Raw genomic sequence first — 72,089 nt, forward strand, 5'->3', positions numbered from 1 at the left:
CCTTTGTGTGTAATTTTTTAGAGACATTGTAACTCTCTCAAATCATCTCTTCTTTAAAATCCATTGTATATTGCCTAGAAAGGTTGCTAGAGGGTCTACTTTGTTAAGTAGGAGGTTGTAATCCTAGTAGTTATAATAGAAGGCCTACTTGAGATCAAGTAGGAGGTTTTAGTGATTGTTGAAAATCCTTAGTGAGGAGCTATGGTAGTGGATTAGACCATTTGAGTTGAACCATTATAAATCACTTGTGTTGTTTTCGTATTTATCATTCATTTTCTCAATCTTTTTAAGCATCATTTTATACTCATCATCTTGTTGCACTAAAACCTTATCAATAAGCAATTTTTTTTTAAGGTATAAACAAATTTTAAAACACCTAATTCACCCCCTCTTTGATGTGTGGTGCCATTATTTACACAACCTAACACCATTAGCTAGTTAATGTTAGGCAATAAAAATGGGCCCTTGGGGCAGACAAATCTTATTTAAATTTGTAAAATTAACACACATCCATTAATCTCCATTGACCTTTTCACCATTACAAAATTGGATACCTACTCTAGTGAATGAGTATCCCTAATAATTTGAGCCTTCAAGAGATTATCTACCTTTTCCGTAATCACCTCTTTTTGGTTTGGAGGAAAATTTCTCATTTTTTGAGTTACAATATGAACCTTGTTGTTGATCAGCAATTGATGCACAATGACTTCTAGATTAATTCCAAGCATGTATGAGGCTTCCGTGCAAACATATCAAAATATTGTTTCAATAATCGAATGAGATCTTGTAACACCCTATGTTATTGGTGTTAAAAAATAAGGAAGGATGTTTGAAACTTTCAAAAGTGCCCTTGAGGAAGAAGTGGATATATGGGAATAATAGTGCCCTAGGAGAGGGGCATTTTGGTAAATTTGGATAGTGAGACCCAATAAAGGGTAATTGGGTGGCTTGGAAAATAATTTCTTTTGGAATTGGTATAGTTGTGAATCATTCTCATTTGTGTATTTTTGTGGAGATAAATGGGATTGAGGATTCATTAAGGGTATTTTGGTAATTTGGAGTATAATTCCATGAGAGAATTAAATTATTAAAGAGGGAAAAATAATTATAATTCATTTATGTGAGAAAGTAATTTATTTTTTTCCCTAAAATGGTGAATAAGTGTGGTGGTGACACATGGATGGCTTGGATTGAAGCTTGGAAGCTAAAGTGAGTGTCTAAGAGTAACACTTGGCAATTTCTTATCCAAGAGAATTGAAGGATTTAAATTAAATCAAAAAGGAAAAAGAAATAGTCATTCTAGCATTTATGAGAGGAATGATTATGGGAGAATTAAATAAATTCAAAAGGAAAATGAAAATTAGTCTCCCATTTAATGTGTGAAAATGTGAGATTTATTTAATGCAAAAAAAAAAATGATAAATTGTCACTCATGTGATGGGGTGAAATTAGTCAAGATTAAATAAATCTTAAAAATGCCATTTTGGGATTTGAAGACAAAATGATACAAGGGTTAGGGTTTTGTCTTGGAAGTAAAATGAGAGAAGATCCAATGACTTATATTAAAGCCTTTAGTTGGCATGGATTGTGCTAGGTTTAATGGCTGTGATTTTCTCTCCCAAATAGAAAAATCAACGGCTAGGATTTGGTCTTGAGTTTTGAGATATCAAGACAAAGGAATTAATCTCAAGAAAGAAGGAGAGAAAGAAAGAAATGAAGGAGGAAGAGAAAGGAAGAAGATGGGGAATTTGGAGACATTGGAAAGTCTCTGGTGAGAAATCAAAGGAGAGGAAAAGAATGGGAGCAAGGTAAGTTTCCAATTTTCTCTTCATCTTTAAATCTTATTAGTTTAGAAAGTGTGTCATTTTTGGAATTTCTCCTTAGGTGGGAGAAGGATTTGTGGCAAGGGTTTCTTTTTGAAGCAAAAGCTTAGAAGCTAATAAAGACTAAGGTAAGGGATGGCCCCATAGGAGGTGGCCTTGTAAGCTTTGTAAGTATGCAGGATAGATTCATTGTGTTGCAAGATTATATGCTCCATTATGTACATGAGACCAATGGACATATGGGTAGCTAGAGACATGGTGGGGAAAGGTAGGTTGATGCCTCAAACCAAGGGAAGGTTGTGAGGGCAAGGAGACCTAGCCATACTTGCATATACTCAGCATTACATCTTTAATCTGCGACATATTTACATTTGCATTGCACCGTTACTAAGCATTGTAACTCATGAAGTTTTTACCTCACCTTGTAGGTCACTCATGTGCCAAGAGAAATGGGATTTGGAAGGTTGAAGCTTTGGAATCATTTGTATGGATTTATATTTATATTTTGATGTATGTTATATAAGCATAAAGAGGGTTGTGTAATCTTTATTTTGTGAAAAAAAGAAGAGATTTTTGATGTATATTTATTATGCAATAATTCTGAAAAATTGGGCTAAAAAGCCCAAGGAAAAATGGGGGGGGGGGGGGGGAGAGGGTGAAAGAAGGCAACAAGTAGCAACTGGGGCAGTAGGGGGCTGCAACAGGCACGCGCGGTAGGCTCAGCTCGACGCGTAGGTGCGGGCGCGCGGGGCCAACGGCTAGCATGCACTACTAGTGCACCGCTGGGCCTTGGGCACGCCAGCAGGCCTTATCGGCCAATTTTTCTTAAAATTCTAAAATCATTGAGGTTTTTGGGCCATTTTGAAATAATTTTTGGGCCTAGGAGGAATTTTTGAAAATAAAGGGAATTTTGGGCAATTTCAGCAAAAAAATCTATTTTTTGGAAAAATAAAGATATGTGAGGAATTTCCCTTAGGCGTGGAAAAATAGGCCCGTATTTTGGAAACCTGAAAGATCTTGGATGCTTTCTAAAGAGAAAATGAATGAATGGGTTTTTCTCAAAAGGCGTGCAAACTAAGGAATTTTGAGACAATAAAATAAAAATTAAATTTCGCTCAAAAGTAAAAGCCAAACTAAGCAATATAATCTAAGATATCACCCAAGTCTGGGGTAGTTATCCTTGGCTCAAGTCAGTCGAGCTGAAGAAGGATGGTGCTCACTTGAAGTTTTGAGTTCCTTCCATTGCAATGTTTTTCAAAATCTCGAAACTGATTTCTCGAATGGAGCGAAGGGAAGGACGAAGTCTAGTGCCCACCTAGGGCTTTTCTTGTTGACACATAGTCCAACACTTCTGAATCTGGTTGATGGGTGAACAATCCGGTTGATTATTCACTCGTAGCACCTATAGGCGGGGCGTTACAGATCTTTTCAACTGGCCCTTTTAGAGGAGCTCCTATTTTCATAGTTTTCTCTAGCTCTTTTGTATAAATCTCAATTGGCTCAAGCACTTCAATTGGAGTAGGAGACATCTAAGAATAAGCATCATCTAAGAATAGGCACTGGTAACTTTCATAATTGAGGAGACATCTTTATGTCTAGATCCATTAACATAACATTTCCTTATCGCTTGCAAATCACTAAGCATCTCCTCAATTGCATTATCTATTGGGAATTTAATATTGAGATGCAAGGTAGACACCATCACTTTGACATCATTTAACAAAGGCCTACTAATAATTACATTGTAAAATCTTAGAGCAAAAACTATCACAAAATCAACAATTATCGTTTGTTGCCTCAAATAAATTCTAAATGTAACATGCAAAGCTATCACCCTTTTTGGCAGTATAGTATAATTATTAAAGCCGATCAAAGGATTGGTCAACCCCAATTTCTTTTTATAAATATTCATTTGATTGAAGGATGTGAATAGATAATATTGGCAGAACACTCTGTATTAATTAGTGTTCTCTTAATATTATAATTGACAATAAAAACATTTCCTACCACTGCATCTGTATATGACAATCTTACTATAACAACTCGATTATCTATTATTTAATGGGGACTTGAGGAATTTAAGGATTTGAAGAGTTATGGGAAGATATTAAATCTATTATATTCCCTTAAAAAATGGATGAGTTGTAACAACCCGATTCCACAGGGCGTTAAATCATGCTAGGATTTGTTTTTATATATATACAGATCATACCAAAAATCTTCAACACTCTCAATAGAATAACATTTTGAAAATAACACTAAAGCATAGCAATTCTATATCATAAGCGGAAATAGAATCGTAACCTAATAATCTTGCAAAACCATACATAATGGATTCATATATTCATTTTGTTTTGACATAAGATTACATATAACGACTTGCTCCCACTTATGGGTGTCATCAGTGAGTAATCGACCAGATTACTCACATGTCAAACCAACAACTGAAGGGTTGAATTATGTTTCAACGGGAAACGCCCTCGGTGGATACTAGGCTTTGTCCTTCCTTTCGCTTCACTCGAGAAATCTGACCCAAACATAGACAAGAAACACAACAGAACAAGACCTGAAACCCGAGTGAGATTCACCTTTCCCTAGCTCGTCTCACAATAAGCCAAAGGTGACCTAGGCACAAAGCTAGCATAACAAACACTTGGCTGAGAAATTGGGGGATTAATGTGTGTAATTTATATATGTATATATGTGTGTGTGTGTGCTGAGCATGGGGAGGAAGCCTCCAAGTGTGTTTTGTCTCTAAAAATCAAAACGAGAGAGAGAGCAAGCTCGGACAGAGCTTTTGGCCATAAGAGATGAGAGATTGAGAGGGAGCTTGAGCAATGCAAGAGAGAGGGAGAGATCGAAAGAGGAGGCCGCGGCTAGTTCCTTTCACAAATAGCTGGGCATGTGAATAGTTTGGATGATTGTTCACGAGTGGCACCCATGAGTGGGAGCGGGGCGTCACATTACAACCCAATTCAAAACCAATTACAAAATAATTGAAGACTGGACTAGCCCTAGCATAGGGCTCACTAAACTTTCGTCATGGTCACACCTCGATCACCCTCTTGCCTTTCTGACTGCTCGTCTCGCCTAAAACGTGGAATATTCCAGGGACATGTGTCCAACATTAGAAGATGAATCTTCTAAGAGAGTGATAACATAAACATGGATGAATGATACATGGACATATGAAATAAATACCCTAGTTTAACTTCCCTGGCAAACCAGCCTGGCAAGAAACCTTAAGAAGTAATCCCGACCTGCTTACGAGGTAATCCTAACGTTGTTCCAACAATGCCCTAGGAGAATTACAGTTACACTATTAGGGCGACATCCCATCTCGACACAAGTATCGATATGCCAATAACATCATGAAATGCGACAAAGCACACCTATCGATGCAATATAATACGTATGGATATGAAAACATGCTCATAAATTACATATTATTTTAGGAATCCTAAAAAAATGTGCATAATAAAGGAAACCTCATACATGAATAAGCTTTTAGGTAAAATCACTCACCTTTAAATACAAACTCAGATTTTCTCAAAAAGCATGCACTGCCTTGAATTTCATGCCAAGTCTTGAAAGTCGCACCAACACTCAACTTTAACCTCAAAACACCCTAAACACCATATTAATTCAATAAATCATCAAGACTTATTTTTTCCTCAATTTCTTCTTATTTTCTCTATTTTTCTCCAATTTTCTTCTCTAATATTCCAAAATAAATGCCAAATCAAACATTTTTACACCAAAATTTCTAAAATAATTTTCTAAGAAATTAAAAAAAAAAATCAGAGAAAACCTGGTTGACACGCGCCCTCACACGCCTAGCATGGGCTGCAAGTGAGATTGGCGCGTGAGCTTTGTTTGTCAGTCGTCTTCTCTGGCGTTGACACACTAGAAAATATGGCTTTTGCTTTAGGCTCGATCTTCTCCCTTAGTCGATCACGATGGCTAGCTTGGTTGCTCAAAAGGATGAGCAAAAGGGGTTTAACCGGAGGTTTAAACTCTCGGCCAGCTCGCCCGCCTAGCTTTTTCGGTAAACCCTCGAAACCCCATTAAACCTATACAAAAACTCTCCAAACTTTTCATAACTCTTCTACAACCCTCAAGGATCAAAAGCCCTCTATCCTTTGCCTTCAATTCAACCCACAATGAGAGCAATTTAAGCTTGAAATTCTGAAAACCCTCGGCCATCTCGACCTCTATTTATAGGCAACATCGAGTTCCAAAACATTCAATCCGGCCACACCCGTGGTTCTTATCATCATTACGATCATTTAATGGCCTCCCTATGCCCTGATTTATCCAAAAATGGGGCCTCTAGTTTCTCAATTTTTTGGCCACACTCACAGCCGATTTTTCTATCAAATCGATCACCATAGTGGCCAATTGTCGGCCAAGGACCAGCCATTATGGCCCTAGAACTAGCCCTGAGTCCCCTATGACCCTTCTAGCAGCCTCCCACGGCTAAAATCGGTGATGGGAGAGGCGACCACCGTTCATGGCAGTGTTCACACAGTAAGTTCTAATTTTTACACTTTTACCCCCTCTAACTTTTGAAATTCCAATTCTGCCCTTTCCAAATAGCCCCTGAACTTTCCATAATTTTCATCGAGACCCTCAAGTTTTAAACTTTTCATTTCTACCCTAAAACTCTAGAAATTTCATCATTTCAACCTTCCTCGGGCAATTTTTAAGAAATTACACTTGGGCTCGAATAACAAATTGGACCAAAAATCCTTTTGTTTCAAACCAAAACCACTTATGGTTTGTTCTTCGTAATAATTTTGACTTCTTAAAAGGTTTTGTTGACTTTTTATAAGTCTCTTATGACAATTCGATTTTTCAGCCTGAACCGAAGCTGTGCCAAAAACTGCCTTTAACCCAATTTCTCTCAATGTTAAAAATCATGCCTTGGGATTCTTGTTAGGTACATACCCATTTCCCTAGGTATCTAAGCTTTCGGGCCTTCCCTCTGATTGATTTGGTCATTTTCTCGGGTTATTCTGATCCCGATTTTCATAAAACTTCGCATTCTCTCCCCAAAATCTACTCCAAAGATAACCTTAAGTTTCTGGGTATTACATAAGTGATTGGAATGTGCATTATTTTTAAGGAATGAGGTGATTTACTGAAGGTTGGTGCCTTTAAGGAATTTAGTGGGGAGAAATTGGACTTTATAATATTTGTGTTGAGGAGGTAATTGTTAATTTTTTGAAGAATTTGAGGTCTAAGCGTAATTTTCAAAACTGGTAGTTGAATCATTTTGAAAATAAAATATGCACCTTATTAGTTGAGAAAGTTGGTAGATTGGGTGGAACACGTGCACGAGGGGCTGGCGGTGGTCGTGAGTTTGAGCTTAGGGAGTGCATAGTTTGCGCAGCCTTGTCGCGCCACGTGTAGCCCTATGTGGCCTTTGCCACTCCATGTTGTCACTTGTCCTAGCTACCACCTTTCGATTTTAGCACCTTGGCTACACTTTTATCTTGTATAAAACCCCCATAAGGCATCAAATGGGCTATGGAATGACTTGAGGAATTGGGAACAAGCTTGAGGACCTCACTTTGGGAATTTAAGGAATAAGGGTAAGTGATTAAAGTTTGTAGTCGGGTTGGAATTGGTAGTCTAACACTTATTTTGTAATAGTTCTTATACCAATTATGTCTAATGTTTCTAGAAAAGCTTTGAACCGTGATATTGGCCAAATCGAGCACTTAGAGAGACTTAAAGGAAATATCATAGGCAAATTCTTCTTCATCTTTTCCATTTAAGAGGCAAGTTCTCCTTCCTCCTTGTACCTTCGAAAGCAAGTTTCTCTTCCTTCTTGCTCTCTCTACAGTTTGAATTCTCTATTTTCTAGACTTCATTGGGTCTCTTAATTAAGTTGTGAGCTCTTTAAGAGTAAATCTTGTTGTATTCTTTTCAAGAGCTTGAATAGGGCTTGGTTCTCCTAATGTTTCTTCATGGAATGATGCCTAACCATGTTGGGATAGGTTCGAGTGGGATGCATGCATGCTGGCTCATGTGATTTGGGTCCTTTATGTTGCTATTTTTATTGCTAAATGTAGTGGTTTTCGACCGATTAGGCATGGCTGTTGACCGTTTGGTGTTGTGGAAGGAAACTGTCGACCGACTCAAGCAAGGTGTCAATTGGTTGCCCCTTAGACACAAACTTTTGACTAATGCTAGGGAATCTGTTGATCGATCGTGCTTTGTTTGTATTTTACAACATGTTAATGTAATGTTGGGGTTTAGGTTTGTATCTATGGGGTCACATGCTATGAATGCATGGGCACAAGCATGTTAAAATGATTAGAGTTGTGCAAAAACAATGCATTGCGTGTGTATTACTATGTGGGCGAAGCATGGCTTGATGCCTAGTTTTATGGGGGCCTTGTATCAAGTTTATGCTTACTATGCCATTGCATTTCTTATATGTTGCATTGCATGGTTACCATTGCACACGACGAATTTATCTGTGGGATGTACATCCACAGGCTCAAGTGATGGGAGGACCATCCCGAGGACTCAGGTGACGGGAGAACCATCTCGAGGGAGCTTTTGCTCGGTTATTATGGGAGCTTTGGTCTCAGGAAATGCTAGACAGCTCATGGTTGCATGTAAGCTTTTATGGAAACTTGGGTGCCGGTCTATGTCTTATGTGTGGGCCCTCAGTTCGTTATTTGTGCATTGTTACATGTGTTATTTTGTAGCCTAAGTTGTGGTTTATGGCAAGGTTTGTGTGCGGTATAAGGGCAAGATAGTCTCTAGCTTTGTAGCCTTTTTGTTTCCTTATGCTTGAAGAGTCTTGTAACTCATTCTTGCTCTCCATTATTCCAGGTAAGGGCAAAGTGATCATTGAGGGTGGGTCCAGTTGAGTTTGATCCTTCATGGGTAGATGATGTGTACAGAGATCCTCTGACCGAAAGATGCCTAAGTGGTTTTGGGTCTATGTTCCCAAAGAGGCACTATCACATTTTGTTAATTTCTTTGTTTTGTATCTTATGGACTAATAAGCGCGGATGTTATGTAAGAGAATTAGAAATATGTTATGTCATGCTTACTCCCCCTAATTCATTATCAGAAAATGTTATAATGTTTTCACGATCATGTCGTGGCTTCTTTCTTGAAATAGAATACACTTCTCTTGCAACTACATAAGCTTGTCTATTAGCATGAGAAATAATTCTGTCTTCTAAGAATAGTGTTAATATCATGCTTGACAATTTTGTGTTGTTGACTCTATTGTCCATGATTTACCAATAGTGAGGATGACAATCTTCTAGGAGTCTCTTCTCTCTTCATGTTCCTTGGAAGGATTTCTTCATTGTTAACAATTTCATGAGGTAATGATGTATTACCTTGACCTTACCTTTCACTTTTGAACCTTTGAGGCCCCCAATCTCTTTTTATTACTTGTTTCGTTTCTCATTTCAAATCCCAACATCTATATGTGCTATGTTTAAATCTTTTGTGATATTCATAATAACGTTTGAATTCACCTGTCTAACCTGATAATATGTTCTTGCTATCTTGATAACCATATTATTTTAAAAATACCTTGGTGTGTATCCCTAGTACAATTTAGGATTCTAAGATGGCTTGGACCTCCGTAATTCAACATGATCTCTATAAGGAAGTTCCTTTATCTAGTTTGAATTAGCGAGCTCAAACTTATCTTTCTTTTCAACTCTATCTCTGATCTTTTTCTCCAGCATTTGACCTTCCAAATTTATGAATACTTGAGCACTAGAATAAATTTTTTCCAAACTCTTTGGCATCCTCTGTAAGAGGTTTGTGGAGAATTTTATGTCCCAAACTCCTTCCATGAATGAGATATTGGCTATCTTCTTATCTAGATTATCCTTTTGAAATTAGGTTATGAACTTTCAAATAGTCTCTCATTTCTCTTTTTTGATGCTTAACAAACTTATGTAAGACTTGTTTACTTTGTGACACCAATTGAACCTTGCTATAAATTTCTAAGCTAATTCCTGAAAACTCTCAATACTTCACAACTTTAGAGAGTTGAATCAATGTTTAGTGATTTTTCTAAGAGTTTGAGGAAAGCCTTGATAGAGCAAAGCTTTAATTGGAGTTCTATAATCCATAGCAGCTCTATAACCTGTCAAATGAGCCACAGGATCATCAGTTCCATCATACTACTCCAACTATGGAAAATTAAAGCGAGGTGGAAGGTGCAAATTGGAAATATCCTTTGTGAAAGGATTTGACGATAAATATGTCAAATTGTAACTTCCTTCATCCTCACAAATTGTTTATCCTCCATTAACCATGTTAGGTGTTGCAACCTTTCACCATCTAAGCCAAATAAATTTTCTTGGTAAGGATTCTCTTTTTATCTCTATGTTGATCACTAATCTCGAGATATCTTTTACGACTACAAGAATAATTTTCATGATGCCCTTCCCAGTGATCCTCCTCATGTTGGAGAATCAGTTCTTTGTATTCTTCATGATGAGGATCCTCTATTTGAGATTTTTCCTCCTTCCTATACAATTTTTGATTAAATTTATCTCATTTTTTTACCATCTTTTCTTTTCTTTTTTTCAACTCCATATCCGCTAAAATCTTATATTGAGTTCTCATGAGGATTCTTTAGAGTATCTTGCATTTTGTTGATCTTGTCTTGCATCACTTTAATTTTCATCTCCTATTGATTTTCATTATTTGGTGCAATGAAAATTTTGTTTACCATCACCTAACTCCACCATTAAAATGTGTTGAAAATTAACTAGTGAACTCAAAAGGAAAGTTCATTCCTCACTTCAACACAATAAATCATAAGCCGTACACACTGAAGCTCAAAAGAGCCCTGCCACTTGATGAGGTTAAAGATTTTGAATCAATAGAATTTGTAAAGTCTAAATTACAATTGGTCTTGATTTCTTCACTTCTACTTTCCAAGATTCTAGATTGTTGTCATGTAAAGCAATTTGTGATCACGAAGCAAATTGTCCTATTCACTTTCAGATCACCCTTCGATGCTTAAGTCAATTATTATATTGATAGAATGGTGTATATGAAAACTCAAGAATGAAGAATTCTATTGAAGTGTAAGAATGTTGGATCTCCACTTATGATTCTCAAGTTTTTTTTTTCCTTATATACTCGCTCCTAGGTTAATGGTATCGACATCTTAATTGTTTTTCTCCTGATTTACAAAAATACACTTATATCTTAGTATAAATCATATTTGAACAAATGATGTGGCAATGCACTAACCCTTCCTCGATCACTATTTATATTTAAATTTGATTCAAATATGACAAATACCAAATTTATTTATAATCAGGTTATATTTGAATCTATATACTCATTGAGATTTGGTATTAAATCTATCCAGATTAGGAAAGATTGTAGTGGAATGGAAGATGCTCCCTAGTAAGTACTTCCTTTGCATAGTTTCACTTCAAGAAAATGTGAGTTTTTTCTTGTTTTCTACCTCTGAACAATTTCATGATTCCACCCTATTCATGCATATCACGACATTCGACTTCGTTGACTGACCACAACATTTACATCATAGGTAAGTATATAGCTAAAACATCGAGCCTCTTGCCCTGCATACATAATTTTCAAACTTAAATTTGACTTACAAAACAACTAACCTCCAATTAGTGCACAACAATGTAAACTTGTATACAAGGAGAGTTGGTCAAACGATTGTAAGTTAACATTCGACCTATCGAGACTTGACAACCCTCATGGACTAACCTACTGAGTTAGTTGACCACCATCTTCTTTTCGTTGGATATCCCTGCATCTACTAATCAAGAAATAAAGAACATACAATAGAGAAAAAATAGACATAAGTACATAAGTTTAGTAAGGCATACCATAAGTGCATGTGTATAGAAGATGTGCAATATATATGTGTTTGTGATATGACAAACTATTTCATTCAACTATGAAACCCATAAGTCTTTCTTTAACGATCTCTCTTCTCTAGCAAACTCTCTTGGTATCTCCAAACCCTTAATTTATTCTCTTATTTCTTTTTTCTCATTGTTTCTCGTGAATTTATATAATCTCACTAAACTTTAAACCCTAAATCATATAACTTACACTATTTGCATATTATCCATATGTCTTTATACAATCTCACTTAACTTTCTACAATCACATATGAACCCCAAATAACTTTTCTTAATTCACTTGAACCACTTTTTATTCCACTTGAGCCCTATAGATTTCTAAAATTCCATAAATACCCTTGCAACATGTCCAAACATTTATCAATTTTTCATTGTGGCCAACTTTTAGTCTTGAGCTTTTCTCGAGCCCCCAAGAATTCTTAAAATGTTTATGAATTCATCCCTCAAGATCTTCCCCTGTCCATGTGATCTCTTCGAAGTTCACATTGATCGAGAGGAACATGTGATACAAGGTATTACAAAGTATTTGATACTATGGAGATGAAAACATTATGTGAAAAGGACAAAGACAAAAATATACAAAAGGACAACAGTCCTAGACCAAACCAGGTCCATTGCATCCTTTACAATTAACCCTGTGATGACGACGAGGATGAAGAAAATAACAAGATTTAAAAGCACAACTAGGTATCAACCTAGATATATTTCAATATGCATGATGCAATACTAGGGCGAAACCCTTGATATCTAAATCCACTGCATAGCTTCACTTAGAATTATAGGTTACAAGTAAATGACACAATAATAGACTTTCTTTTTTCTTTTAAATACAGAAAATAGTAACACCATTCAAAACCTCAGTGAAGTACATGTCCAACCAGCCAATGCGTTGGTTTCACTGAATCTTCACCGACTCTACATACAAGAACCCAGTTTATACATAAAAAGACACTAAAAGTCACAACAAATTCCATACAAAAAATGGGCATCACAAATCAACACCACCAACCTCCCAACACTAAGCACAAGAACCAAAAATGTATTAACTGTGACCAACGGAGATTATTATACACACTACAACCAACGGCCCTCTCTTAAGTAATTTCCAAATTCTACTGCAAGTTTGGTGAATCAAAGCCCCCCACGACAGATGATGCCATCAGAAGGCAGAAACCAAGAAGAAACATAATCTCACGTTTCCTATGGATCTGAGAGGTCAAGGATTCATCTGAAGATAGATGTACAAATTGCGGAGCATTTTGCAGCTTCAGACATGGGACAGCGGATGCCTTGATCTCTCAACACGCACACACAGACACGGTGCTTGCAGACGTCCCACACCTAATTCTTTTCCCTCCATATAATAGCTCACTGTACAATATGTGCTACACAAACACCGGGTAGAAAGGCTGCATGTCAGCTTCAAGTTACATTTCAGCAAAATCCCCTTCAACCAGCAAATTCTTTCTTGGAAGGGAGGTTAAGAAGAAAGAAAGAAAGAAAGAAAAGAGGCAAAGAATTTCTGCTGAATTGGTTTTTGCCTGGAAGACTTCACCAAGTTTTTTGTGCCGATGCAATTACAAACTCCTCCACCAATAAAAGACAAGCTTAACTGCTATAATAACACTTTAGCCCTTGACAAAATTGGTTGCTGATGAATCAACTGCTCACATATATAAAACAGCGCTTCAATGCAATTCTTGCAGAAAAGATTCATAAACTGGCTTTCCATGTCAATTATCATGTAGTCAAGACCTATCCAATCTCACAATATTCCATTTAATACCCTTTGATAATAATCATATTGTCTTGTCCTCCATGCATCTAAACTGCTGCTGATTAGAGAAAGCACCAAAGACACGCATTGCTGCCAGAAATCACCACACATGTTAACCATACTATTCTAATTTTGCATGTTGTGTTAAAGAGATTGGACCAAAGAAATCAAACCTCTTCTGTTAAACTTAGATGAAATCGTTTCCTCAAGTTCTGAATTGTCCGTGGACCACCTTTAAAACATGGGAAACCAGAATCCTGAACCAAAACATCATATAAGAAAAGAGTATATCAGCCAACCATGGTGTTTACATAATGATGGCCTAACCAATTAACAGTTCCCCTGTTACACAATAAAAAAAGGTCACTTGACGTATGCAAAACAGGTGGCAGTAAAATTAACAATTCTTTCTGGGGACTCTTTTTTGACCTTTGTTTCAAAACTCCCCCTGGTGAAACATTGCAACTGAGATAAGAATGGTAAACTAGCTTGATAGATAAAATACACACACACACAGAGTCACTAAATTACTAACACTATTGAATTTTTGATATGTGAATTTATGTGGAGGTAAACTTAATACATGATATTGTAATAAAGGGATTGGGATAAAAGACCACAAAGTGGATTCTACTTCATCACAGTCGTAAGCATATTTACATTTTAGTTTAGAGGCCTTCTATTATTTAAAAGATCAAGACCCCTTTTGCCTATAACTATATAGGAGTTTGTTATTACTTATTGAATTAGGAGTTAAAATCTATATTCTCCAAAAATCAATTATTTCTTACAAGTATCTATTTCCTTGGTCTCACTATTTCCATTAATGCTAGCATGCCAAGAGTTTTTAGTTGTCCTAGGATTCTTTAATTGGGTAAAAAAACCCACCAGTTAGATGCCTTCAGTTTCTTTCTTCCCTTCCTCGGCATGTGCCCGAGGAGGGGGATTTGGGGGGCACATGGTCATCATTAGAGCTCTGACGAGTGAGTTCTATCTTGTACAAGTGAGAACCTAAGCCCATATGGCAACAACAACAACAACAACAACATATCCAGCCTTTATCCCACTATGTGGGGAGGATAAAGGCTGGATATGTTGTTGTTGTTGCTCATATGGCAATGAACTTTAAAAAAATTTGTTCTTGCTCCTCTAAGATCACTATCCTTGCAATAGATTTCTGACATCAGTTGTCAATTTACTGCATTTTCTTTAAACAAATCTATACCCAAAAACTAAAATCAATTGCTTTAAAAACTTTTAAAAATATCTTCTGTTAACAAACACGGATATACATTTCTCCCCCATATAGTTCATTTACAGAGTAAAAGAGATCAAGTATATGCTGCCACTAGGTGGCCCAAGTTAAACAACATTACCCATTGTCGCTCCTCATTAATTAATGGGTGCTGTAAAGCCTAAAGTTCAATGGATAGAACTCAACAATGGAGTGGATCTGGAAGAAGTTATCTTGAACTTTCCAACAATCAAGGAAGAGTGTTTTGCCAAATTTGAAAGAGGAAATTTCAGTAAGTAATTTATATTTCCTAAGAGTTCAGATAAATCATTCCATTCAGAAACAATCCTCTGGTGCATATCAACATTAGGCATTGCACCGCAGAAACACAATAGTTTTCCTAGTTTTTTGGTGATTATGATAATGTGTGGATGAGTGGTAACCTACAAGCTATTAGATTATGTATAGAACAAGTATTTTTTTTTATGGAAATACCGTGTGCACATGCAAGTTTATAAGTACGTAAGAATACTAATTTTCCTTTCCTTTCACAAATCCTAGTTCCAAATGAAGCATTAAAGTAATTCACAAAATACAAGAATCTTTGGCCCACAAGGAGGCCATCACAACAACATAAAATGCGTATGTGTAATTTTGAAGGAAATTAACCATGAAACTAACAAATACAAGTTTAAAGGTGGTCCTTGGTAGCAAGGGATAGGCTGCCCCTTTGTTACTGGGAAGTTGTGGGTTGAAGCTGTGGAAACAATCTCTTTAGAACACAAAAATAAGGTTGTGTACAAACACAATCCTCTGCTGCCATTACATGATGGCACCAACCAAGTTGAAAGGACTGAAGAAGTAGCTTCAGGAGCTTGTGAAGAAGGGACTAGTTGGGGAGCCACGGTTCTACCATCAGGAAGACAGATGGTAGTTTGAGAATGTGTATAGATTACTGTCAATTAAATAGCTATAAAAAATAAGCACCCATTTCCAAGGATTGTGGAGTGAGTTGACTACAAGGATGAAGGTTTTCTTCAGCTCTGGGTACTATCAATTGAGAATAAGGGCAGGACGTATACAACATAGACTTTTGATCTAGGTATGGGCATTAAGAGTTCTTGGTTATATCATTTGGTCTAACTAATGCAACAACAACATTCATGGATCTGATGAACAAAATACTTTGACCTTACATTAGATCAGTTTGTGATAATGTTTATTGACAACATTTTGACCTTCTCCTGTATTGAGGAAGAGCATGCGAGACACTTGAGAATAGCATCACGATTGTTAAGGGAACTTTAGTTGTATGCCAAGTTCTCCGAGAGTGTAAGCTAGAATTCATATGGCCAATCCCACCAAGTGTGATTAAGGTTTGCTATGTTCTTGTTGTACTAACCAAAATGTCCTCACACAAATGTGTGTGTATATATATGTACATGTGTATGGTATTATTAGTTATTGTAAGCATAATATGATATTGATTTAGATATATTATCCTATTACGTTTTTATTTTTAAAAATATTGTCACATAATATAAAACACACAACATATAAATAAAAAATAAAAACCTATTATTTATTATAATTATTACAAAATTAATAAAATAACAGTTTTATTTTCAAAATTATAAATTTCATTAATATGGCAATATATACAATTTTTTATATTATTGTAGCAATATTTATATATTATAAATTACATTTTTATGACTATATTTCCTAATTTTTGTCAAATATAATTAAGATATTATTATAATTACAGAAAAGGGTGTCCCTAGTAAACAAGTTTCTTAGTGAAGTACCCACGACAATTATTTTTGTATATAACCTTACCCACGGATATTATTATAATTTATTTTGACAACATCTTTGCTCATTATATGAAATAGTGCAAGTATATCAATCATACAATTATAACATAACTATAAGAATATCTATAATTAAAAGATTACAGAAATAAATAAAATATTATAGAACACAAATAGTACAGTTATTTTTCTATGATAAATATGAAAAGTTTAATTGTGTTATTACATAATTATAATATATAATTTTTAAACTATGACATAATTATGTAATTATGCATAATCCTATTAGAATATATAACCACTATTATAAACAAAGATATATTAATATACAATATATAATAGGATATTGTAAGGGACAAATTTTGTTGTTTTCCTTTTATGAATATCTTGATTGCTTGCAAACACACAGTTAATGCTTATCCTATGCTCACTAACATTGGGAGAGAAGTCAACATGGTACATAATCTCCTGTTCATTCCCAGGAGATTGTATCCCATTTTATCCCATACGCCAACAAACATGCATCAAGGAATTACATTTTTAAATGAATTGGTTTTGACTGAAACCAGAGGCAAACCACGTATGGCAAAATCAGGGACCAGAACCATCTAAGATTAACAACCCACGTACCATCTTTACTCATTTAGTCAAAACCCATCAGCAAATTGGCAGGCATGTGCCTTGCAATGATTTTTCTACACATGATATGGTGCGTGAGATGTGCAATAACATGGAATATAAACATGTCACCTGACTTTACCTGCAACATCTCAACAAGAAGAATTATGCGCTCTGCATGCTTACGGCATGTTAGGAAACCTTGAATGCATAGAACCTGAACATGCAGGACAAAAACCAATAAGTCATGCGAATATGAGAAAGCTGTTTGAAATTTTAACTGTTTAAAGCCAAACAACTTATAACTATTCAGTAATACTTTGAAATAGTTAAAGAACTCGCTTTGACTCCCCTCAGCATCAGAATCCATGACCTAGCAATAAAGTGGGCATTCAAATTAGTTACAGAATTTAAAAAAGCTGGTAAAAATCTAAGACTCCAAACTGTCAACATTGTACGATGTTCTCCATCACATGATGGCAATAATTATCTTAACCTAGGAAGATTTCATACAGTAATATCACACCTCAAGAAGTTCTCGAGTTAATTTAAATGGTGCACTCTCAAAATTGACACCTCCAGGTGAATTAGAGAGCATGAAGCCAAAATCAATGTGTATGATGTGGCCTTCTTCATCCAACAAAAGGTTACCATTATGCCGATCCTTAACCTACAAATAGAAAAAGGGGAAATGGGGCTGTGAAAACAGAGGTCATTAGAAAACAATCAATTAGACACTTCAATTATACATAAGAACCTTTTTATCATCAGCCCCAAACATCTTTTGAGTACAAATTAATTGGAATGTGAAAATTTATGCAAATATAAAATACATTCTAGCTGTGATATAATCAGTTTCCAGGTGACTTGGGAGAACATAAGAATGAAAAATTTTAAACCAGACAATTAGATGTAAAAAGATAAATATAAATTTTAGTTAAAGGATGCTGTCAATCATTTTCAAGAATCAAGGCAATCCCAAAACCACCAAATTCTTAGCATCAACCTTTCATCTGGAAAATGTGTGATTTTTTCAACACCTCATGAAATTTCAAACTGAAGTAAACATTCTGATACACACAGCATCACAAATGTGCGAGCACACACAGCAATCCAAGAGAGGAAGGGAGGTGTAAACAATGAATAATACATATCAAGGCAATACCACAACCACCAAATTCTTATCATCAAACTTTCATCTAGTAAATATGTGATTTTCCAAACCTCTTAGGAAATTCCAAACAGGAGTTAACATTTTGATATGCATGGTAACATATCTGCATACACAGCCATCAGAGAATGATGCAAGCAATGAATAAAAATATAAAGACAACAAGCATATTCATTTGTTTTCTATAAGTCGAGCATTCATATTTTAACCTTCAGCCAAAAAAAAGAAAGGAAGAATATAAAGACAGAAAAACTAGTTGCAGCTAAAGTTTTGACAACACAAGTTAATGTTTTTATTAAGGCCATGGTACAAGGATATTTTTATTTTGAGAGAGAGGGATTTCATATATGCCTGTTTCCCTTGCATAGGCAAAATACAACCTCAGCCCCTATCCCAAAACCCATACAAATTTAAAAAAACTAAAGAAAGATTTGCTCTCTCAACCTTATTGGTTCGTCTAAACAGAAGCCATAATGTATCAACTTAACTAAAAAGAACTAATAGAATAATGCTATATTTCAACTCTAGTCAACTGCAGCAAAAGAGCACGCAGACCATCTCTCAATATACCTTTTGTCACTTATTCTCAGCATGAACCAACATTTCAAAAGTAAGTCATAAGCCAAAGATTCGTCAACTAGGCAATCATGTGACCTTGTTTCGTATTAGAGTGGCAGATCACAAGAACTTGTCTGGTCTAGATTGATGGTTTGGGCGCTTGTTTTTCCCTTCTATTCAGTTAATCATGGCTATATTTCAATCAAAATGTGGACAGTTTTCCAGATGTCACTTTTTGATTGTTCAATTGGTAGAATAGAAAAAATGAGAATCTATTCACTAGCCATAACATTTTAGTCATAAGATGCATTTCTGATTTTCATCCCTGCCATCCAGGTAAGGCCTCTTAACAAGACAACTGTGTAAGCCTACTATGTCATGGCGATGTTAAACTGTTAAATCTCATTACATTACTTTGGAAACATAATGGTGTCAGAATTCTAAGATCCGACAAGCAATTCTTCTTCAATTCTAGGGGATTAAGGCAGAATTTGGGAAGGAAAAGATAGAAGAACAGAGGGAGAGATAAGAAGAATAGAGAGAGAGAGAGAGAGAGAGAGAGAGAGAGAATGTCCAAAATATCTGAATTCTGTTAGAATATTACCCTTAGCTGGCTTAGCTGCCTATATATATCCAAGCCACTACAGGGTACAACTGCCTACATCTGAATTACAAAAAGGAATAAGGAAAAGGAAATAGGAATCCCTTTATAGAATATGAGGGTTCCTGACAATGGGCAATAAAGAGAATTGCACCTTTTACTGTGACAATGTTATCAATGAGAAATCTCCTTCTAAATGCCCAATTTGTTGCCTCGTGTTAGAAATACAAAACGATATGACAACAAACAACATTTAAAGTTACAAATGAACATATCCCCTTAAAATAATTAAATAGAAAAATAGAAGTAACAAATCAAAATAAGCAAGGAGAATATTAGGCAGTAGAGTTCATGCAAATCTTGCCAGCAACCCCTAGCAACCTACAAAGATAGAAAATAAGCTTATGCATGCAGCAGAAAAGAATTAACAGTAAGAAATATCAAGTACAATTGATGTGTTTTACATATGCATGCATGCTTTTACACAGTAAAAGATATAATGTCTGGATCACAACATTGCGATTTCCACAACTTATTTGAACATGAAAACCATGTCATTTAGAGGGAAACAAGAAAAATGGTACCTGGAGAAGGTAACAAACTAGGGAATAGCCAGCCATACTTTCAACAAAATTCCTCTGCAACAAGAAATCATTAATCAAAACTGGAAGATCAAAATCCATTTCCAGGAAAGAAATAAAGAAAAATATCAGTTTCTATCAATAATATCATATCATAAAATAAAGGGTAAATTTCACCCAAACTCCCTGTGTTTAGGCCATTTTTACAAAGACCCCCTGCAGTTTAAATTTAGTATTTAAGGTCACCATGTTTTACTATTGTTACTTTTAATTTTTTTTTTTTTTAAACAACCCTCTTTGTTACGTCAAGCTACTAATGGCATTAAAAAAAAGTAGAATAAATTCCACCCAAACCCCTTGTGATTAAAATTTAGTATTTGAGGCTCGTTAATAATGAGATCATTTTGATAAGTTTGCTAATGACATTAAAAAGGGATCTAAGTGGAATTTATCCTAAAATAAATTAGAACAAATAAGCAAAATTACAGGAATTTATAATGCAGCCAAAAAAAAAAACTAGCTCCAATGTATTTGTTTTAACAATATTTTTAATAAAATGAGTGGAATTAAGGAAAACAATTAAGCTTGTACTTGTCTTCTCAAATAATTTTTTAGCACCAAATGCCAGAGGCAATCATGTTCGAGGCCCAGAATTAATGTGACCCCACCTAGTGGAATTAAGGACAGTGATTGTTGTTAACAGAGGCAATCATATATGATTCCCAAATAAAATAATTATGTCTTGTATGTCTGGTTTGTTAGAAATTCAATTCAAGCTTTTATTTACTCAATTCATTTTTGGATAACATTTATTATGCTTGTCAATTTTGGATCTTTCAACCTACTGATAAAAAGACTACATTCCATTTGGAGTTTTTCCTAACTTAAATATGCTAATCAGTTTTGTTCTTTTACATTATGGATCAAACATATTACTTGCTCGTTTTCTAGTTTCTCTGCTATTTTTCTGGGCTTCTCCTTATTGTATCAAATAATCATCTTACCCCACTATTGACACAATGATTTGGCCCTGGAATTTGATTAACATTATGTGGAAGATTTTCAGACGAAAATGACAACTGGAATGTGAATAGGCACAGCATAACATATTTAAGGTCTTAAAATAAGCCATATATTAAAAATTTGCCCCATTCTTACCATAAATATAAAAAAAAAAGGAATTTATTGGATTTCTGAGATCAATAAAGTGAATAGTACTTCTCTGAATTTGTTTACAAACTTGTCACCTGTCAGGCTTATTCTTAGGTCCCTAGAAAAATATATTTCCAGTTAAATCAACTAATACAGGAAAGCAAGAAATTACAGGAGAAAATAGTACTGCAAAAGAAACCATTCAAGCTAGAAGGCAAGACAGTAAATTAATATTAAGATTCTTCCAGTAGGCAAGTCAGAGCATGCATGCAAAGAACAGTTTGAATCCCAGTAGCTTAAAGAATTTACAGAGATGTGCTTCTCACAGATTCAATTACCTGGGCAAGCTTAAAACTTGGAGAATTTTCCTGATACTTGGCAGCAAAGAAGTCACGTAAACTTGTAATGTTTGGAAATCTACTTTTGATAGAGTGAATTGAGGCCTACAACAAAATAAATATGCTCAAAGTTATGATATGCAAGATTTCTTTATTTTTTTAGTGCATTAAGTAGATAAATATTCAACATCACCGTATCGGGAATTGTTTCAATGAGTGCTGTGTAAGAAGAGGTAACTAGGACTTCATAAGGACGCAACCAAAGAGGCAGACCTGCTTCCTGGAATATATCTGGAATTAAAAATAGCTGTCAAAAGCTTTTTCACCATTAAGAAAAGACATTACGATATTGCACAACTATATGTAAACACAATGAAAAGAAATATTGCTAAACTGGAAATTATTATAGAAAAAAGAAACAATAGTTGATGCCTTCTATTAAAAAATAAGAGGAAGTCTTCCACCTAGAACTAGCACGTTCTTAAATTTGAATAAAGATTAAGAGCCTGAAAATGCTATCATATCTAAATTAATCTCACTAATGCAAAAAGGAAGTATAAAATGCAAACCAACACAGCAATAAAATCATTAAGTTATAAATATCTTCTTGAGTACACATGGGCACAAACTTTAACCACTACTGATGAAGTGAAGTTGTTTAGAAACACAAGATTATTTTGGCATAACTCAAAATGTTACACCACTGAATAACAAGAAAGAAGATTAAGGTAATAGGGTAGGGCATTAATAGGAATTTGGTCTAGCTACAGCAAAGAAGAATGTCCTGATCAAAGAGTTCGTAGGAGAAATAAACACAAATAATTCAACAGTTCTAATTATTGTCCTCTTCATGTTTATCTTACCAATAAAAATTAGATGTGCCAGAAAAAATTGTTCACAATATAAAAGTGATAAAGCTTCATAAATACTGTCTGAACCTTGTTCCCAAGAGCAAAATAAACAATCTGGTCAGGATCTTGCGGCCATGTTTCCAAACACATGGCCAAGTGGCTAGCACAATAAATTCATTAGGGTCAACAATGCTCACTTCATTTACAGCAGGCTGAATTAAATCTGCAATATGCATAACTAGCCCACGTTCTCCTAAGCCATCTTGTTATCCACATGTAGCCACAAAGTAGCCAAGAGTTTTTGCTACCATCGATTTTAAAAAAAAAAAAAATCTGCTGAAGAGCCCAAGGTCTTGAAAACCTAACACACCTATTCACCAGGACAAAGTTACCTACCATAGAAGTGAGAAATAAGTTGAACTGCAAGATGCTCCTGCCGACAATCATCACCACTCTTTACAATAACCTGTAATGCAAGAACCAAGTTACAGAAACTAATTAATGCTGCTAGAAACAAAACATTGCAGTTACCGAAAACACATAAGCAACACAAGTAAAAAATACCATAGATAAAATATGGATATACCAGTAGCAAAAGAAAGAAACAAAATAAATTGTTCTTGCCACCAACCCTAACTTGGTTGGGATGAGGTGCAGTTGATGACCAAGATCATAACAAATCCTTAAGATCTAGAGCACGAGCAATTGCAATTTTTATTTCTTTTATCCAGAGAAATGAGGTTTTTATACAATACCTTCTCCACCAATGTTCAACTTCAATTTTTTTTTATGCTACTAGCAGAAATAGTAAGATCATTCAGTTATGGAAAGAGTTGAACCCTTTCTGTCAGTTGATTGGTGCATGTAGTTAGTAAGTCCTTAATGTAATTATTCCAAGGATATTTCTGAAGCAATTGCCACTGCTATCTGTTTACTGCTTTAAACCTTTAACCACTGCTATCAGTACATTTTGATCTTTATACATATTTACATTTGATAAAAAAAAAAAAAGATTTGGCATGATTTCAAAGATCACTAGTTAGGACCTTTTTTGGTATATTGTAGATATTAATGCTCCAAATCCACATCTTTCATGAAAGGACAGTCATGAAATGAAAAGAAGGAAACATGAAAAAGGACGGGTTCACAAATGAAGAACTTACAGAACGCAAGTCCCAACCAGGTAATTTTCCATGAACTGAGGCTTTCTTTATTCTTTCTTTCTTTACTAGCCAAAGTTCCCCAGACAATGCATCACTAGGCTTGGGGGCACCACCACATGTAACCTGTTTAGAACAAGGCCAGTCAAATTCTATATAACAAGGTAAAACAGAATGTGATATTCCAATTTTAGGCACACACTCACTTTTGGTTGGTCATCTGAAGAATCCTGACCAGCCCCTTTCAGAGGGAGTCCGGGAGGTGCTTCTCCCTTTAATGTGGCAGCCTGCAGAGAATAAGCAATTCACTTTCAACTCATAGGGATGGCATAAACTGCAAAAGAAATTACATGAAAATATACATAAACTAGGAAATCTGATACACAAAATGCAAACAAACCAGATTGTAAAAGAGATTATCATATATTTATTTATTTATTTATACATGCATATGTGTGTGTAAAACACCCCCAATGAAGCCTTAACTATTCTGTTGGGCAGGCAATTCCACACAAATAAGCATCACTATCTGTAGCTAGCAACAAGCTTAATCATATATATGATGGCAATATATAGTCACCATCCTGTAGGCACATGTAAGTTAAGGATACCATTATCTCCACATTTTTACTTTGTTAGCTTGGATGGAAAAACATTTCAGAATCTTCAGGGTATTACATCACGAAAGCCAACCAATTTCAGCTTCAACTAGGATGATAACTACAATGGAAAGAACATGTTTTACCAGTCATAGTACAGTCATTCCTGACACTGTTTTGGGAACTGATAAGCTGAAAATTCAACCTTGCTAATTTTCATTTTAATATCTGGTTATGTCCCACTAATGGCAAGTGAACTCAAAGGGTAACTTCTGACAATTCTTCTATCATCTTTCACTTACAGCGGTAGGAACTATTATATTTAAGAATAGCTAAAAGAGAGATTGCACTTGATGTCTCCTAAGAAGATCCTGTTTCTCAGCTCACAGCAAACCAACCAGTATATCATCCCAAATCCACTCTCACCTGTCTCAAGCAGTAGATGCTTTTATTATTTTTTAATCTAAATCTCCCTAAATGTCATCCCGTGAAAAGATTTGTAGAAAGAGCACGTACTATTTCATTTCAATGCTGCTCACTAAAATTCCTGAGTATCCTCTTAAGACATACCCCTCCAACCCAAAACCTTCAAACCTCGAGTTTTTCATAAAAATCCTTGTCTCTCCCCTAGACTATTTTGGAATTTATTTGCCCCAAGAACATAAAAAAACTTGCCTCATGGCCACATCACTGCTCTGACTGAGCAGGGCGTTGACATGGAGAGAGAGAGAGAGAGAGAGAGAGAGACCCACCAACTCACCTGAGCCTTGGTGACACAGACCCACTTACTCAGTGGGCAGGTCTCTCTTGCCTAGGAAAAAAGGTACAAAGCCTTGCTGCCCCATATCTTGATGCACACTTAGGCAGGCCTAGGTGTGCAAGAGAGAACGGCCCATTTGGTGGATCCCTCTTGCCCCACTAGCTTGCTGCAACAAGATAGACCTGCTCATTAAGTGGGCAAGTCTCTCTCACCGGCTCAGGTGAGACCCACTCACCAGTGGTTGGGGGTCTCTATGTAACCACCCTGCCCAGTCAAGGTAGTGATGTGGCAATGAAGCAAGTTATTTATAAATATATTCTTGTGGCAAGTAGATGTCAAAATAGTTCCAGGGAGGCAAGGACACATAGCAATTGAAATGATATATCAAAAGCCTGGTGCAAGAAACTCAACATACATTGTACGATTCCAATAATCCATACCCAATTACAAGACATAATAAGACCTGCTGCAAAAACTACTTCTTAAGTGGAAATATAAAAGGGAAAAAAAACCACTAGGTTTACAAGAAGATCACAAAGGTTGAACAACTAGAAATGGGTAATTAGCAACTAGACTTGAAGTTCAAAACCCAATTATCATAGGTCAGTTACACCAATCTTATTGTGATCAACTCTCAAGTTATGGAGACAAACTCATTCAAGTGGTGCTAAAATAGAATATAAATTGTGAGCAATCGGTAAAGGAATAAACATTCCCAAGAAAATCATAAATGAAAAGTACTAAAGCATTGGCAAGATAAGGAAAGTAAGAAATTATAGGAAGACATATGGTACACAAGTACAAAATTTGCTCAATGAAAACAACCTCAACATCAGTGGGAAAATGTAAGAACGCATTGTTCAGCAGAGATAAATCAGTGGAGACTACAAGGTTCAAGCATAGCAGGAATCCTAAATTTCTTCTCCCCTTTGATCCATCAAAAAACACTATTTACAAAATGCACACACTAGCTAAAGCCAATTGTCTACTTTCAGTGCTTCTCAAATATCAAGAATGAACTCCTTGATGTTGGAAGGTCAAAGGCATATGTTAGATACATACAGAAGTAAAATAACATGATGTACCACAAAAAAGAGAATATTACAATTCATCATGAGCAAATGCATGCAAACCAGACAAAAACAAACTCATGTTTCATGGGCAAAGGCAAATCTCTAGATGTAGAACAAGAGACACGCACGATTGCTATGACAATTAATATATGACACTAATATGACAGGGACTACCAAATCAGGGGCCTACCTTTACTTCCTCAATAGCTACTGTACTTGGGACACGGCGGTGCTCCTTCTTACGAGTTGGTTCTTGATCCACTACATCATCCATGCTAACCCCAGGATCAGCTGTCAATACCACCCTCACCCATTCCATACTGCTAGCATGTTCTTCTGAAGCATGACATAGAACGCCATCATGACAATTATTTGATAGAATTTCCAATGGACCTGAACCACACTGGATGCCATGAAACTGGATGCCACAGTTTGAATTCGGCATTTCCATTCTCTTTGCCTGACAAGGTAATTGCGTCTCCACAGAAAGACTCACATCAACAAATTTCACTCTGGCATCCCACAGTTGAGCCATTGCCTGGTCAATTGCCTGTGAAGTTGATCTTGACATCCTATCATAACCACTATGGTAAATTTCCTGTGCAGTCCATAATGGATAAGCCCACGGTGGAGGCTTTGGCAACAGTGCGTCTCCATTTGCTAGGGGAATTCCTCCTTTAGAAAGCTTTTGAGTATTGGATGCATCCTTGGCATTGTTACTTAAAAGGGAAAAAATTAAAGAGGAAAAATGCATTAGGCCATGTCATGTCGCAATAAAAATCTAATAAGGCAACAGAGTTCATCAAGCATGGTCCGCAAAGGTCCACATGTACCTTGGCATTTCACTTCTCAAGACTTCAACACAGATCAAATAAGGTGCCTTCTCTCTTGAATTTAAAAGAATAGCTTCATCTTCAGGTATATTAACAACACGACACGCCGCCTTTCCCATTGGAAAGCACACTCCTGTATCAATATCAAAGATAACATCATGCAATTAAGAATAGAAATGAACCAGTCCACAAAACACTGAAAACAACAATACATTTAAGATACAAAGGGCATTTGTGTACCCGTATATGAATGGAAAATGCTTTTCATACTGTTTAGGGAAAAAGATTATTTTTTAGTATTTAACTTTTTATACTAAAAATGGCCAAATGCAACTCTAAAAAGAAGACATTAGAAGGTACACATAAAAACACATATATTAAGTGTCTCTATTACTGAAAAATTAAATTTATGGGTAAATAATAGTGATGATCCTTGAGGTTTGAGGGTAATCCACAAACTACATCTCAATAATAGAAATTACACTGACTATCTTCCTGAGTTTGTCAGAATATAGACTGTAACTAAAAGTAAAATTCCCTTGTGTTTCAGTTGTTACTATTTTATGTTATGAGCAAAAAAATTGAAAAATAATCAAGAAAATTATTATTCTTTGTTAATTTTCTTACACCTCATTTTTTTTCTCCCTCTGGATGTTGGTTTAACCTCTCTCTCTCCTCTTATTGGTCTTTCCCTACACCATTAAACTCCATTAAAACCTAACAGCCACCACATGAGTGGAAGCCACTGTTGCCCCTCTGGCCCTTCCTGCTAGCCCCCATTCTCACCATATCAAACTTTGGTTTATTTCCTTCACTTTTGAAGGCCACTACCAAAGAAGAAGTAACCATCACCACCATTAAGCCACCCACCATCACTCACCACCAATGCTTCATCACTACTAGCTCAACCACCACCAATTTTTCCCATACTTTCTCTTGTAAGTTGGACCAACAAGCATCACCACAACTGCCAATAAGGTAAACCCAACACATGAGCTCCCTGAACTACAGAATACTTCCCAACTGCCCTTATGTTGAAGCCCATGTCTCTCTCCCCATCTCTCTCCAAAAATAAAAACCAAAAGCCGAATCCCCATAGATCTCTCTGGAAACCCAGATATCCTCAACTCCTAAGCCGAGATTCAGCAACAGCAGCAGTTATGGTACCAACATCCATCACCCATGGAGAACAATGAGTTTTATGATTAGACTTGGGTGATTCAGTGAGGTTAATTTGGATGTTTCACAAGATTTTAAAAAACAGAGAGTTGGAGGTGAGGGTGCGGGTGTAGCATTAATTGAAATTGATGGCGGTAGACATCTCTTTGATTTCAAGAGAGAGGCCTGCTTTAATGAAGAATAAGCAATGGAAGCAACAACGGAAGTGCATGATGACAATGAGAAGATGCGCAATGCTGGTTTGAAACAAGTGGGGATAAGGCAACAGTTGGGACTGCCTTGAGGAGGAAAGATATGAGAGACTGTTACGACCCAGGGGTAAATTAGACATTTGGGGGAAAAATCATGTAACCAATTGTAACAAACAGGGGGTTAAGTGGTTATAGGCAGTTGTAGACAACAGGTTGAATAGTGAGAAATGGCTACAACTCCTTCAGCTGACAGTTAACTATCAGACTGAAAGGAGAAGGCTCTTGTAAAGGGTGGGAGGCAGTTTTGAGCAATAACCGAATTCTTCTCACTTTCTTTCACTCTCGAATTTCTCTCTCTATTCTCTCTTGTTCTATTTGTTCCTTCCTCAACTTCTACTATTTCTTCTTGAAACTCTACCTAAATTCCTAGATTGCCCAACCCTCAAACTTGAGGGCTTGACAATTTGGTACCAGAGTCGGGGATCTCTGGCAGTGTTAAGGCACGAAACAAAGGCAAGGACAACCATTGGCAGATGGCAGCAGCTCCGAGCAAGGAAGGCAATCAAGACCAGGTTTCCGATTCGATCAAAGAATGGCAGAGGAGGTACCCAAAGACACTATGGAGGATGGACAAGGGGACGAAGGAGGAGAGATTTCTTTCCATGTGTTGAAGGGACGCTCAACTAGAAAAATCATTAAGGTGAAAGGGCGGGTAGGGAAAAGAAGACTAACAGTGCTAATAGATAGTGCCAACACTCATAGTTTCTTGAATAAGGTCATTGCAACAGGACTAAAATGTGAGTTGACAGAAACAAACCCGCTTTTGGTGACTGGTGAATGGGAACAAGATGTACAACCACTACAAGTGTGCTGATTTCAAGTGTCAGATGCAAGGTGTGGAATTTATGGCCGATTTGAGGATATTGGAGTTGGGAGGGTGTGATATCATTTTGGGGGTGGATTGATGAGTGACTGTAAGTCTGTTAACTTTTGACTTCAACAAATTGGAGGTGACAGTAGAGATTGAAGGGAAGAAGTTGACCTTGGTGGGCAGCCTAGAACAAGGTGAGTGCAAAATGATCTTTGGGAAAAAGCTACAAAAGCTAATGAAGAAGAAAGGGGGGGAAATCTCCCAATTGTATTCGATACAAGCCGTGGAATGGAAGGAAGAGGAAGAGGAAAGGGAAGGGCAGCAGGTGATCTCCGACCCAGCCACCATCCACATACTATTGACAGAATTTAAGGACTTATTTGCTGAACCAAATTCCCTACCACCCCAAATGCCTTTTGGCCACTCTATACACCTTAAACCTAACATTGAGCCAACCGCTATGCACCTATGCAGAAAACAGAAATAGAAAAACAAGTCAAAGAGATGCTAGCTACCTCCACCATCCAACCCAGCCAAAGTCCTTGCGCATCACCAATGCTCCTTGTTAAAAAGGATGGCACATGACGATTTTGTGTGGACTATAGACAACTCAATTCCAGCATCATTAAAAACAAATTCCTTATACCTATTATTAAGGACCTACTCGACAAACTATTCGGTGCTACAATTTTTTCCAAATTGGACCTAAGAGTCAGATACCACCAAATCCAAATGAAACCAATAGATATACATAAAATGGCCTTTTGAACACACCAAGGGCTATATGAGTTCACTATTGTGCCCTTAAGACTTACTAATACCCCACCGACTTTCCAAGCCTTGATGAACCCAATTTTCAATTCTTATCTACGGAAATTTATACTCGTTTTCTTTGATGATATACTCATATACAGCCCCAACTTTGAGCAACATTTATCCCACCTAAGAACAACTTTTGAAGTCCTTAGATCTAATCAATTGTATGTTAAGTTGTCAAAATGTACTTTTGCCAAAGGGGAGGTGGAATATTTGGACCATATCATTTCAGGAAGGGAGGTCAACACTGATTCTAAAAAAATAGAAGCTATGGTGAGTTGGCTGAGACCTACAATAGTCAAGGAACTAAGGGGATTCTTGGGGTTGAACGAGTTCAAAAGAAAGTTTATTCAACATTATGAGGAGATAAGTAGGCCTCTTATCGAGCTGCTCAAGAAGGACAATTTTCATTAGAACCACAAGGCTGAGGCCGCCTTCGGGACACTTAAGAAGGATATGACTCAAGCACCAGTTTTGGCACTGCCTAACTTTTATAAGACCTTCGTTGTGGAAATAGATGCATGTGACAATGGAGTAGGGGTTGTACTTATGCAGGAAGGAAGACCTTAGGCCTATATCAGCCAAGCTTTGGCTTCCAAGCACTTAGGGCTGAGTGTTTATGACAAAGAACTGATTGTTGTATTGGTGGTTGTGGATAGATGGAGACATTACTTAGAAGGGAACCCTTTTGTGATTAAGACAGATCATGAAAGCCTCCAATTCCTACTTCAACAAGACTTCACACCCATCTACAAAGGAAAGGCGTATCAAAACTATTGGGGGCTGGATTACACAATCCATTATCAGAAAGGGAAAGAGAATTTGGTGGTTGATGCCCTCTCACGCAGAGAAGAAAAAGGGAATTACCAAGCCATCACGATTGTGGTACCTGAATGGGTCAAGGATGTGGTTGGAAGCTATGAGCAGACAGATTGGTTGAGGAGACTATTAACCCAGTTGGTTGTCCAACCCAATGATTTGGAGGGTTATACCCTCTCCAATAAGGTGATCAGATTCAAAGGAAGGCTAGTAGTGGGGGATGATGAGCTGCTAAAGAGAATTATGGAAGCACTACATTGTTCACCTCTAGGGGGGCACTTAAGAGTGAGCTACTTATAACAGGATACGACAATTGTTTCTCTGGCCTGGACAGAAGAGAGATGTGGTGAAGTATGTGTTATCGTGTGAGACCTGCCAACACTGCAAGCATGAACAAGTAGCCTCCCTCGGGTTACTACAACCGTTGGCTACATCGAAACAGGCATGGGAAGGAATCTCTATGAAATTTATAGAAGGATTATCGAAGTCGAAGGGGAAAGATGTAATTCTAGTGGTAGATAGGCTGACCAAATTTGCCCATTTCCTCATCCTAACTCACTCGTTTTTGGCTCAAGAAGTGGCTCGATTGTTTCTAGATTATGTGGTTAAGATTCATGGAGTCCCTAAGTTTTTTGTGTCAGATAATGATAAAATTTTTACAAGCACTTTCTTGCAAGAGTTATTCAAGAGTTTGGGAGTAGGGCTGCACATGTCAACAGCCTACCACCCAAAAATCGATGGTTAAACTGAGAGAGTGAAGCAATGCCTCGAGGCATATTTGAGGTGCATGTGTTTTACTAAGCCTAAGAGTTGGAACAAGTGGTTGTCTCTAGCACAATGGCGGTACAACTCTAGCTACCATACAATAACAACAACATATACAGCCTTTATTCCACTATGTAGAGTCGGCAACATGAATTCTAGACTTCCATGTATTTCTATCTTTTGTCATATCTTCATTTAAGCTCATACACTTCATATCAAACTTTAATGTCTCTCCCAAATTCTTATTGGGTCTGTCTCTACCTCTTTTTTTGACTAATTATTCCATTTCATCAACTCTCCTCACAGGAGCGTCTCTTAGTCTTCTTCTCACATGACCAAACCATCTTAGTCTAGTCTCTCTCATCTTCTCCTTGATTAGCACTACTCCTACCTTATTACGAATAACCTCATTTCTAATTTTATCTTTTCTAGTATGGTCACGCATCCATCTTAGCATCCTCATCTCCGCTACACTCGTCTTTTGCTCATGTTGGTATTTGACTGTCCAACATTCTGAGTCATACAACAAAACTGGTCTTATAGTTGTCCTATAGAATTTTCCTTTCAGTTTTAATGGGATTATACTATCACATAACACCCCCGATGCATTTCTCCATTTTAGCCAACTTGCCTTAATTCTATGCGTGACATCCTCGTGAATTTCTCCATCTTTTTGAATCACTCATCCCAAATATCAAAAATTGTCTTTTCTTCGTATGATTCGGTCTTCCAATTTTATTATAACATCCTCCACTCTTACATTTTTACTAAATTTACATTCCATATTCTGTTTTCCTTCTACTTAATTTAAAATCCTTAGATTCTAAATTGTTTATCCACAACTCAAGTTTAGTGTTCACTCCCTCTTTGGTTTCATCCACCAACACTATGTCATCTGCAAATAGCATACACTATGGCACCTCTGTCTGAATGTGTTTAATGAATTCATCCATTACTAAAGCAAATAAGTATAAACTTAGTGCCGAACCTTGATACAATCCTATTGTAATTTTAAACAGTTCAGTATCCCCTCTGCATGTTCTAACAGTGTTCTAAAAATCAGGCTAAGCGGCTGCTGGCCGCCCCAAAATTGCCCTAGTCAGGCCTCCTAGGCGCCGGCCCGAGTAATCGGTCGGCTTGGGCGCCTAGGCGGCACCTAGTCGGCCAGTGCGCCTAGGCGCCCAATTCGTTGGCTTTAAATATCAGCTTTTTAGGGCTTTTTTTGCTAAATCATTAAATCGAACCTGTCAGCGTCTCCCCCTCACTCTCTTCTCACCTCAACGTTGTTGCCTCAACGCCGCCAAGCTTCATCGGCCCACTAGTAGCTCATCGCCATCGCTGCATCCAGCTCCATCCTCGCGGCCAAGCTTCATCATCACCGCCTCTTATCCGTCGCATCCTCCTCGTCCTTGTTGCCTCAACGTCGTCGCCGCCACCCCCGTCCTCGCCGTCGAGCTCTATCTCTGCCGCAGCAAGCTCCATCTCCGTCGTAACTCGTAACCTCTCTCTCTCTTGAAGCGAGAGCTTCACAATGGAAAGAATGAAAAAACAAAGGCAGAAAAATACCTCAGGTGCTCTTTCAATTGAAATCCGAAACTGAATAACAAAGACTACTTAACATAAGAGGAAAGCTGACTTATATACTGACAGCTTTCATCCAACATATTAAAATGCGTCAAACGCATTAAACAGAAACAACAACTAACTAACTACTAAATAACAAAACAAAACAGATAATCATCAAGACATAAAAACCGAGCAGCAGCAATATCTTCAACATGCCCCCTCAAACGAGACTCCATAATCAACTGTGAGCAGAAATAGTTGTGCTATGACCAGCAGGTGTCATGTGGAGTCGAAGTTCGTTACATAGAAACAAGAACCGATCTATAGGCAAGCCCTTGGTAAAAATGTCAGCAACTTGATGCTGAGAAGGAACGTACCGAATTTCAACATCGCCAGATTCAACCTTCTCACGAACAAAATGCACATCAACTTCAATGTGCTTAGTCCTAGAGTGGAACACAGGATTTTCAGCAATAGATTTAGCAAATAAGTTGTCACACCAGAGAATAGGTGTAGCAGGAAAAGGATAACCCAATTCAGTTAGTAAAGTCTTTAACCACAAAATTGCAGCAACACCTTGCGCCATAGCTCGATATTCTGCTTCACCAATAGAACGAGCAACCACAGTTTGCTTCTTTGAGCTCCAAATCAAGAGATTATCTCCAAGAAAGGCACAAACACCACTGGTGGACCGTCTGGTGACTTTACAACCAGCATGGTCAGCATCAGTATACACAGAGAGAGCCAAACCAGAAGAAGATGGGGTGAACTTCAGACCAAACCCAACTGTTCCCTTCAAATAACGAAGTAAACATTTACAGGCAAGCCAATGTTAAACCTTTGGAGCAGCTGATAACTGACTCAGTTTATTAACAGTAAAGGCAACATCCGGACGAGTATAGGTGAGATATTGAAGAGACCCAATAATAGTCCAGTAAAGAGCTGGATTAGAAAAATCATCACCATTAGTAGTTAATGAACAACCGGAACTCATGGGAGTTGTACAAGGCTTACAACCAGACATGGAAGCCTTCTGAAGTAAGTCCAATGTATACTTGGACTGAGTCAAATACAAGCCAGTAGCATGTCTATAAGCCTCAAAACCAAGGAAATAGTTAACATATCCGAGTGTTTTGAGGGAAAAATAGGTGTCTAGGTCTTTGATACAGGCATGTAAAGCAGTTGTATTGGAGCCTGTGATGAGAATATCATCCATATACACTAGAACAAACAGCACATATGTAGACTTCCTTTTTATAAACAAAGCAACATCCGAGACAGCACGTACAAAACCCCAGTCCTGCAGAGCAGTTCGCAACTTATTATACCAAGCTCGTGGAGTTTGTTTAAGGCCATAAAGAGACTTCTTCAGTCTACACACATGAGAAGGAAACACTGAACTAACAAACCCCTCAGGCTGCACCATATAAACAGCCTCTTGCAGATCTCCATTAAGAAATGCATTATTAATATCGACCTACTGCACATCCCAACCAAATTGAACAGCCAGAGAAAATAATACTCTAATGGTAGGAGCTTTAACTACCGGGTTAAAAGTCTCAGTATAATCAATGCCGGGAATTTGAAGAAATCCCTTTGCAACAAGCCTAGCTTTATACTTAAGAATAGACCCATTAGGCTTGTATTTGACCTGGAAAATCCACTTACAAGTGATCAAATTCATATCAGATGAAGGAGTAACAAGATCCCATGTATGATTTCGTTGAAGAGCAGAATATTCCTCTTTCATAGCTTGAGCCCAATTGGAGTCTAAAAGAGCTTCATGAACAGTATTAGGTTCTAGAGAGCTCAGTAGGACATGTGGAGAAGAAAGAGGTAATTGTCGGGCCTTAGAATGAGTGATAATGGGATGAATAGACAATGCAGGAGTAGTTGTAGATTGAAGATGAGGAGAAGTAGAACTTGAGGAAGGGTTTGAAAATGAACTGGAAGATAAATGAGAAGGCTGAGAAATAGATAGCTGATCAGAAGCAGGAGATGAATGAAAATTATCAGCAGGAGAAACAGAAGAATGTTGGAAGAAATTAAGAACATCTGTGGATACACCCAAGGAGGATGATTGTTTAGATGAAGAATTTGATGAAACTAAACTGGGAAACAACTGAGGATATGGAAATTCATCAGGATTGAAAATGACATGACGTGTTATATACACTCTACCTGATCAATCCATGCATTTGTACCTAGTATGCACATGACTGTAACCTAGAAGCACACATTTAATAGAATGAAAATTAAACTTGTGCTTGTTATAAGGTCGAAGATACGAAAAATAAGCACAACCAAATGGTTGCAACTGAAGATACTTAGAGAGTTTGTGATAAAGTTTTTCAAAGGGACTTTGAAACTGTAATGGTGCAGCTGGTAACAAATTAATAGTAAAGACAGCTGTTTGAAAAGCTTCAACCCAGAATTTGAGAGGCATTTGAGCATGAGATAAAAGAGCTAGACCCATTTCAGCAATATGCCTATGTTTCCTTTCAGCAACACCATTTTGCTGGTGTGTATAGGGACAAGAAAATCTAGGTTGAATACCATAACAGGCAAGATACGGCAGTAAAGCTTTAAATTCTTCCCCATTATCTGTATGAAGAGCACGAAGTTTAGATCTGTACTGCAACTCAGCAAATTTATGAAAAGTCTTAAAGACATTTAACGTGTCAGACTTTTGTCTAATAGAATACAACCATGTGTAACGAGTATCGCACCAGACTGCATCGCAAATTGCGGTGCGGTCTGTTGCGGTTTTCGCAGACCAAAGCAAACCGTGCGGTTTGGTTTAATGCCAAACTGCATGTGCGGTTTGGCGTGTTGAAAATAGTCTAAACCGCACTATGAACACCCCTAGCTCTTACACATTTTGTTTTTGAATGATTAGTTGTTTTGCATGGAGGATTATTTCTAGAAGATGAAGAATAGAACCTGTTAGAATGAAGATGATTTCCGACTGATTTTATTCTAAGTTAGATTAGTTAACTTAGTTGTTCTATTATGAGGGATATATTAGTCTTTTGTATAGGCTAAGTAGTTAGCCTTGTAATTACCGCCCCTATATTTTATAAATAGGAGGCGAGAGGCTAAAAGTCGGATATAACAAATCATTCTATTGTTCTCTCTGGATACTAGTGATGTTGTCGAGAGAGAGAGGGGCTTAGAGAGAAAGTTTGTCTTGATATTCTCTTTTATAGAAGGCAGCAAACTTGTGTGAGAGAGAGAAGGAAGGTTCTTGTACTCTTGTTCAAGCAATTTCTAGTGGATTTGTCTCTCGAGAGAAGGCTGGATGTAAGATTGCATTTTGCAGTCCAAACCAGGATAATTTTGCGCTTCTTGTTTGGTTTGATTGCTCTTTTACTTTAGTTTCTTTGTTGTTTTCATTTCTTGTTTTATATATTCTGTTGGGGATTTGATTTCCAGGTGAGGAGTGGAGAGAGATTGGCAAACTTAAGTATTGAATCGGTTTCTAAGAGCTCCTAATTATAACAATATCCCTGATTGTTTTTTCTATCTCAACCTTCTGTTTTGGGGGGTAATGGTAAGATTGTACATTTATGGGTTCAGTGTTTGGCTTGAGATTAATTGTGTGGTCTAATGTTCTCTCAAGGGGTAGGGAGGGAGGTTCCACAAAAAGTCCTAAAACTCAACTAGAAGTGAATCAAGAGAATTAAGTTCTTGTACCTTCCAAGGAGTTTGGGGTTGTCATTTGTGGCTAACATCAGTTCTCCCCCCAACTCTAGCTCTTCTTCTATTTGTTCCATCGCGTGGACAGAAAATAATAGTGCCACCTACAATAGCTTGCTTCAGAATATTTTTTGCAACTTCCTCCCTGTTATCATTTTACACAATCCTGTCTCTACACTGCCAATTAGTGTCATCCTCCTCCCTTCTTTCTCAAATGTTACCTCCGTCTTATTAAAATCAAAGCAAATGGGACTCACAGTTTTCATCTAATCAACTCCCAGAACAAAGTCACAACCCCCAAGCTTTAGTAACCTTAGGTTTGCTTTGAACTCCTCCCCATGCATTTGCCAACAGAGCCCCACAAAAGTCGACTTACAAACCACCTTCTAGCCATTAGCAACTATCACTGAAAGGGGATGCGTACTAGTAAGGTTGCATTTCAACTTCCTTGCAATACCTTCATCTAAGCAACTATGGGTATTCCCACTGTATATAAGTATCATCATCCTGTTGTCCTGTGCTCTACCTTCCACCTTGATGATTTTGCTATTGATTAGCCCCATTAGTGCGTGCAATGATATCTCCACCTTTTCTTCTCCTTTGATATTCCCTTGATTGGTATCCTCCTCTTCCTCCGACCCTACTTCTTCCTCTCCTTCCAACAAGAGCAATTATCTCCAACATTGGTGCCCCGATGACTATTTGTCCCCATAGCAGAAGCAAAGACCCGCTTGCCTCCTTTGTTATAAGAGCTTCCCTACTAAGAGTTGAGCAAAGGTAATGATTGCCATGCCTTTGTTCCCCTGATTAATCTTACCATTCTCCTTGCTAATCCCCTTTTGTCCTTGCTAGGATGGGCCCAATTGTGTCATCCTTCCCAAGCATCTCTGTTTCTTCATGAGTGCCTCCACCATCAATTCCTGTAACTTAGCACACTCAGTTTCTTGTCTAATCATCATCTTAATCGTCGAGTGAAGTTCTTCGCTCAAGCCACTGATAAAACTTGAGACGAAGTATCCCTTCATAAGTATGGGATTTAGGATCAGCATAAGAGACTTAAGCTCTTCAAATCTCAGCTGATACATCTGCACCAATCCCTCCTGCTTAAGCTTGTTAAACTCTTCCACAACATCCAGCATACTCCTATCCCCAAAGCATTCGCATGAGGCCTCTACAAACTCTGACCATGAACAATTCTCTTTCACCCCACTCCACCCTTGAAACTAGGCATCCCCCATGTCATTAAGGAAAGCAGTGGCCAAAGTGACCTCTTGTTGTTCGGGTATGTTATAGATGTTAAGCATTCTCTCACAAAGCCTAACCCACCACCTTGGGTTTTGGCCATCAAATAAGGGGATCTCCATCTTAGGCATACGAAATCCAGTCTGATTCATAGCAACCGAAGTCCCTTGCTGCCTCTCCACATTATTTTCTCCTACTGCAAAGGGTTTTAATTTGAACTCCGACAATCCTTCGGATCTGAGATTTACTCCATGCCTCAAGAGTAGAGGCTTAGATCTCTCTCTAGGTGGAAATTCAAGGAAGAGTCTTACCAATATCTGGCAAGTAAACATCACCATGAATTGTTGCATCTGATCTCATAACTGTTGGCTCTATTCTACAATTGATCTTGCAATCTTTAGTGCTGATATAGGCTCTCTTCATGCCATCTATCCATCGCCCCCTTTATCCTTCTTTACATCACCATCTCCATAGACGTCTCTAGCGTTCCCATTTGAATCTGCATCTCCATCATTGCCGTTGTGACTTGCGACAATTGTGATTCCATCTGCTTCATCCTCATCCCGTCAACCATGGTGATGGCATTGTTGCTTGAATCATGCTCTGATACCAATTTGTCAGACTCAAGTTCTGACAAAGGGAATTCTCCTTTGAATCAAGAAGAATTATAGGAATTTTAAGGAGGGAAAAGAGAGAGAGAGAGAGAGAGAGAGAGAGAGAGGAAAGAGAATTTAGGCAGGAAGGGAATTCAACTTGTATTCATGCATGCTTTCCCTTTGAGCGGGATTAGGTTTGTATACTAATCGCCTGTCAGTAATTGGCGCTCCCAATTCAAATGATCATAACCGCCTACTTCTAGCTTATTACAATAGGGTCCTACAACAAACAATTATACCACCCTTGCCCTTATACTTATGAGCACATGACATCGTGGATTTGAATGACTTAGGCCCATCAATTCGGCAAGCTTCAATTCCCAAAATGATTTTGTAGAAGGTAGGCAGGTTCCAGATTTGGTACTCCTGGCTAATGAATGTGTCAACTCAAAACTGTCTGCTAATGTACCTAGTCTTATAAGCAAACTAGATGCCAAAAAAGCATAGGATTATGCATGTTGTGGTTTTGCGCTAAGGCAGACGAAGTGATACATTTTTCTGTATACTTTGTCAAATTATTGATCTCGGTTACCAATGAATCTAAAGGTTTTTTTAAGCCTTCTAGAGGGTTTCAATAAGGGGACCCACTATTGCCTTCCATGTTTGTCAATCATGAAACTCTTAAGTCTCGTGCTTAAGAAGTTAAAAGATCCCACATAAGTTAGAGGTTTCAAGAAATGAACCAGGTAAGGATTGATTTCTATCTCATACTTGCTCTTTCTCTGTGGTGATAATGATAAGAGTGTTGTATCTATCAAGACGTGCTTGGTTGTGCTTTGAGGCAGTTTCAAGATTACACAATGATTTGGCAAAGAGTAAGATGATCCTAGTGCACTCTTGGGGCTTTAGGAGGAAATTTAGATTGCAAAATTAATCCCTTACTTGCAGATACCATCTAGCAGAACCTATTTGTTTGGACTGCCTCTCTTAGTTCCATCCTCACTATTGACAATCTAAGGAGTAGGAGACACATTTTAGCTAGTGGCACAACATGTGCAAGCAGTATTAGGAATCAACGGACTTCTTGTTTTACAATATTCCCCATTGGAAAGACAAAAATGGTGCCTTATGTTGTCTTTGTTCAAGCTCACTTGGTAGGTGTTTCTGACCAAAGTTTCAGATTTTTTACTTCCTTGGACATGGAGTTGTCTAAGTTGAAATATGAGACGTGTGGAACATCATCACTTTATTCAATGATGTGGAGCATTAGGAGAGAGATAAAAGAGAACTGAGAATCTTTGATGCAGAACTCTCTCCTGCATCAGTCTTATTCATTTTCTTAAGGGAATGCTCCTCATTTCCCATTTTATGTGCTTGAGAAATGACTCCTGTTTTAAATATTTTCTTTTGCCTTGCTCTTTAGACAGGTTTTGTTGTAGATAGATAGTTTTACAGCTTTCCTTTTTCTTTTTTCTATTTTCTTTTGCTTCTCTTTGTGTCGTTTGCCCCTTCAGCATTGCTTCAATTAAATTTTGATCTATACAAGAAAAAGTCAGTACAGATATATATATATATGGTGCCATCATTGGTGTTTTTTTATGGTTGTCTTAGTCAACAATGAAAAATCTATCATGGACTTTGACAAATCTCTCTCCATTCTACAAAGATGGAGAGAAGCTCATGCCCTGAAAATAGAGGTTATTTATTGTTAGTTGTATTATGCTAATTTTTGTTAAATTTTATGCTTATCTTTGCTTAGTTTTATCTATTTTTTAATGTTTCAATTGCATTGACTTTGTATAACTTTGATAAGTTAATTACATTATTTCATTAACTTTAACATTGAATTTACACAAATACATTGCAACTGTATTTGCTACGCTAATGTTAGTTTAACATCGATGATTTATTAAGTTACCCATGAGTAGGAGTAAGAATTTGTGTTACTGCTTTCCCTAAGAAAAGGTAATAAGTATCATTTTCAATACATGAGGAGTAATTTGAGTAGTAATCCTAGGACTTTGATGATCACTGAAATTTATAAATGTATCATTGCTTGAAGCACCTAAGTAATTGCATTTTCAGAAAGCTAGACAAATACATGCCATCAACAGGAAAGTTGCTTCTTTCTTTTCTTTCTAAATAAACTTCAAATGCTCTGTGAAAGAGATTATAATATCTTCTTTATGTTCAATCCCCCAACCTCAATGTATGGCAACTAAGAACCATGGAATCTACAACAAAAAAATAAAAATAAAAATAGAATAAACTAATACATACCACCACTATCCTGAGCAGCAGCCACATGCGCATTGGTCTCCATGAGCGACTAGAAACAAAGTAGTTGTATAATCAGCACATTTAACTGAAATTTCCCAGCAGACATGGAGAAAGGAAAAAAAACACAGAAAGAAAAGAATTAAGAAGGAATAGGATAACCTCACGGAGTGCACTTTTCCGATCTTCAATTGGAAATACATCTACTAAGCCATATGATGTCTCACATAGTGATTGCACAAAGTCAAGTGATTCATGATACGTCCCTTTGCGGAACTGTGATACAGGATTATTTGGAAGTGGAGGCTTAGCATTAGACTTTTCATCCCGCTCCTTTGGTGAGCCAGGGCACTTCTGCCAAAATAATAGATTGTGAAAAAACAAAGAACAATATACTTGTGGCATATACATCTCAATTCAGTTCAATGGACGACATGGAGAACTCTTCAAAACGTGAATTATTAAATGTTTAATTACTTTGGCATCTAAAGGAACCATTAACATTAAAATTATAAATCACCAAGGCAATATCAGCTCTTGCAAGTCAAACCCCTACATCAGTGTTTCGTACTGAACTAGAGACAATTCACCACACGCCCTCGCAGCCCCAGCCCCTATGCCATAATTACCAAGCAGTTCTAATAGGGATTCTTACAATTCCTTTCTTCTCTTCTAGTTCCCCAAACAACTATTATTCTCAGTTAATGTTCACAGAGCCAGATAAAATCCATCTTCATGTCCCAAAAACAACTGCCATTCTCAGTTACTGTTCTCAGAGCTATAAAATTATCTTCCAAGTCCCAAAACCCACACAATAATTCCATATCAATAATCTAATAAAAACTTGATCTAAGTCATTCATGGATAAACTAGTTCAGTTGCAGCTGTGGTGCTGACTGCTGAGCTCAAGAAACATCTGTCTCATCTTCATTCTTAAGTAGAATAAGAACAAAACACAAGGTTATATACCAACAAGAATAATGGCAAGACCTATGCAGGAAAAAAAAGGAAATGATTATGATGTCATCCCTCACTAGACAGGCTTCTGGATTTCAGTCATTTTACAAACAGCTGGTTCAGGGATTCGGACATTAGCATGAGCAAGAGGAAATAGCCTGGAAGAAATTCTAGGCGTTTAGGTTTAGCAGCCATTTTGGTCAGCTTAGTTCCTAGATACAGAGGAAATAGTTTGGAAAAATACACTATTGTTATGAATTAGAAAACAAAAAAGGAGAAAATTCGAGAATTTCAGAATCCTGACTTTATTTGGATAACAGCATGATTCTTGTATCTCTTTCTGCACGTCACCTCCCCCACAACCAAGTCATGTGAGTAATGAAAACACGATTCATCTTCTTGAGGTCTAGAATATTGGCCCAAAAGAATCAAAACACAATTACAAGGAGGACAGAACAAGTGCTAGACTAGTTCCACCCAATATAGCAAGGAAACATCAGTAATATTGTTAAAGAATGTCAGATATTCAGAAACAGCTTTTAACCTTTATAAATAGAGTTAAAGAATAGAAGTCTCAGGATTTGGATAAGAATTGTTAAAGGATGGGAAAAATAATTCTTCAATCTTATTCAAATCAATGGGATACGTGCTAATACATAAACAATCTTCCTACTAAGTTAGGAAGTTCCTAAAAAACTAAACAAGAAAGTTTCTAAATCTATTTTGGAAACTATACAACTTAGGATACAACTCAAAGATGGAAAGATACAGCAATATACATTCCTATTCTAGAAACAGCAATATATACATTCCTATTCTAGAAAAAGGAAAGGACGTCAATCCCAATCGTACTCTGATTGATTGATAGAATCTTGCTCTGATTGATTGACACTGATTGTTGACGCTCCCCCTCAAGATTGTGAGTAGATATCATTTATTCCAATCTTGCATACAAACTTTTGAAACACTACATAAGGTAATCCCTTTGTTAGCACATCCGCCAATTGATCATTTGAGGAGACGTATGGAGTACAAATCAGCCATTTATCCAATTTTTTCTTAATCAAATGCCTGTCCACTTTAACATATTTGGTTCTATCATGTTAAATTGGATTGTGAGCAATACTTATTGCTGACTTATTATCACAGTAAAATCTCATAGGACCCTGCCATTGGACCTTTAGATCATCCAACAAGATTTTTAGCCACAACAATTCACACACTCCTAAGGCCATAGACTTAAACTCAGTTTCTGCACTTGACCGAGCCACCACATTTCGTTTCTTACTCCTCCATGTTACAAGATTGCCTCCTAAAAAAATGCAATAAGCCTCAAGGGTCATAGTTCCGCCCCTCTTAAATAAAAGACCTTTCCCAGGTGTTCCCTTTAAATAGTGAAGTATCCGATAGACTGCCTTCAAGTGAGTCTCTCTAGGGTTGTGCATGAGCTGACTGACTATTCTCACTGCATAAGTTGTTTGGCCGAGTATGAGCTAGATAAATGAGCTTTCCAACCAACTTTTAATAGGATCCTTTGTTGACCACACCATCTTCTAGAACTTCTCCCAACTTATGATTTGGCTCAATGGGATTATCTACTGCCTTGCACCCTAGCATTCTTGTTTCAATTAGAAGGTCTATGATATATTTCTGTTGGGAAATGAAAATGCCTTATGTTGAATGTGACAATTCTATGCCCAAAAAATTCTTCAAATGTCCCAAATCTTTGATTTCAAACTCATTGATTAAGCATTCCCTTAGTCTATGCATGCCTTCCTCATCATTGCCCATAACGATGATATCATCAACATAAACAATAAGTATGGTTACTCCCCCTATGGCCAAGTCATGAACAAAAAGAGTATAATCTCCTTGACTTTGCCTATAGCTTTGGCCAAGCATTACCCTTGTGAACCTTCCAAACTATGTCCGCGGTGACTATTTTAAGCCATATAAGGCTTTATTAAGCTTACACGCCACCTTTTCTTGGTTTAGGGAGTCATAACCAGGCGATAGATCCATGTAAACCTCTTCTTCAAGATCCTCATGCAGAAATGCATTCTTGACATCATACTGATGCAATTGCCAATCTAGGTTAGCAGCTAAAGATAGAAGAATTCAGACTGTATTCAACTTAGCAACAAGGGCAAAAATGTCTAAATTCTAAATAATCTACTCCATACACTTGAGTATACCCTTTAGCTACTAGCCGTGCCTTGTAGCAATCTAAAGATCCATCAGACTTACACTTAATTGTGTATACACATCAGCAGCCTACTGGATGTTTCCCTTTGGGCAATGGAACAAGTTCCCATATCTGATTCTTCTCTAAGGCTGCCATTTCAGCTTCCATGGGATCTCTCCAATGCTTGTTCCCTATTGCTTCAGGAAAAAATTTTGGAATAGGGATGGTATGAAGGTTGGTAAGAAAGGCTTTATGAGGGGATGACAATTTTAAATAGAATAGGAACAAATGTAAGGGGTGTTTAGTTCAAGCTCTACTACCCTTCCTAAGGGCAATAGGCCAATCAAGGTCACTGTTGGAGGATGTTGGTTCAGGTGTAAGGTTAACATTTGCAGTAGAGTTATCATTATCAGATATGAAAGACTCAGCAATGGGGTTACCTGATGATGTGCAAGGTGGGCTAATGATATTGTTGGTGTTGTCAGCTACAGAAGTAGGGTTTGAGTCTAGTGTTGTGACTTGCATAGGCGTAGAGGCCGGCCGTTTTTTCCTTGAATATACCTACAGGGCCAAGGAGTACCCGAAACAGGCTCCTCCAATGTCATGCCCAATGAATCCTTTAAACCAACGGCTAGGAGAGAAAATAATGACAGATCATGACCAATAGAAATAAGAGACTGACTTTGATCCGAAGGCTGAGACTTACTAAAATAAGAATCACCTTCTACAAAGGTGACATTGGCTGACACATAGTACTTCTTGGTAGGGGGATGATAACACCGATAGCCCTTTTGAGTAGATGAGTATCCAAGAAATATGCACTTTAAAGCTCGAGGATCCAACTTACTCCTAGTAACAATGGGAATATGGACAAATGCGATACAACCGAACACTCTGGGTTTCAACCCTGGACTAGACATATGACAATCAAGAAAAGATTTGGTCAACAACTGAATTGGGTTGTAAGATCCAAGGATTTGAGAGGGCAACCTATTAATAAGAAAGGTAGTTGTTAGAGTTGCCTCTCCCCAATAATGTTGGGGAACATTATGGTGGAATAGGAGCGCTCGAATAACATCAAGCAGATGCCCAATTTTCCTCTTGACCACTCCATTTTGTTGATGAGTGTAAGAACAAGATGTTTCATGGATAATAAATAGATAGGGATTGGTTAAAGAAATCCTTGGCATTGTCCGATCTAACCCTTTTAAAACCTATCCCAAATTGATTTTTAATCAGATTGTAGAATGTAGGAAAAATACTAATAACTTCAATTTTAGTTTTCAAAAGATATAGCCATATTATTCTAGTGCAATCATCAATAAAAATGACAAACCACCCACCTTACCCCAGAAATATTAGGAACTGATGAGGGACCCCAAATGTCACTATGAATTAAGGTAAATGAAGAACTAGTCCTTTTATTAGATGAAACAAAAGAAATTCTTTTATGTTTTGCAAATTCACACGCGGCACAATGGAAACTGTTGACATTTAAACCCTTAGACAATTCTGGAAACATCATTTTAAGAGTAAGAAAAGAAGGCTGACCAAATCTGTAATGGTGCAACCACATTAGTTCCTTGTTGGACTAAGCCAAGAATGACACAAGAGGAATCTGCCCTTGTTTGTCCTATTCACCCAGTCCCTCAAGGTAGAACAACCCAACCCTAGCCTTAGCAAACCCAATCCTCTTCCTCGTGCCCTGCTCCTATATTTCACAATGATTTGAATAAAAAATAACACTACAATTAGTATTCAATATGAGCTTTTGAATGGAGATTAGGTTAGTGAATAACTTAGGAATATGGAGCACATTTTTGAGAGAGAGATGTTTATTAAGAACATCTCCTTAGCCCGCAACAATAGTTAAAGAACCATCTGCTAGGGTGATTTTTTTGGAACCAAGACAAGAGCTATAGGTAACAAAGTGATGAGAGAAAAGGGTCATATGATCCATAGCTCCAGAGTCTAAGATCCAAGAGGTTGAATGATTTTTTTCTAAAGCATATGGAGCAAAAGAATTAAAAGAGATACCGATGAGAGAAAGAGAGCAGGCACCCCATTTTGCTGTCCCTTTTTCGAGAGATTCTAAGAAGTTGTTTAATCTTTCAATCTCTGCCCTGTTAAGCTCTAGGGTGTCTCCTTGTTCAAATCCCTTCTGAGCCAGTTGCTAATGGATGCTAGCCATGTACACTTAGGCTTGATTCTTTAGTGATCCACCTTTGGAAGGCTTTCCATGGAGCTTCCAACACTTTTCTATGGTGTGCCTCAGTTTCTTACAGTAGGTACACCATAGAGTATCTCTATCTATAGCCTTCTTTTCCTCTCTTCCCTTACCTTGACCATGAGTTTTCAAAGAAACCTAGGTTGATGCCTCCACTAAGGTAGTCCCCAACATGACACCCTTTCTTCCTTCTTCTACACGAACAATAGAGATAACCTCATTTAAAGACGGCATATCCTCCTTACTAAGGATTTGCACCCTTACCGCATCGAACTCCATGTTTAGGCCGGCTAGGAGATCATATTGTCACGACCCTAGGGGTGAATCAATAAATGGTCATTAATAACTACTAGTATGTGTCGTTAGTTGCTAACTAGATGGGGGTTAAGTGGTTAGGGAATTAGCTTATTGTTTTGGCTGTTATGTTAGTTAGTTGTTATATCGTTATAATGTTGTTATGGTAGTGGTTAGGTCGCCGCTAAGGTAACCTTTTGATCTTCAGGAATCCAGTAGAATTGAAAGAATTTTTCACACCTCCTTACCCACCACCATGGTTTCTTCCCCTCGAACATGGGAATATCTAACCTTGGAAAGGTGCATGGGCGTGCGTCAATTGTTGCAGATTTCTTCCTTGATTTTCTTGGACTATACGTTGATCCACTTGTTCCAGAATTCTTAAGTTCCCGACCGATTGCCCTGATGAGGCAAGATCAGTTCAGACGCCTGCTTTGGCGCGAATTCCGACAACAACTGGAATTGGAGCAGAGAGGCCAACATGTTTAACATGTTGATGATCCTCTCCCCCTGCTGCTCTACCGTTTTCTGACACTTTTCGACCGCTTCTTAACACCTTTCGATAGCTTCTTGCTGCTTCTCTGTTGCAGCTTGCATGGCTTCCTTCCAATCTGCTAATTCTTCTCGCGTTTGGCGCATGGCATCTTGGGTATGGGACATCCCAACTTCCATTGTCTCCAATCTAGTCTCCAATTGCTTCAATCTTGTACCTTTTGCCATCTTCCCAGAATTCAATTCCCTACTTCACGCCTTCCAATCCTAATTCCAATCAAACAACAGCCAAGAACCACCTCCTATTTCACTTACAGAATATGATCCGCAAGTGAAACGATCCTCAAATCTGAACCTCTTATGGGAACAGCTTCTAGGCTCTAAATCTTTTAGCAAGATCACTTCTTGAATCCATAAATCTGAACCGAAATGCCGAATTCCGACAGAAATTAACAAGGGTGGGAGAAGGCGAAAGCCCAGAACTGCTTCGCCACCCTCTTATGACCCAATTGATCTTGGGTTATTTCGATCAGATGGCCAAAAATCAACGAAATTCCCAGCCGCGTATTACCTCTTGTTTCGTCTTCAAGATTAGACAATCCACACCCTCATGGCCTTCATTAGCCAGTTCCGACGCCCAATCACCATCCAATAGCCATCTCCTGCTTCCGACCCTCAAGATCGTCTGGCTTTGCTCGGGTCTCCTTACCCCATCACCGACCCTCCTGAAATTGGCAGAATCTTGAATTTGCCGGCTCTGTAATTTTCGTAATCACCAGAATTTACTGCTTCTTGAGTTGCCACATGTGACTCATTCAATTTGGCACCCAAGAATGTCCTACCTTGCTTGCACGCGCTCTGTTGCAACTTCAATTCCGAGCCGTCGTCCGCAAAATTAACTTTGCTGGCCTGCTTCTTGCGGCTTAGTCACTTCCTACACTACTGGTTTTGTGTCGAATCAAACCCTCAATGCACTGCTTAAGGGTTTTGCCCAAATTGAAAAATTCACAGCCAAGGATTGCATGGCTCTGATACCACTTGTCAAGCCCTCAGATTATGGGCTGGACAATTGAGGGAATTCCGATTGAATTCCAAGAAAGAAATGAATGTAGGAAAGAGAACGAGAGGGAATGAAAGCGGGAACGAGAGAGAGAGAGAAAAAAATGAGAGAAAGACTTTTGTATTATTCTCAATCCCCCTTCCTCATACTATTGTAGGTCTCTTATAGAGCCTCCAACAACCATAACAACATTCTAACAATATAACAACTAACTAACATAACAGCCAAAACAGTAAGCTAATTCCCTAACCACTTAACCCCCATCTAGTTAGTAACTAACAACACATACAAGTAGTTATTAACGACCATTTACTGATTCACCCCTAGGGTCATGACACATATGTCCGCTCTTTCTCCACAAACTTCTTGTGTAAGGCCGTATCTTCACTACACTTCATCTTTAAGCATCGGTAATGGTCCAGTACTTGCCACAAAGTTTGCAGTAAATTTGTATACTTTTTGACAGATCTGGTGCCTTGTTTTGTGGATGCCACTTTTGTCCTAATTTCGTAGATTTGAGCTGCATCTCGAACCTTGGAGTAGGTAAGCTTGATCACCTCCCAAATTTCTTTAGTTGTTAAAAACATCACTGTGTCATTAATTTCAGGGGTCATGGAATTTCATAGCCATGACATCACTAAAGAATCCTCTTCATCCCATGCTACAAACACTGGATCTCCATCTTTAGGACCAGTCCCTTCAAAATGGCTTAGTTTCCCTTTCCCTTTTAGGAACGTACGGATTAATTGGGGACCATTTCAAGTAGTTCTTACCGTTTAACTGGTAAGCCACTTGAAGACTTGGTAAGTCTCTTTCGAAGCCTCCACCATTGTTTCCAACAAACGGAATCTCCATTGTGCTTGTGCTGCTGAAATCAGCTCCATCGATTTGGGTATTTTGAGAGTTGGACATGGTGTCCGATAATGAATATTGAAAACAGAAAAAAAGGAGAACAGAATAAAGACAAAAGACGACCACAATAGTCCCAAAGAAACGGCGACTATTGTCTAGGCTCTGACACCATGTTAAAGCAAGGGAAAAATAATTCTTCAATCTTATTCAAATCAACAGGATACATGTTAATATATAAACAATCTTCCTACTGAGTTAGGAAGTTCCTAAAAAACTAAACAAGAAAGTTTCTAAATCTATTTTGGAAACCATACAACTTAGGATACAACTCAAAGATAGAAAGATACAGCAATATATACATTCCTATTCTAGAAAAAGGAAAGGACATCAATCCCAATCTTGCTCTAATTGATTGACAAAATCTTACTCTAATTGACTGTCACGGTGTGACAATGACGTTTGCCTTAAACCAGTGAGATTTCATAATAGAACGGAGTTAAGGAAGAATGTCGAGAAGGAGAAAAAGAGAAGAGGGAGAATATAGAGAAAGAGGGAAAAGAGTACGCCAAGGGAGAATAATTGGAAACTGTTCTATTGATTTTCAATGCTTCCCCCACAAAGCTGGGAGAGTTGATATACTCACTTGGGTGGGTGCGGATGCAGCAGATTGCTCCCCACCGAGCGGTTACAACCATAACTTTTGTCCTTTTCCTAGGGCCTGTCACGTGGCCTCTTGATTCTAACAAACTTACAACTGGAAATTGAAATACAATACTAATAGTAATGCATCAATAGTCCTAATAGCAAGCAGTAAAGAAATAAACAAAAATTTAAAATAGCAAAGTCGTGACATTGATTGACACCGATTGTTGACAAGATTGTACAAAGTATTAGAAAAGAAATCATCCTCAATGAGTTCATGACACGCATTTATACCAAAAAAAATGGAAATATTCTCTTATGCCACGCTATTAATTTTAGAATACATTGTATACTAAATTTTTAGCCACCAACTCATCCAAAATCTTAAGCTTATATAGATAGGAGTAATTTTATATTTTATGTCATCATATTTCCTATCGACAATCCTCATGTGTAGTCAAACTTCACTACATAACTAAGTCAAACAGATGCAATAACATTTAACGGCTTTACAAATTCTTTGTAAATAGCAACATTAAATACACAACAAGACATCTCTAATTGACTAGCAAAAATAAATAAATAAATAAGATCTCTCATTTAATGCTTCATAGTCATAGTTGTCAAAGGCACAAAATGAACTGAGGTGCAAGACACAAGCACATGGCCTCGTAGACATGAGACACATATTTCTTGAAAATATGTATAGGATACTTATATACTACTATTTGCAATTTAAAACTATATAGAGATAAATGCAAAAGCATAAAATCATGATTAACAAGTAACCAACACTATAAATAGAAAATTAGTTTTATAATTAAAATAAACTAGTTTATGCAAGGAAAAAGGGCCAAATTAGCCCCTCAGCTTTTCTATTTTAGCCAGTTTAGCCCTGAATCTTTTTTTGCTCAAATTCACCCCTGAACTTTTTGAAATGGTTCACTTTGCCCCTGAAACACTAGTTTTTGGTTAACTTTGCCACTGGAATACTAGTTTTTTTTGCTCAAATTCACCCCTGAATTAAAACATTAGAAAAGTTCAAGGGTGAATTTGAGCCCAGGAAAAAAAAAAAGAAAAAAGTTCAAGGACTAAATTGACTAAATCAAAAAGTTTAGGGGCCTACTTGTCCTTTTCCCTTTAAACAAATGAAATGAGAACAGAATTTACAAATACACTTAATAAACTTAAAAAAGTAAAGAACATAATTAAACAAAACAGAATTTAAATAAAAAATGGAGGGTTTTCTACATACTAAAATTGTAGAATAAATTTCCACAAATAAAATAAAAACAGAATTTAACCAAGTTGGTGTAAAAAAAATAACATACATAAATTAAAAAAATAAGTGGGATAAAGGCTGGATATGTTGTTGTTATTGTTGTAAATTAAAAAATAAATAAAAAGCTAGCAGATCTACTCTGGACTGCGAAATAACAACTGCAAGTGAGAAACAGGAGAAACATAACTCCTAGTTTATCATAAATGCACGTGATATCCAAGGTAAACTCTCCGGAATGTGAAACAACTTCTTCAGCTGCAACCAGAAAGCAGTTGAACAAGTTGCTGGAAGAAAGCAACATAGAGTGACACCCTCCAGACCAAAAGCAGCCATTGGAATGTGTACTTGCCTCTGGCAACATGACAGGTGAAAACAGGTTGCTGAAGGTAAGCCTCATGCAGCCACACAAGCAACTTGTTCACCAGCATGTGAGCCTAACGCACTGAAGAGTGCTGTCATGTGACAGCTCCAGTGGGCTTCTAGACACACCAGCAGGCTCCCCTCTCGCTGATCTACACAAATCTTCTTTAAGATTGAACAGAAATATATTCTCCAGTAACAAATAAAGATAAAAGTTTTCAGGAAACCATAAAAAAAAACCTCATGTCTGCTGATAATGAAGTCAAATCTCCTTAGGCTGACAACGACTGAGATTCGAAGTTGGATCTCCTCTGTCGTTTCAATGTCTAAGTGTAGCTGGATTAGGATAGCTTAGGGAACATGCCACTGCTTTTGAGATTTTTCTTAAGATTCAAGAAGTGTGCCTTGCACCTGTGCACCTCATGAACCTAGGGGCGGCTTCATGGATGGTGCCTCACCTCAGCGGTGAAAAGGCGCACAGAGCTACAGCACACACTAGGCGTACCTTTTTGGCAACTGTGTTTGCAGTTCCCAACTCATCTGACCAAATTTTGGCTTGGACAACAAACCAAATTCTACTCTTAGGCCTATTCATGCATGGCATTTAAAACTGAGAAAATAAACCACTCCAAATTGACTACACTAGATACAAATGGTAATTTAACTATGAAAGGAAGTTTACATGAAAGGAAAGAATATCATATCAGTTTAAAATGCAAAGTTCTTGTTTACTCGTGTTGGCATACTCTGTGACAACATGTTTTATTTTTGCCTACTATTTTGATAGATACTGTATTCTTACTTAGGTTTTTGGCCATGAATGGCCTGGGAGAATTGTACAAGGTGTTTGCAGTGATTTTTACACTTTCAAAGGTAGTAGCACGAAGACCATAGGGTACTGTGACCTACCATAGGAGGCAACATGAGCACTCAGAGGAAAGTTCGAAACAGAAAAATCAGAAAGCTGGCCTGACATCCACTGTGGCATACCATGGCCGCCATAACAAATCAGAAGGTAGCAAGAGACAGACCATAGTCACAGTGCGCAAATTAGAGGCTGTCCAATTTGGCCTGTGTTCATCATGGGCACATCTTTGGATAAGCATACCCATGGTAAGCAAAATAGGATCTGTTTATTTTGGAAGTTTTCAGGATATGTGGCCTCATATTTAGGGAAGTCAAACTTAGTAGACTTTCCTAGAGATTTTAATCCACAACTTTAGGAAAGCAATCAATCAAGGGACCCAACTGATTTAGAATTCTCTATATATGGGAATGAGATCCTTGAGTTGTTGGATTATTAATTATAGAGATTGGAGTATTGATTGGGAGATATTATGGAAGTCATTTTGTGTTGTGCATTGCCTTCATTGAGAGCCATGAAATCGGATATAGAGTTCCTTTGAAGAAGATGTGGTGCTTTGTGTTGAATCTTCCTCATCACTTTATTCATAGCCATACATTGAGTCATTCTACTTTAACGATGGTTTAAAGTCTGACAAGTGATCAAGCAAGGAGCGATATTTGTTCAATTACCAAATGGAGTCTTGGTATGTTCAAGGCATTAACACATTAGGCTTCATTGAGAAACCAAGGTGTAGCACCTCCATGTCACCAAATGTATAATTAGTACTTGAAGAGCTTGCAAGCAAGATTGAATGAGTCATCACCTAAGGTTCATGAGGTCATGCAACTAGGATAGCGCTGGTAGAGTATCTCTTGTTCTTTGCTATCTCATTATAATGGAATTGTTCAACTAGACTAGATCCTATGTCTCTTTTTATTCCCTCCACTTTACCTTTTGTTATTATGTGGGTGTGTTTCCTTCAACGAAGCAAACTGACCTCAATAGATTTTCATTTGATTAGAGACAATCACACACTTTTAACCCCATGTTTCATAAAATCATTACCACAATCAGAACTTTAGTTCATTGGTTACTAAACTGTGTGGCTGAGGATTCATTTCCTTTTTCTTACTTTATTCACTATGAGGACAATATTAATGCTATCCAAAAATGTTAGAAATGCAAGTGTGCTCCTAGAACGCCAGGCTTGACCTGCAACATGGTAGGCATTACTGGGGCATTTAAAATCTCATGCTAAGACAAAGTTTCTACTTTTGCCAAACTGCTGCTTCTCTTGTTATATATCAACAGTATTTACCAATCTAATTTTTCTAAATGGCAGCAATGTCATACCCATACTTTAGTATGGATCCTATTACCAGCTCCTATTTTTCTTGCATTTGTTTATGTGGTTGAGTAGTCAACATCATTGGGTAACTTATCTGGAAACAAACATATAGTCAACAATTCTGGGTTTCCATGTCTGGAATGTCATATCCTCCATTTATTGGATCTACTGGGACGTTTCTCCGACCCTTTTGACTCAAATTTGTTCAAAATAAGATTATAATAAGAGAAAGGCATCAAAGCTGATCTAATAACTCCGAAGGAGAAGAAGAATAGGCTATGAACAGCACCATATTCCCTTCCTATTTGCAGACCCAATCATATTTCTACGAAGTCTGAAATCTCTAGTACAACTCTTTACATGACTAGAGATTTCAAAGAGATGAACTTAACTGATTGGACTACAAGGTAGAAAATGGTACAGCTATTTGATTATGGTATTGTTATCTAAGGTTTTAGACAAAGGATGAGAAATAATAGATGCCATTTTCGTCCCTGAGGCACATCCTAGAGGCCATACGTGTTAATGAAAATGCAAAACTCTAAACCTCATTTTGACCTTCAGAAGGCCAACTCAAACTACTATCACTGTTTAGTGCACTGTTGTGTGGGGGGGGGGGGGGGGGAGGCAAATAGAAAAAAACAATCTGTCCTACATTAGATTGTGATGAATTTTCCTTGCCCTAACAAGGTAACAATATTCCAGGTTTAAATTCCAAGCTACAGGAAAGAACAAAGTTAGTTCTGATGCTCCTAACAAACCAAAGTAGACTAGGATATAAACTCTAGAAAGCCTTCTTGGAAATCCCATTAGATTGTTTGGCCTAAATCCTAAACATTTTATTATTATGGCTCCTCTGGAAATGCCCAGACATTCTTTGAACTTTCAACACTATCTGATAGAAGGTGATTGCTGTGCATGAGGCTGCAGATGAAGACACCAACTTGGTTGCTGCTATGTCAATTTAGTGTAGATGTCTCTCAAGTTTAATTATTTTCCCTTCAAGTGGTTATCACGTGGTCTTTTGCATGGTGCCCATCCAGAAGCAGACAGTTCAGTCATAGGCTTCAGTTTCTCATGAATTATTGCCCATTTGTAGGCTTCCTAGTATTTTTTATTTTGGTTACTAGGTCTAGTTTGTTTATTTTTGTCGTATTAACCTGCTTTATCTTTGACAAGTTCTCATCCTTGTCCCTTGGGTGTTTCATGCAGTATGATCTAGGGATTATGACAACTGAAGCTTTGGGAAAAAAAGACATTAATTCAATGCTGACTTGTCAGGAACACTAGACTCTTACAAAACGAATCCTTACTGATTTCATCAGCATTCCTTTGCTAGATAATATATAAGTCATTATCCAGATAAGGGATAGAGGTCTTCATGAATGCTAAATATTAGGAATCTCAAAAATAAATCTAATAGGATAGCAAAAAAACATAACAAATCTAAACAAAGGCAGTACACACCAAGAATCCTAGACAATTAAATTTTCTTCAGATAAATCACAATTTCAGCACCAAAGTCATCCTTTCCTTATTGGCAAAATTATAGCAGATCTGCTGAAAACCAATGGTAAGACAGTTGCGGTCACTAGGAACTGAAATCACAAAAGAAAGCAAAATTAATAGTTGACTAACCTCTTTCTGCTTCTTTGGACCAAAAAGCTCCAAGTCTTCCGCAGTACGATCACGATCTCTAAACAGCCTGCGAAAAAATTTTTCTGTCCCAGGGCTGCTTTCAGGAAAATTGCCACTTATGTTGCTTTCATTTGATGGCATAGTCTTTGAGTCTTCTGGGTGCACGCGAAACAATCTACGAAACAAAGAAAAGTCTGAGGATTCTTCTTCATCACCATTAGCCTGTCCCTTTCCTGCATCATCTGTCCTCTCATTACCATCTTTCTTGTCCTCAAATTTTTCCTTGAAGAATTTTCGGAAGAACCCTTCTTTCCCATCCTCTTCTCCAGACTTCAACCCTTTTTCTTCTTCATCGTTTCTAATAATCCCATCATTTTTATCCTCAAACTTTTCCTTAAAGAACTTACGGAAAAAACCATCCTTTTCCTCATCTTCTATAGACTTTGAGGTAACTTTTTGCTCGGAATCACTTTTACTATCACGAAATAACCGCTTCAAAAATCCTTCTGAGCTTGATGTGAGATCCCCATCCTCATCCCTACTATCCCTCAAAAACCTTCTGAAGAAACCATCCTTCTCTGAATCCTCTTCATCTTTATCCATTTTCCTACTGTCTTCATCCCTACTGTCTCTTAATAGCCTCCGAAAAAAACTATCCTTCTCCAATTCGTCATCATCTTTTTCTACTGATTTCCTGAAAAAGAATGAATCCCGTACTTTTGGACCCGAAATGAATTTCTTGAAAATCTTGTTCTCATCGGGGGATGCCTTATCCCCATCATCATGCAAGGAGTTCCCAGATGAAGGCGAGAAGGATAAAGGCTTTTGAGCCGGTGGTGATGATGTTAGGGACAATAATCGCTGCTTCGACGATAGTAACTTGTTGAGAACCTGATTCTTGCTCATGCCACTGGCAGATGCATTCTGGGGCCTAATTAATGGTTGCCATTCGCCCATCAATGTTGCTGCAATCTGACACTTATCCTGAATTCTACTGATCCCCTCATTGTCATCGGAGTCCTCAAGCTCCGCAATCAAAAACCAGTGCACTTTTAGCGCTATTTGAAGCGACTTAGAGCAGATATCGATGACGAACTTGTCCAAGGAGGGGCTGGGCTTGTGAACCAACATATAGCATATCTGAAACAAGTAGCTCTCTATGCCGTTTAACGGCAAGTTGTACATTCGATTGCAAAGGTAATCGCGAACGCCCGGGTGATCATGCTTGTAGAGATAACTAACAGCAATCCACTCGCAGAAGAAAGCCGAATCGAAGAAGCGAATGAGCCACCCATTATCTCCTCCGGCGCTCTCACTCGTCAGATTGGTTCTCGTGATCTCCCGAGGCTCCGATTCAGAACGAGTCAATCCCAGTAGCCGCACCATTATCGATCAATCTACCATCATAAACCCTAACCCTAATTTTTGCCAAACTCTCTCTCTCTCCTCTCTCTCTCTCTCTCTCTCTCTCTATGTCTGTCTCTCTATCTATCTACAGTTAAAGACCTAAACAAACTTCAATTCAACACAATAACCAAACTACTTCAATCCAACACTGTACACACTATCCCCCAGCAACTTCAATCAAAACCCTGCAAATCGAAATCGGCCGTAATCCCAATTTCGAGTTGCTTGTGCTGCAACAATGCTTCTTCAGCCGGCGGCTTTTTCTCGGGATGGAAGTATAAAGGAAAATTCGAGAATCAAAGCAAAGAAAATAGTCTGAATTTCGAAAGGAAACGAGAGATCGGATCGGATTGGAATGGACTTGTCTTACAAGGAAATGGCTCCGGCGATGGGATGCGAGAGAGAGCAACAACAAAGCGGCGACCGCTCTCTTTACGACGTCGTCTTCCTCTGTCGTTTGGTGGAGGGTGACGAAGGCCAGGAATGAAACACCCCCTCGTTCCCTCCCTATTTTCCGAATATTGTCAAAAACTCCCCCAATAAATGCTCTTATTTGTGCTTACATCCTTATATTTTGTGCTAAATGCATCTAAATTCCACCTAAAATATAATACTTTATTTCGCAAGGGGATCCACTGAAATTTTGTATTATTAACGTCCAAACCTCCCTGTACCTATTTCACATGGTCCATGGAGTGTTTAATAATTTACTTAGACCACAAAACTTGAGTCAGATAAAATATTTTGCTTTTAATAAACAGTTTGATTTAGGTAGGTTGGAAAAAATGATTTAAAAAATTAAAAATTTATTAACAAAAATAAAACTAAAAATATATATAAAAAAATGCACAACATTCAAATACTATCAATTCAATCTCACTCTAATAGTTTAGGCATTTACCAAACACCCGTTTTAGTTTGCTAGCGTCTCAACTTACTTCAACTTAGATTTGAATTTGTTGAATTATGTTTTGATGATAAAATTTAAGTAAAACTTTAATGATAAGCTGATAATCGAGTAAACTTATTCATCAATCGAGTAACATACTTCCTACTCAAATAAAACCCAATATTAATCGAGTATATATGTTTAGAAAAGTTAGTTTTAACTAATTTTTAAAATATTACCCGAATAACCAATATTGTTAATCGAATAAAACAATTTATGAACTTCAGGTTAATTGAGTAAAACTTCAGTACTCTAAGGCTTAATCGATTATATGCTTGATGTACTCAAGCATTATATTGAAAAGCTTTAATCGAATAATATAAATGAAAATTGACTAACTATGACATTAATCGAGTAAATATGTTCACTAATAGAGTAGGAGATCCAACTAAAATAACAAGTTTTTGTACTTGTGTTATTAATCGACTAAAAAAGAATGATAATTGAGAAACTCACATTTTAGTTGAGTAATCAAACATTTTACTCGAGTGATAATTTGATTGAAAAGTGTAAGTCTTTGTACCTAAATAAGTAGTAAAGTAAGATGTTCAACTTAATCGAGTAACTTTTATCTTAGCCGAGGTAACTCTGTGCCTAGTTGAGTATAATTTATACGATGGAGTGCAAGTTTTTGTATTTGATGTATTAATCGACTAAGAGATATTTCGTATTCAAATAGTGACATGTATCAAAAGTACTTAATTGAGTGATAGATCTGAAATAAAAAAAAAAAAGTTAATCGATTATGATATATTCTATACTTGAATAATTTTACTTTCTAATCGAGTAACTAACTTGGTTGAGTAAGAATTAATGGATAGAGAGTGAATCTCTGTACTTGAATTGTTAATTGACTAAGTAAAACATGTAGTTGAGTAATGGCTAAGCTTAAACTTAATTGTCTATCCTTTAAGCTCACTTGAGTATCTATTAACCTTACTAAAGTAAACTAGAGTAATATCGATTTTCATTCAACTATTGTTTTGAAAAGCTAATCGTTACAAAACTTTAAATACGTATAGGGTAAACTTTTTTAGATAAAATCAATTTATTTAATGCAATCTTCTCTCATGCACCACCATTACACCCACCATTACTCAACCATTTTATCCTCAATATATTGGCCGTTTAGAGTTTAGCCATGGATAGTCACATTCAAATATTGACGACATGGGAAGAGTTTGACGAAGAAAAGAACAATACTACAAATCGTTCGACAAATAAGTAAGTATGCGAGTTGTAATAATATCTGTCTTCGGATACTTGTAAGTCGTGAAATTGAAGTTCCCTGAACTCTAAAGTTCGGGGAACTTGACCCCAGGATCGAGAAACTCCAAGTTTCTCGAACCTTAGAGTTTGAGGAACTCCAATTTCTTCGAACCTTGGGGTTCAGGAAACTCCAAGTTTGTTTCACGGAGTTCACGAACCCAAGGTTCAAGGAACTCCAGCCACATTCCCCAACTCTAGCATAATTTTTTTTTTTAATTTCTATTTTATTAGCTTGTTTTTCTTGTATATTAGGATGATAATGAAACCATTTTTACACTTGACCAATCATTTGATATTATTCAACTGCTTATTACTAATGAGGTATATAACATTCTTAATAAAAGTATGATAATCGAGTATGGAATAAAGAAAACAAAGTTTAAATTTTTTGGAAGATACTTGAGTATTGGAATGAATTAGAAAGAAATACTCAGCTATTTTCTAGAGAAGAAACAGAGAGTATTTTAGTTGCAAATTAAAATACTCGAATATTATAAGAGATAATACTCTAGTATTTACTTGAGAAACATAGAGTATCTCACTTGCAAACTAAAAATACTTGAGTATTGAAGAAAATGATACTTGAGTATATGGGGATTCATAAAAACAAAAAAACTAAAATGAGACTTTTTACGATACTCAACTACCAAAAATGAAATACTATTTACAAAAAAATGAAATACTAAACTACTGAAAATAGAAAGACCAAAAACTTGAAATTCTAGCTATTGAAATGCAACCATTTCATTATAATATCATACCAGATAATTATCTAACCTCTCTCTAATTGTTGTAAAGTAATTTTTAGCTAATGAACTTGTTTATCTCCACATAAAGATCATGATAAGTTTATCAGCAACAAGTATGGGCAAGTCAATCAATTGTTGCTTCACTGTAGTAGCCACTAGTGTAGTTGATTGTCGATAATCTTGGCTATATAAGGACATAAGAAAGAGATAAGAGGTAGAGTGAGATTATCTAAAAAAGAAGAATTCTCATGTTCATCTTCCTTCAATAATTTTTCTACAACCTTTACTACATAGAAAGTAGAGTCTATTGTAGATCTGAGAGTCCTCATTTGTTTACCTATTGTAATACACCTTGACTATTATCTTTTATGAGGATTTCATGTACTATGAATGTATCTCACGAAACTTTTTCTTTACACTGTAAAGATCACCAAGATAGTGATTTGTGAAGGGTTATTGCTTCAGCTCTAGAAAAGCATTTGTAAGGTTAAGTGTTTGAACTTGTGAAAAATCACGAATAAGGTTAGTGCTAGAGCCTATGTAAAAAGTATAAGATCACTAGGAATGTGATTATAAAGAGGATAGTTCTTGCCTATTCAAAAAGCACTCAGATAGTGGATTTATAAAATCCTTGACTAAGAGTCGAGGTAGTGGATGTAGGCAAGTTGTCTAACCATTATAAATTATGATGTCATCTCTAATTTCTCTTTTCTATTTATTCTTGTTAATTTATGCTATATTTCAATTGTCAAAATTTTTCAAATCTTAATTCACCCCTCTGAAGCTTTAGTTGGCTAATATCTTTTCAACATTCTTCAATAACATCTAGTAAGACTCGCGACCTTCTAAACAATTTTACTGTTTCTAGATTCAAAATCAATAGTCATTAATGTCAATCAGGAATCCCTTTTGCAAAGCATACCACTTTGAGCTTCGATATGGGTAGAAAAACTTCCGCATGAGCTATGGGTTTACCTATACACCCCTGAACAACAATTGGTAAAGCTCCATTCTTGTTAGCATATAGGACCAAAGCCTTCCTACCTATAGAAATCGGGGTCCTAAGCCATCGAGTTGTAAACTACTACCTTGAACAAAATGATCAAGGCCTACGGTCAAACCTTGACCTAATTAAAGAAATTCAAGATACCACCAATATCAGGTAAGCAACGTATTAGCGGGTGGTTGAATTCTCTTTCATATGAATGTCCCTCACATTTTAGTTTTTGGAATACTCATATAATTGAGTAGTCAACACTTGCCACCATATCATATGTGAAACTCAACTTTTGACTTCTAATCCATCATAAATCTCACATTTTAATTTTTGGTATGATAGACTAGTTAGATCCCACCCACTATTTAGCTAAATGCAATGAGTTGAGCATCACCCTCTTTCAAATTTTAATTTTTGTTTGGGTGAGACCTGTTGAACACCACCTCATCTCATGGTTAATAAGAAAACAATCTTTCATGAAATACACCCTCACATTTTAATTATTGGATACACCTAATCAGACTAATAAACTCATACGACAATGGAAAGCCATGATAAATCAGATTCACCACTTAAATCTAATATTAATTTACACATGGGGAGATTTTCGGAGATTCTATCATAGCAATTTCATCATACACCATTCATTCCATCATACAACCATTGCATAATAAAATGAACAATAAAATAAACCAGAATGACCATGAGCTTGAGCACAAAATAAACCCCAGCTTTCAAGGTTTAAACCACGCCACACATCATATCCATTCTAGCGTGACAAACTGCTTGACTTCATTTCTTCTTACTTCTAAATCCATTAATTATTTGATGTATCCATCATCAACTCCTTCATATCGTCTTAATTTACAACAATTGTTAAACAAAGGCTAAAAGAAGCTACCTGAGGCTTATGCCTCAGTACATATCCGAATGAATAATTACTACAAATTGATATAAATCAATTGAACCCTCTGTAACATTCATTCATTCATTCATACCAAGTCCATGTTCATCCTAAACATACAGGCTGCTTCTGCAAATTCAAAATAATTTTGAAAAACATTTATCCTGCATATGTCAAATAATACAATTGGGAATTAATACATGTTAGTGTTGTGTGCTCTTATACTAGATTTGGATAACATCTAGCAGGCTTGTTTTAATGCATTTATTGTATTTTTGTATAAATCAAGAAAATACAAGATTTTCTTCATTCATATTTTCTCCAATCAATTATATGAATGAGTCATTGGATTTTCTGTGTGAAAATCTTATTCTCAAGGTGTTGAGACTGTGTGATAAGATTATCTAGAAACAAAACTTCTTAAACTATTCCTAGTCCTTAGATTCTTTGGATAAAGACTCCGATTAATCGAGTATGGACTAGCACAGGGGTTACTATCTCGTTCGGTATAGGGATACCGATGGGAGAATGGTGTGTCACGCGTCATATGACATAAGATACTGCTAGTAGATTTGTGGGTGATCGTTGGAAAATGATTAACCGAATGCGACGCCGATGAATGACCACATGACTTAGTGGATAATGGTCGTGTCATCAAGTTATGATGGTGTGTTGATCCTTAGACTTGAACTAGCACGATTGTTTCGTGTATTGGTGTGCGGGATTTGCTAATGAATCGAACCATCCAATTGGGAGCTGAGAACATTCATCTATTTTGTTTCATATTGTTGGTATATGGAGACAGGTGTTGGGAATAGGATCCATTGCCCTCGTCGTTATTTGATGGGGTGAACATCCTATGTGATTTACTATTAATGTGACTAGACAGTCACTGGCCAAAGCAGATTGAAAGTCAAGAAAGATGTTTCCTAAAGTGTCATCTAGTCAAATTAATAAGGTTTGACACATAGTTACAGAGTTTTTGAGTTTGTCACTCCATGACTCTCACTCAATCGAGATGTTAATTGATGAAAGGATTATAGTACAAGGTAATCGTCAACTATAATAGATTCGTTTGAAGTAAGACTTCACTGCCACTTATACTATCATAAACCGCTGCTAGGCACTATTCAGGAACTCTCGAAACGTCATTGGGATTTGAAGAACTTTTGGTGATGAGTCAAAGGGTTGACTGATACCAAAAAGGGTTTTGGTGTTATTTGATTGCTAACAGGTAGTGAACTTAAAAAGTCACACAACATATAGTATTGTGTTTGGATAGACATCATGTGCCCAAAATGTCTATGGAAGTGATTGATCAAAAGTTAACCCTTAGCCCCCTATTAATAGCGCATAGTTGAAATATATAGTGCATAGTGTAGTGCATTATTGCACTACATTATTAAAGGGGGGAGGGCGGCGAATTTCAAAGTGGGTTTGATTTTGGGAGAAATAAGAAAATAAATAGGGAGAATTCTTTACATAAGCAAAGGCAGGATCTTTGCCTTTCTCTCTCTTTCCCTCACACACTGTTCTCCTATTCTTCTTTTTTCTTTTCTAAAACTCTTCTACTTTCAGAAATATTTTACGTGTAAATGTTAAGCGTAAAATTTTGAGATGCAAGCACTAATGATACACCAAACCTCTGTGTCTAGCACGTGAAAAGGTGATCAGAATGGTACCTTATTGCATACTAGGTGTGGACAAACTAAGACCATCACAACGTGAGGTGGATAAAGTCTCAGTACAGAAATTGTTTTTGTACCTCAACCTTACATTAAACAACTGGTATGAGATTTATTTATATTCAATTGTTGAACATGCGTGTTTCTTAAATACTCAAGCTTAGCATGGTGTGTATATTATACTCTGCTACGTGTATCTGATACACAATGAAGAATTTATTTTTGCCCATACCGTCGTACTAGTGATTCCCTTTAATACATACATATCTAACACCCCATCATGATGTCCAATGCGAGTTACCATATAACCATCAACTAGGCGAATAGAACATGTTGTATAGGCATTTTAATATGCAGGAGTCAACTTCTACCTTGTAGGAGTCAACTGGTGCACATTTTCAAGCAAAGTCAACTTGTTCTTGGGGAGTCGACTGTGTTCATCCGGGGGTCAACTCCTGCTCATGGGCAGTCAACTCTTGTGAGACGCACAACTGAAATAAATCACTATGCAACCTTTAAATGCCAACCAAATTGCTATATTTGACATATACAATCACTTATATTCATTAAATACCATGATGGCGCTCTGATACCACTGAAGGATTACACGTATAGTGGTACAGGTAAAAATAAAAAAAAGTACATTCATTAGTTACATGCAACGAAAGTGATAACCACACACCATACACAACTTGGATATTCAAACAACATGTATATTCATCATATGAAATGTAATAAATGAATACTTGAAGTCCGATGTCAAGTTGGGCTATAGAAACCATTTTTGTATTGAGACGAATTCCACATCAAATTGTGGTGGTCCTAGGTTGTCAACACCTAACATACCATCCGGTACCGTTTCAATCACATCTTCCTATGCTAAACTAGAGGTTCTTCGTATCACTAGTACTCGTGTCTCAAATTTTTGGTGTGACACTCATGCTTTAATTAATTTCAACAGAGCGGAGCAGGAGAAGAACAAAAAGAGCATAGGAAAATCACATAAGCAACTAGCAATTAACAACCTTTGTAATTTCTCTTATAACCTCACGTCCAAATTCACCGACTCACCCAACAGCTACCTCCCTAATTGCATGCCATGTGAAAGGCAATTAGGAGGCTGAAGCGGTGGCTGGGAGTCGACTAACGACCATCGAGAATCCACTGCTACTGTAGTCGACTACCACCAGTAGGGAGTCAAGTCTTCCACTCTAGCAGGTCAACTTTTGACCTGTTATCGTCTTAACACTTAAAAACATATCGGGTGCACAATATCGATTCCAGACGTAATACTATATGGCGTGTGACTTTCTAGATCCATTGTTCATTAGCAAACAAATAACACCAAAACCTATTTTGACACCAGCCAACACCTTAACCCATCAAAGGAATCTCTCTATATCCCAGTGATGATCTGAGAGGTCCTGGATAACGCATAGCAATGGTCCAAGACAATATAGGTGACAGTGAAGTCTCATTTCAAGTGAACTTCACTGTCACCTATTACAGTTAACGATTATCGTGTGCTATAATCCTTCTATCACCTAACTTCTAGACTGAACGAGAGTCATGGAGTGATAAACTCACAAACTTAGTAACTATATATCTGATCTCATCAATGTGACTAGATGACACCTTAGGAAACACATTTCTTGATAATCAATATGCCCTGGCTAGAAACTGCCATGTCACACAAACAATAGATCACATAGGACGTTCACCCCATCAGTTATGATAAGGGTGAAAGATCTTATCCCCAACACCTATCTCCATATACCAACAATACGAAACCACATAAATAAACCTCTCTACCTTAAAATTGAATGGTTCGGTCCATTGGCAAATCTCGCACACTAATACATAAAATAACCGTGCTAGTTCAAATCTAAGGATCAGCTACACCATTGTATTTAGACAACATGACCATTATCCACAATACCATGTGATCAGTTATCAGCGTCACATTTAGTGTGTTGTTCCCCAACAACCACCCACAGGTTTACTAGAAACATCCCAATGTCATATGGAATTTGACACACCATCCACCTATCAATATCTCATATTTAACAAGGTAGTAAACACTATGTTAATCCATACTCGACAAATCAAAGTACCCATCTGATTAATCTAAGGATCATGAACCATTTAAAAAGTCCTGTTACCGGAAAATCCTATCACACAATCTCAACATCTTGAAAATAAGATTCTCAAATAGAAAATCTAGGGACTCATTCATATATCAAACTGGAGAGTTTATGAATAATGATAAACTTGTGTTTCATTAATATGTACATAGATACAATAAATATATTAATTACAAGCCCGCTAAACATCATCCAAATCTAGCAATAGAGCACACAACACTAATAAAAAAATGAAGAAGAATCAAGAAAAAACAAGAAGAAATAAAATGAAATGTATGATAAGAGCAACATCTAATCATTAGGAGAAATGGATGAAAGAGAAGACTGATCAGGAGAAGGAGAAGAAGTTGAAGGTAAAGATGGAGATGAAACAGGATAAGGAAATTGAGAAGATAACATCTGCATGATCTGCACCATCTGAGTTGAAATATCTGCTTGCTGCATATGAATACTTTGCAAGTCTAATCTTACTTCTTCTCTGAATTCAGTCAAGCTTGTTACTACTCTTGAGATATCCAACTTTAGGTCTTCCATCCCTTGAACCACTAACTCATCATGTGATTCATGCTGAGATGATGATGGTCCTTCTAATCGTCTCTTTTTCTTAGCCTTTTCTTGTTTTTCAGGGTTGACCCATTCTCCATCTTTAATGACATATCCAATTCTAGTAACAGTAAGATCAGTAATGTGTTGAGATGGATTTAGATAAACTTTTCTTGCATTTTCCAACTGACCCACAGCCTTATCTAACATCTCACTGACAGCCATTCCATAGGGCAGTAACCTATTTCTCCCAAAGAATGATTATATCATTAGGTTTACCATTAATAAGCAAAGATTTGGATGTCTCTTAGCCTTGATACATTGTATGAGCCACAAATCCATTCTGGTAACAAGAGAAAAACTTCCACTTCTACGATAAATCATTTGACAACAAATTAAGTGGAGAATCCTAGTGTTTAAATCCATTTGATTTGTGTCATTGATCTTTTCAGTAATGGTGTCATCTCTATGACTTCCTTACTAGCCTGGACAAAGTCTTGTGTCCAGGAAGCATAATCTTCACCATCCAAAGGGATTCCAAAGAAATTATGTAGTAAAGTTCCAAATATTGGTTTTAAATTTCTTATCCGACTTTCGCTTATGGTAGGTATTGTTGGCATTTGAATAGAAAGCCCTAACAATATCCTCATATATACTTCTATGAATTGTCAGGAAATTCCACCAACCAAAATCCTTAAAAGTGAGAATATATGGAAAATCAGTAGAGTCGAGGAACATCAAATCCAAATGACGACCTTCTAAGACTTCTCGGGAGTCAAAATAGAGGGAATACCTTTCTTGTTGTTCTTTAGAGGCAAATAACTGGATTTGAGGCCGAGGTTGAGGCGGAGGATGGCTCGAAGATGCTGGCCCCTTCCCTTTGCCCTAGACTTTTCTGGAATTTTTCGTACGAGCCATGAGATTTGCTAAATGAAGTGCACGATTCGGGTTAGGATCGATAGAGATAGGTTTTGGGAGCAATGAAGAGAAGATAGATAGCAAGGAGAAAGAAATTAGGGTTTATCGAAATATATATATATAGCGTTGGAAGACCAAAAGTCGGTCGTTTTAGATAAAAATCAACGCATTCAGTCGACAGAAGAAGTAGGTTCTATCAACTAACAGAACTTATAATCACGGTCTAGTCGATAGAGATTGGGATTCTGTCGACCGACGGGCTTTACAGCAAGGGTTTTGTCGATAGCAGAGGGACTCTCTGTCGACAGAGCGAATGAATAAAGAAACACTAAGTCTACTTATTTTAGATGATTTGTTGACTATTATAAGGCATTTATCAACAAAGATGAAGTCTTTAAAGGACAAAGATGTGCTCATATCACCTTTTAAATTTTGGCCTAGATGCTCTTTTAGTCGACAATTCACTTTAACTTATGACTAATTTGGATTCTTGGCCTTAAAAACAATTTTATATGACTAATCAAATAACACATAGTTAGTTATCATGCTATGAGTAAACCTAACTCACTTCTAAAATATTCAAATTTTTCCTTATCTAGAGGCTTTGTAAAGATGTCAGCTATTTGATGAGTTGTGTCGATAAATTCTAAGCTAATGTCTCCTTTTTGAACATGATCTCTAATAAAATGGTGTATTACCTCATTGTGCTTGGTTCTTGCGTGAAATACAGGATTTTTTTGTTAGAGCTATAGCACTAGTATTATCACATTTTATAGGAATGTTTTCAAGTTTTAGACCATAGTCCTCTATTTGACATTTCATCCATATGATTTGAGCACAGCAACTACTTGCTGCTACATATTCTGCTTCAGTTGATGATAATGCAACAGAGTTTTGTTTTCTACTTAACCAAGATACTAAACAATGCCCTAAGAATTGACATGAACCACTTGTACTTTTTCTATCAACTTTGCACCCATCATAATCAGCATTAGTATAACCTATAAGATCAAACTTGTTTGATTTAGGATAGAATAATTCTAAGTTTGAGGATCCTTTTAGATATCTCAAAATTCTTTTTGCTGCTTTGAAATGGGATTCTTTGGGATTAGATTGGAATCTCGCACATAAGCAAACACTAAACATAATATAAGGTCTACTAGTTGTTAAATAAAGCAATGACCCTATCATGCTTCTATAAATCTTTTTATCTATAGCCTTGCCTAAATCATCTTTATCTAGGCTTAAGGAGCTACTCATAGGTGTAGCCATAGGTTTGCAATCTTGAACGTCAAATTTCTTGAGAAGATCTTTTATATAGTTTTGTTGAGAGATATATATACCTTCATCCTCTTGCTTTATTTGTAATCCTAGAAAATATTTTTGTTCATCCATCATGCTCATCTCAAATTCTCATTGCATAAGATTTGCAAATTGATCACATAGAGATTTATTTGTAGATCCAAATATGATATCATCCACATAGATTTGAACTAATAGAATATCCTTGTCATGACTTCTTATAAATAAGGTTGTATCTATTTGTCCTCTTTTAAATCCTTTATCTAAGAGAAATTTACTAAGCCTTTCATACCAATCTTTAGGGGTTTGTTTTAAACCATATAAAGCTTTAGACAATTTGAACACATGGTCTTCATACTTGTGATTTTCAAAGCCTGGGGGTTGTTCTACATAAACTTCTTCATTGATATACCCATTTAAGAAAGCACTCTTAACATCCATTTAATATAACTTGAAGTTTTTGTAACAAGCAAATGCTAATAACATTCTTATGGCTTCTAACCTAGCAACAGGGGCATAAGTTTCATCATAGTCAATACCTTCTTCTTGGCTATAACCTTGAGCCACAAGCCTTGCTTTGTTTCTAGTTACAACTCCATTTTCATCCAACTTATTTCTAAATACCCATCTTGTGCCTATAACAGGATAATCTTTTGGTCTTGGCACTAGTTTCCAAACTCCACTTCTTTCAAATTGATTTAATTCTTCTTGCATGGCTATAATCCAATTTTCATCCTCTAAAGCTTCTTTGACATTTTTAGGTTCTACTTGAGATAGGAATGCAGCATATTGACATTCATTTTTAATGGATGATCTAGTTCTAATGCCTTTGGATGGATCTTCTATAGTTTCATTCCTTTTGATATATTTCCTTTCTCTTGGAAATGTTGGTTCTTTTTCTACTTGATCCTCTTGTTCTCCTTCAAATGGATCATTCTCTTGAGTATTAGGTTCATTTTGCTCTATTGAAAGCTTTTCAAAATTTTAGATTACTTCATTTTCCCCATCTTGCCTAAGTTTTGGAACATCAAAGCTTATATCATCAACTATTACTTGAATTGTTTCCTCTACAACTAGGGTTCTTTTGTTCAATACCCTATAACCTATACTTTGAAATGAGTATCCTAAAAATATACCTTCATCACTTTTAGTATCAAAATTATCTAGAGATTCTTTTCCATTATTGAGAATATAGCAAGTACTACCAAAAACATGAAAATGACTTATGTTAGGCTTTCTTCCTGAGTCTTTTTCAATATAGGTCTTATTGAAACTCTATTAAGAATGTGACAAGTAGTATGAAGTGCCTCTGCCCAAAAATATTTAGGAAGATTTTTATCACAAAGCATTGTTCTAGCCATTTCTTGTAAGGATCTATTCTTTCTTTCTATCACACTATTTTGTTGGAAAGTCCTAGCACAAGAGAAGTTATGATCTATTCCATTTTCTTCACAAAAGAGTTTGAAAGATTCATTTTCAAATTCACCTCCATGATCACTTCTTATATTTGAAATACAGAAGCTTTTTTCTCTTTGAATTCTTTTACTAAATATTTCAAATGACTTAAAAGTTTCATTTTTAGATGCAAGAAAGATTACCCATGTGAATCTAGAATAATCATCTACTATTACTAAAACATATTGTTTACCTCCTAAGATTAATGTTGTCATCGGACCAAACAAGTCTAAGTGAAGTAGTGTTAGAGGTCTAGATGTTGATACTTCAGTTATTGGTTTGAATGATACACTGATTTGCTTACCTTTCATGCAAGTGCCACAAATCTGATCTCTTTCAAATTTAAGCTTGGGTAATCCATTAACAAGATCATACTTTACTAACTTGTTTATTAGGTTCATACTAGCATGCCTTAACCTATTATGCCACAACCAAGAGTTTTGAGATGAATTTGCAACTAAACAGTTTTCCATCTTAGATGATTCTAGAAATGTGAGATAGATGTTCCTTACTCTATTTCCTTGTAATTTCATTTCTTTTATCTTAGATCATATAACTTTACAAGAACTAGCATCAAAGCAAACTTCATAATTTAAATCACACAATTGACTAATACTAATCAAATTATGTTTAAGTCCATCAACAAGAAATACATTTTCTAATGTAAGATTTTCAAAAGAAATGGAACCCATACCTATGATCTTATCTTGAGAGTTTTCACCATAGAAAACCTTACCTCCTTCCTTGGAAACGATGTTACTCAGAAGATCTTGATCTCCTGTCATGTGCCTTGAGCACCCACTGTCAAGGAACCACTTGCTCCTTGAATCATTTGAAACCAATGCAGCCTCGTCTTCAATATTAGCCATAAAGCAAATGTTGGAAACTTTATCATCTTATGATTCATCACTTGATGAGAGCTCCTCTTCACCCCATGCAACTAGAGCCTTCTTCTTCATTTTTCTTTCCTTGCGATCCTTATTTTCAATTGAGGACAGTCACTTCTAATATGACCTTCTTCTTACATTCAAAACATCGAAACTCATTAGATGGGTTAGTCTTTATTTGATCTTTTCCTTTTCGAAATGTTCTCCTTTGATTAAACCTACATTTCTTCATTAATTTTCTAAATTTCCTAGCTAATAGTGCAAAATCATCCTCTTCACTTTGTGAGTCTTTATCTTCATCCTCAATTTTAAATGCCACATTTTTGTTTTTCTTGGAATCATCAACTTCATTTATTTTCATCATTATTTCATGTGTCATTAAAGAACCTAGCAAGTTATCAAATGGAAGTGTATCTAAGTCTTTAGCTTCTGTTATGGCAGTGACTTTGGATTCCCACGATCTAGGTAAACTTCTTTGAATTTTTCTAACTCTTTCTCCATTTGTAAATGTCTTACCTAAAGCTTCTAAGGTAGTAACAATATCATTGAATCTAGTGTACATATCTTTTATAGACTCGTCTTCCTTCATTGAAAATAACTCATAATCATGGACAAGAAGATTGATTTTTTTTTCTTTTACCTGATTGGTTCCTTCATGTGTTACCTTTAGTTTGTCCCAAATTTCCTTAGCTGTCTTGCACGTAGACACTCAGTTGAATTCCTCTGAGCTTAGTGCACAGATAAGTGTATTCATAGCGTTTGCGTTTATCTTCATGTTTCTTCTCTCTTCTGTTATCCATGTCTCAATTTTCTCCATATCAGCTAGCTTGATATCCTTATAAACAACTTGCATTAAGCTTGAGTCCTGCATCAAATAAATTTGCATTCTTGTTTTTCAGTAGTTATAGTTAGTTCCATCAAAATATGGGGGATGAGCGGTGCCTAGACCCTCAGATTGGGATGACGAGGCAAAATGTGCCATCTGATAAGATCTTTTTCCCTAGGTTGTTAGACCAATAAAAAACAAGGGAACTTGGCTCTGATACCAATTGATAGAATTGAAATGATATGGAACACACCAAGAGGTGGGTGAATTGGTATATTAAAAATAATTTTTGAAATATAGAGATGTCTGTTAAGACCACGGATTTTGTAAACCTCAAGACCTTAAAATGGCACGATGGAGTATCAATCGTGTAAATACAATCTCATTTTGAGATAAATGAATATGAAATCTTATGAATGATTAAGCGAAATAAGTAGGAATAAAAATGTTAACAGGGACAAATGAGAACAGAGAGCACAAGAGACCAAGATTTATAGTGGTTCGACTTTCTAAGCCTAGTCCACTACCTTAGCTACCAATTAAGAATTTTTAAACAACTTCACTATCAACCCCCTACTCAATATGAGTAGGTCCTCTAGTCCTTAACTAGGGAATGTACAACCCTCCCAATTTAATGGGCCCTCTAGCTTATGCTAGGAAAATTTACAGAAATCGTGAAATTAAGAGTCTAAGAGTACAACTCTTAGTTACAAGCTCTCTCTTTAAATGGATAATCGAGGCTTAAAATGAATAGAACAGTGAGATATCAAAGCCTCAAAAATGAAAATACAAAGAGAAAAATTAAACGCTTGATGTAACAGTGAAAGCTCGGTAGTTCAAGATATTCAATGAGTTTAGCAGCCTTTAATGTGTCTTCAACCACCTATTTATAGTTGATGGTGGATAAGTTTAAAATTTGGACCGTTGTGAGTGGTTGGGCGAGCATTAAATGCGCCAAAAACTAGCCGTAATAAGTTTCTGAGAAACAAATAGTT

The 72,089-nt window shown here is 36.9% G+C and overlaps 1 protein-coding gene across 2 annotated transcripts; it reads right to left on the reverse strand.

Moving 5' to 3' along the window:
- Window positions 1–12,528: 12,528 nt before the first annotated feature.
- On the reverse strand, window positions 12,529–56,930 carry LOC127803793 (phosphatidylinositol 4-kinase beta 1). 2 transcript variants are annotated; one of them, XR_008023575.1, is made up of 16 exons: window positions 55,060–56,930; window positions 41,038–41,229; window positions 40,879–40,927; window positions 26,855–26,987; window positions 26,212–26,740; window positions 23,796–23,876; window positions 23,593–23,715; window positions 22,826–22,895; window positions 21,772–21,869; window positions 21,579–21,683; window positions 20,092–20,145; window positions 17,704–17,847; window positions 17,497–17,550; window positions 17,310–17,394; window positions 13,685–13,768; window positions 12,529–13,601 (listed from the first exon to the last, which is right to left on the reverse strand). XR_008023575.1 is itself a non-coding variant. In XM_052340284.1 (16 exons), the coding sequence occupies exons 1-16, from the start codon at window positions 56,443–56,445 to the stop codon at window positions 13,500–13,502; spliced, it is 3,279 nt and encodes a 1,092-aa protein (XP_052196244.1). In that variant the 5' UTR covers window positions 56,446–56,930; the 3' UTR covers window positions 12,529–13,499. The 2 variants fall into 2 exon arrangements, 1 of the variants encoding a protein (XP_052196244.1); XM_052340284.1 differs by having other exon boundaries at window positions 17,320–17,394.
- Window positions 56,931–72,089: the final 15,159 nt, after the last annotated feature.

Source organism: Diospyros lotus, chromosome 6 (assembly GCF_014633365.1).
Source record: "Diospyros lotus cultivar Yz01 chromosome 6, ASM1463336v1, whole genome shotgun sequence".
NCBI classification, from domain to species: domain Eukaryota; kingdom Viridiplantae; phylum Streptophyta; class Magnoliopsida; order Ericales; family Ebenaceae; genus Diospyros; species Diospyros lotus.

Bases quoted from the DNA above. Each gene is read 5' to 3' on its own strand.
- LOC127803793 (XM_052340284.1), bottom strand. From the start codon at position 56,445: ATGGTGCGGCTACTGGGATTGACTCGTTCTGAATCGGAGCCTCGGGAG. The intron at 22,896-23,592 runs GTAAGTTCTTCA...CTTGCATTACAG, and splicing joins CTGGTTGGGACTTGCGTTCT to GTTATTGTAAAGAGTGGTGA. The intron at 17,848-20,091 runs GTACCATTTTTC...TTCTATTTGTAG, and splicing joins TAGTTTGTTACCTTCTCCAG to GTTAAGGATCGGCATAATGG.